Below are 57,109 nucleotides of genomic sequence, written 5' to 3'. Positions count from 1 at the left end.
TTGACTACACTTGATGCCACAGTACCACAGAAAATGCCATTGCACATTGAAAGCATTAGACTGTGGATGGACTTATGGTATCTGGGCTCGCCTATCTATTAATTCAGGTCGAGACAGAAGGAAAGGGTGACAGCTTTTGGCACTGTTGGACACCATGGGTGCTCTCAAAGGGACAAGAGCACTGCATAGTGGTTGGACAGGATGACCTAATATACCAGGCCTGGAGAGCTGTTCAGAGGCAGTGACAGAGGAGCAGGGAGAGAGAGAAGGAGGAGGCAGGAGACCGAGGAGGAAAGGGGAGCAGGGAGAGAGAGAAGGAGGAGGCAGGAGACTGAGGAGGAAAGGGGAGCAGGGGGAGGGTGGTGAGGCAGGGAACAGGTCTGGAGCTGTTTGCAGATATTATTTTAATCTCAGAAGAGGGTTCCAACATAAGCAAAATGGAAGCCCTGGCCATCACTTCTGTCGTTTTAGGTTCAATACCTGTACTGTTTTCCCAACCGCCATTACGCTTCTCATTAAATTTGAATCAATACAGCCAAAGCAAGCAGGAATACCTGAGAAAGTCTACATTTTCAAATGAAAAGATTTGCCCCATTTATTTAGAAACATCCTTTAACATTTTATCACCATTTCTCAGGCTTGTCTTTAGTTCTTATCTTGTTATTTTACCCCCTTCTGTTTTCTACTCACCCTTTGCTACAGTGATGGTCTTTCACATTCTCAGAGAAAGAGAGTTTTTTTTTTTACATTTTAAAAAGCTTCCATTCCTCCATTCCTTCTGCTGGTTGATAGGTGGCTCATCTGGTTAAGGAACATTTCTCCTTCTAGTGCATGGAGGCCGGTAGCCCCCCTTCATTGACATTTGTGCCGCCCAGTGTTTGGGAAGGCTCAGTCGGCTGGGATCCACTTCTCATTGTTCTCCAGCAACCCCTGCTGGTCAATCAGGTGCCCACAAGCATACCTGTTAACTCTTTGTATTTAAGACTGTGGCTCTAGCCTCAAGGTGATTATAATTATGTGATATCACTCTTCAATTACATTTGAAAGTGTTTCTTCAGCACACAGAACTAACAACAAGACACGTTTTTTTTTTGCTTTATAATTCTAAGGCCAAACTTTTTTATTCTGATACAACGCCATGCCTTCTAAAGTATCCAACTGCAGTGGCTATTCTGTCTGCTGTTAACAACCATGGGTTCCTCTAATAGTCCAAGAATGAAGATGGTTCATTTCAAACAAGAAGGAGAAGGCTACAAAAAACTCTCTCAATGTTTCAAACTATGTATTTCCACTGTCAGAAACATTATTAGAAGAAGCGAGATAAATGGAACAGTTGAAATCAAGACAAGGTCTGGAAGGCCAAGAAAGACTCCAAATAGAATGGCCCGAGACCTGGTGAGAAATGCTCAATACAATACAACATACTTTAAACAACAAAGACCTGATGGCAGAGTTGCCAGGAAGAATGACCTCAACACAAAATTAAGTGTCCTGAAGCCTGAAGCCTGAAGCCTTTTGGAATAATGTGCTGTGCAATGTTACTGACAAAAACAAAATTGTACTTTTTGGCTGCCACCAAAGAAGGTATGTTAGGAGAAAAAAGGGTGAAGCCTTGGTAGAGAAGAACACCTTGCCAACTGTGAAGCATGAAGGTTGATCCATTATGTTTTGGGGTTGTGTGGCAGATGGGTACACAGGAAATATTGTGCTAGTGGAAGGAAGAATGGATTCCACCAAATATCAAGAAATTCTAGAGGCTAATGTTCAAAGGTCAGTCCATACATTGAAGTCGAATAGAGGTTGGGTATTCCAGCAAGACAATGATCCAAAGCATACCTTAAAATCAATCATAAAGTACCTCCAGGAAAGACGGATGAAGGTTTTGCAATGGTCACTACAGTACCCAGACTTGAATATTATTGAAAATTTGAGGGATCTCAAACATGCTGTGCATGCAATGAGGCCAAAGAATAATTCTGAGCTAGATATGTTCTACCAGGAAGAATGGGGGGAAATTCCAAAAGCAAGAATTAAAAGACTCTTAACTGGCTATAGGAAGTGTTTAGAAGCTGTTTTATTTGCCCGAGGAGGAGTTACAAAGTACAGCTGTTAGGGTTCCCAAACTTTTGCACAGGGCATTTTTCCTTTTTTTAATAATTTTGAAATTGTACAAATGAAAATAAAATGTAATCTTGCTTTAAAATTTGAAGAAATGTGTCATGTTTAATGCTGTACCATTTAGAGGCCAGGTTTGCTTCTGTTCACTTACTGTAAATATTAATTGTGAAAGGCTTTTTGACCAGGGGTGCCCACATTTTTGCACACTGTATCCCTCACCATTATACAGTATATATTATGTTTTGTACATCACTTTGATTCCAAAAATTACTTCATGTGTATGCCTTGTACAGTACTTTGCATTGCACTATATACTGTACTGTACATTGCAACATTTTAACATGTTAAGCCATAGGTTAACAAAAACAAATCCAGTAGATACATGTATCAAATGAATTATGCTCTTACAAACATTAAACACACTAAATTTGTGACAGTAGATTGAGCTATCAGTTCTATTGCACTTTCGACTGCTGTTGAAAACCTTGGTTTCCAGGTGAATGGATTCTCTTCAGCCTCGCTGTGTGGTCAGATGTGGGCCATGACGGATCAAAGCCTACCATTGCCTACCCGATGAGGCCAAGGCCAGGTCAGCTTGAAGGAGGGGTCAGGAAGAGTGATGATGCTGTTGGCTTGGAGTGACACAGGTGAGCCAGGGAGGGGCACTATCCCCCACCTAGACCACCCATTCTGGGGCCAACTCTTAACCGCACTGAAGAGGGTTACATTCCTTCTTTAAAAGAGCCCATAGCTGGATTTTTTTCAGAATGAAAGGAGCAAAACTAAAACACAACACAGCTGCGTAATTATGAGTATGCTGTTGGAAAGCCTAGCGCAGCGCAGAATCAAGACTCGATACTGAAAGCTCTCATTTACCTGCACTAAGGAAACAATTGAACACACGTGACAAATCAGGATACCACAACCTCTCCTGCCTCATTGCTTTATGATAGTTGGGTTGTTGTAATGTTAAACATGTAGTGGCCTACATTCACATATTTTAAAGAGACAAAAATTTCATTTTATCTTTTTAAAGATTTTCAGGCGAACCCGGGGGGCTGGAACCTATCCCAGCATACATTGGGCGAAGTCCCCATTTCAGGGCACCACAATATTTTGGACCAATAGCTTCACAGGTGTTTATGATTTGCCAGAAGTGTTCAGTTGCTTCCTTGATGTAGTTATCTTTCAGTATCTAGTCTTAATTCTTAGCTATTTTGTGTTTGTCAACATGAGGACCAGAGTTGTGCCAATGAAAGTCATGGAAGCCTTTATGAGGCTGTCAAAGAAGAAAAAACTGTCCTGGCCAAACTTTAGGCTTACCCAAATCAACTGTTTGAACATCATTAAGAAGAAAGAGAGAGCTGTGAGCATAAATACAAGTAGGCCAAGGAAGCCCTGAACAATTGATGAATTTTGCACGGTAATGAAAAAGAAAAAAACCCACCCAAACATCTGTCAAACAGATCAGAAACACTGTGTTCAGAGATACTCTTCTGCATACTACTGTAATGGATGGTTATTTGCTTTACTGTCACCTTCCTGTCCGCTATGACCAGTCTGGCCATTCCACTCAGATGTCTCTCATTAACAAGGAACTGTTGCGCAATTATTTTAGTTTTTCACACCATTCTTTGCAACTCTAGAGATTAGTGTACGTGAAAATCCTAGGAGGTCAGCAGTTTCTGAGATACTCAAACCATCCTGTCTGCCACCAACAATCATTCCACGGTCAAAGTCACTTAATCACTCCCATTTTTTCACCATTCTGGTTGATATGAATATAAACTGAAGCTCCTGACCCATATCTACATGATTGTATACATTGCACTGATGCCTCACAATTGGCTGATTAGATAATTGCATGAATAAGTAGGTGTAATAAAGTAAAAATGTTCCTAACAAACTCATTGGTGAGTGTATATATTATTTGTCATATTTAAGTGAAGAGATACATTTTTCTGGCAACACTGTTTCTGATGAGGCGTGTGTGTTTAAGTGGGTAGAGGGGGTTTTGTGGTCGGGGTATGGAGCCTCCATGCAGCAAACAGTCTGGAGCTATGTGTACAGTCAGAGATTGGTAGCCATGTGGTCTCTTACATAACTCCCATGTAGGTACACCTCATTACCTCCAACAAACAGGCAATTCAAATACAGTGCCTCAGGATTCTGGGCTTAATATTAAAAATGAGATGATCAGACATAAATTCACTTCACAGTAGGATATATAATTGTAACAATATTTCTTAACATGGAATTACCATAACGTCTGTTTTAAGATAGTCTGTGTTTCTACTCTCTACAGATGAAGATAGCTCCAGGGTTCTTGTTTTTACTTTCATATGTGTCTTGTCATCATGGCCTTCTGAATTACTCAGAATTAAGCAAATAGCAAATACATTAACAAACAAAGAACAAACAAACAAACCAGCAAGCATTTAGAACATTCTTGATCTTGTCATGAACAATCAAAGGTATGTCTTATAAAAAAAAAAGATTTCCAATGAAATTGGGAGAAATCTATTCACTCAGAATACATTTAATATTTAAACTTCCTGATTATGCAGTTTGTTTGCAGTGAAGACTTTTCATTCAGGAAACATATAATAATGGATTGCCTTCTTGATTCTGCGCTGCGCCTTCTGCCACTCAGCTACAGTTGAAATAGTACAACACTACGAGTACAACATTAGTAACCTGATGAACTACTGTTATAGTAGTAGTGATATTTCTGCATTGCAAAAACAATTCTTGTAGATGTAGTAGTGTAATAGAAATACAACAGACCCAACTGTCATGACATGCACGCTGCTTGTTCTGAGTAATTGACTCATTCATTGAAAGGGGGGTGTTCAAAATAATAGCAGTGTGGAGTTTAATTAGAGAATTAATTAATTCTGTGTAAAAACAGGTGCCATTAATTTCCCTTTATTAAGGAAGAAGGGAAGCAAATGTTTCACACATTGTTATAAAATATATCAGTGTAGTAAAATGAGCCATTCCAAACATTGTTTGGAGGAACAACGTCATTTGATTAAAAATTTGATTGGAGAGGGGAAAACGTACAGAGAAGTGCAGAAAATGATAGGATGCTCAGCTAAAATGATCTCAAATGCTTTAAAATGGCAACAAAAACCTAAAACACGTGGAAGAAAACGAGCAACTACTGTTAAAATTGATCGGAGAATAGTTCCAGCTCCAGCTCCAAGCTCCAGAAAGCTCAAAGATGATCTACTATTATCTGCAAGTGCTGTTACAGTCAGAAGACGTTTGATCGAAGCTAAGCTATCAGCAAGAAGCCCCTGTAAAGCACCACTGATGAGAGTAAAATCGGGTCTAGTGGTCGTCGGCAACACGCCAGAGGACCCCCGGGTACTGAATTCACACCACAGTACACTGTGAAGACAGTGAAGCATGGTGGCACAAAAATCATGGTATGGGGATGTTTTTCATACTATGGTGTTGGGTTTGTGTACCAGGGATCATGGATCAGTTTGAATACATCAAAATACTTGAAGAGATTATGTTGCCATATACCGAAGAGGAAATGGCCCTGAAATGGATGTTTCAACAAGACCCCAAACACACGAGTAAGCGAGGAACATCTTGGCTCCAGACAAAAAGGATTGAGGCAATGGAGTGGCCAGTTCAATCCCCTGACCTCAACCCAATTGAAAGCGTGTGGGGTGACATTAAAAATGCAGTTTCTAAAGCAAAACTCAGAAATTCACAGGAACTGCGGAATGTAATTTGTTCATCCTAGGCTGAAATATCTATTTCTAGGTGCCAGAAGTTGGCTGACTCAAAAACAATGGTTATGCAACTAAATATTATTAAATTTAAAATGAAGTTAAATCTTGAAAAATTGTCACTTTTTTAACATACTGCTATTTATTTGAACACAACTGTATGTTGTATAAGAATCTATATTGTTTTTATGCTGGGTTATTCCATAGTTATTCACGTTTGTGAAAGTAGTTCTTGTTTTATTATTAAAGTTCAATTGGAAGGGTCACCATTTTACTTTATGTGTTTTGCATGTGGCAGAATGATCATTCCTGCAAAATGGACTCCTGCAACAGACAAGGCACGATTGGCTTTGATGACTGTGGTGTAGTGGAGTCTTCGCAGGATTGCAATTGCTGATATATCAAATTATTTTGGTCTGTCTGTCTGTCTGTCTGTCTGTCTGTCTGTCGACTACAAAGAATCTGTCAGCTATTATCTGTAAATATTTTTTTCACATTTCTGTCTCAACAGTTACATCAATTTCATATTATCTAAAGGTAATCTTTCTCTTGCTAACTAGGTAGTACATGAGACTTGTTAATGTGAAGGTATTTTGTCTTTCTGCCTCAGTCTTTTAAATATGTCGGCTTGTGGCATTAGTTTTTATCTGTATTTCATGACATGATAGGAAATCATTACAAGGAGCTTTTGCAAAGTGCAAAACATCTGAGAAATTAAACATCCCAGTCATATATACATTTGAAGAAAGAAATGGAGATGGTAAGAGAGAGAGAGTGGAAAAACATGAGAAAATATTACAGCTCTCCTCCCATCTCTTTTTCTCACTTTCCCTGTCCCCCTCCTTCTCTCACCATCAGTCAATTTGAGATTTTCAAAGCTGACGGACAGAGAGAAACAGACTGACACACAGACACAGGCTTGGGGCTTGTGTCACAGTCCTTCCTGGTAAGACTTATTTTAATTTTTAATTCCAATAATAAGTAATAGCAAAATCAAATATTGTTAGTATCTGTAAGTCATTGGCATTATCTACAGAAAACAGTAACTTCTTTGTGCTTCAGTAATGTGTATTTACCCCCTTTAGTGGGAGTGGGAGATTTTTTAAATGTCCCCTTATCTTACAGATTATAATATAGCATATACTACGTTAATATAGCATATAATACAATATACATATAATTGCAATATTTTAAGTATGACTATCATCACAGAATCCTCAATAAAATTCCTGCTTGTGAAATGGAGGGATAAATTATATATTTTGTGCAATAGAAAACAAATGATATGAGTAGCAGTAATTGTTTTACAGTAGAAATATGTTATTGGTTATCATGTTATTGAAGTAGTGAAGTCCACATTTATAAAAATGTAATTCTATGAAAAACAAAGAACACAGTATGTGTTTATCTGTACTTATGTTGCCTATATTTTATCATGAATGAGTAAATAATAAACATGATGTGTCTGATGTGTTCTTGATCTGATCAAGCAAATATCATTATCTCAAGCAACAGAAGTAGTAGAAGAAGGTGACATATTAGTAATACTTTATGTTAGTAGTTTTACCATATATATATTCAATCTTTCATTCCTGGCTTAGATGCCATGGTGTACATGTCTTTTGTGACATCTATTCCCTCCTCTGCAATTACTTAGGTCTTACTTTTCAAGCTTTTCCTTCTTCTTTTTCTGTCCTCTGTGAGTTTATAAAGTCCTTTAGTCCTGTAGGAAATATCCATGTGTATTGTAGGAATTAACCTTGGCAAGTCTCAAAAAGCGCCAGTAGAAAAGTTATGTAACTGCTCACTCAGATGTAAAGTCTCACAGAGTAATGTACAGAGACCCTCTGTAAGTACCCCTCTGCTAACATGCGCTTGAGTCTTTTTTTATCCCTGACCTGCCAAAAATTTAAGAACTTGTTGACTTACTCTGTACTACCTTATTTCCTCTCCTCTCTCTTATTATATATGCTTTTTTTCTTCTTCTTATCCTCTCTGGATACTTGCATTGTTGAACAAACAAAACATTGAATCTGATATCAGTTGGAAAGTCGACAGCATGTTGAAAGCAGAAGCAGAATTAGCGGGGTGCAGTGGGTGTGACACACCCATATGAGCAGCCATGGGGGGGCCTCTTGACTATAAAAGTAATTTAGGCCTAATTCATGAGATACACTGTTTAATGAATGTTGGCAAGTATCATTGTGTATCATTGTGTTAAATCAAAGCCGACATTGAAATGTATTGCATCTTTAAAATGTACTTGCTTTTCCTTTGCATTATTCAAAGCGTGATGCTCTTTATTTAAGTGAACCTGTTTTATGCGAGAATATATGAATTTTGTAATGAATACTTAGATTAAATATGATTTTGTATGTATAGAACTGACAAGTCTACACCAATGAGTTCATAGTGTGCATTTAATTCTTTATCTTGCCCCATGAACAACCATGCCGTTTTTGTGCAGAGTAGCTATACTTTTGGGCATGTAGACCTCAAGAGTAAAATAATTACGTATGCCAGTGGTTGGGACTGAACCCAAAAAGCATGAGTGAAAATCCCAAAATGGTGTAAAATTCATTGCTTTTGTCCTTGGTGATTTGAAGCATAATATATTATATATACCCAATTTACTTTACATTCAATATTTTGTCACTGCTTTTATTTCATTAAATGTTTAATTTGTCAGAATTCAATATTAACTTAATATCTACTGAATGGAAATGCTCTGTCAAGCCAGGCAGGAAAGCAGATTAAGAATTCCTCTGAATTATTAACATTCCCAATGATTCACACTCTTTGGTTGTACTCTTTTAAAAAAATAATGTGTAGCCCTAGTAGAAACCAAGCTGCTATATTCAATAGATATTTGACCAAAATGACTGGGAGGCTTTAATCAACAAGTAAGAGCCATTTTATATTTTTAATTTTTGTCTTGTATATTTGTAAATTTCTGGAAGTATTTTTATTGGTTTGACTTGATATTTAAACAGCACAATCTAACCTTTTTAGGGCAACCCACTGGGATACCACAGCCTCCAGTCTTGACAAAGAGAAAGAAGTGCCTTTGCAATTCACCTATTCCTGATTCCCACAAAAAGCCTCTTCTCTCCCAACAGTGAGGAGACACAATAAGGAATTCTACTACTCACTTCTCAATTTACTCTGGCCACTTCCTGCCTGTAGATCCTACCCTTTCCCCTTAACTCCAGTTTAGAAGAGGATTTTGACACCACTCATTTTAAAATGCTTTTCTCTCTGGCATTCCTTGTCCTCCTCCTTCCCAACCATTCCCTACAAACAACAGGCCATGAGGAAAAAACACAAGCAGAACATTCACACCGTAAGCCACTGGTGACTCATAGCTTAACAAAACCTCATACTCCTACCCCAGATGCAAACAGTCAGAGGACTTCCAAAAAGGAAGAAAGCCCCTCCTCTGCACAGCATCCCATCAAAGTCTTGATTTCTAATGCCTGGATCCAGAAAGACACAACCAAACACACAACCAACTCTACTCTGGCAGAGGGCAAAGAACTGGACCTTGGGCGTGGCGCTCCGCTAGTTCTGACTCACCAGATCAAACTGGTACCAGGAGCCTGTGGTGGCTGCGAGGCAGAATTTGCCACCCTGCGAGAACGCTTAGACCACCTGGAGAGGGAGGTGTCCACTCTGAAGGAGAACTGTGTGGGTGCTGAAGGTAATGTAGTCCAGCGATACTGTCTTCTGAAGCTCTTCCAACGGCCCTCTGTCATTCCACTATCTCACACTGCCTCCATTTTGTGCTCTCGCTCTCACTGTCTCACCCAGTGATCCCCTCTTTCTCTTGCTCATTCAACTCTGATTCAGGAAAGCTGGTAATGATGATATGATTTGAAAGTAACATGCTTTCAAGACAATGTGTGGCTGTTCTAACCCTAGCTGCCTCAGTGTGGTGTTAATGTCTTCTGGTGTCCTGTCAGTCATTGTTCAGGCATCTCCCACTCTCACATGCTCAGGGGCTGCCTGCTTCCTTCGATCAGATGGAAACGAGTGTCCGAACGACTGCAGTGACGAGGGGAGATGTGAGGGGGGTAGATGCGTCTGCTTCCCAGGATTCAATGGGCATGACTGCGGCACTGCTGAGTGCCCTTATGACTGCAGTAATAACGGACAATGTGTGAATGGCCAGTGCGTGTGTGACAATGGCTATTCTGGACTTGACTGTGCTAACAAATCCTGCCCCGGTAATTGTAACAACCATGGACAGTGTGTGAAGGGAAAATGTGTGTGTCATCATGGTTTCATGGGCACTGACTGCAGCACTGGTAAGTTATTCACTACAATTGCGCACATTCAAACAGTGCAAAATAAACTCAAGTTGCTTAAGCATCAATGATCTGTGTACAAGACTGTACACAATCTGCCTTTGGTTACAAGGTTAAGAAAGTTATGTTAAAATGCATTCCAAGTGCAAATAAGAGGCAGTGGTCATGTTTTCTTTACTGATCCTCTAACTTATCCTCTATATTTTCCTTTACCCAGCTCCCTCTGGCTCTGTCCATCTTCAGAGCAGAGATATAACAGATGTTTCTGTCACTCTTTTCTGGACCCAACCTTCTGTCCAGTACAGCACCTACTACATCACCTTCAAAAGTCAGGTAAAGTGATCAATTTACATCGTTGTGTTGCTGGTTGATTCAAAAATGGGAAATTACACTCTTACATGATCTGAGATGTGATAATGTGATATGATGTATGTGTATTAGATAATTTGATAATTTGCCTTCGGAATGCAATTAAATTATTTAATTTGATTTAGTTCTCTCATGCACAGAGAGAGGGAGATGAAGAGCTAAAAGCAAAAGTTGGAGGACGGCTCACCAGCTTTAGTCAGACTGGATTAGCTGCTAATCAGAAGTACAAGGTGTCAATCAGAGGGGAGAGAGATGGGAAGATGGGACCAGAGAGCACCACTGAGTTCACAACTGGTGAGTCTGTGAGGAAACTGGTGTCATCAGTCTGGCAGAATGTTTAGCTTCCACAAGGATGTCATTAAATTATTTTTTACAGAGGTTTCGGTAATACTTTGGTTATCTGTTCAATCCAGGACCAACGGCAGATTGTTTACAGCATAGAATGAATGTAAAAAAGATCCCTCTGGCTCTGCCCATCTTTGGAACAGATATATCATAATCAAGTGTCCAGGCAAAGGTTTGATATCCAAGCAAACATTAACAGCAAAGGCAATACAGAGAATGGTCGCGGTCACAGGCAGAAGGTTGAAAACCAACAGGCAGTGCAAACAGAAGAAGAAACAAAAACAAAAAACAAAACAAACAAAAGCACCAAATCAGATCCAAATCAGAACAGAAGGGTAATCCAAAAAATGGAAGTCGCAAACGAAACACAGGAGATCAGACAGAACTAAACGTTGGCGAGAATTGCCAAAGCACATGACAATCTGGCAATGGGTGGAACAAACAGAGGGGTTTAAATGCACAGATAACAAGAGGGAATAACAATCAGGTGTGTGAAACAATCAGGAAGTGGGACACAGGTGAAACGAATGACAGGGAATGAATGAACTGGCAGACAGACTGCGGAGAGCACAGAGTATAATAAAAAACAAAAATGCTAAAGACTTAGACAAAACAGATAAGAGAAAACACAGAATCTGACACAATTCATTACAACTTCATTAGAGGTCAAGGATTGGGATGAAACTTTTCAGTCAGGGGGTTTTTTGTCCACAAAATGGAGTGGCATGGCTTAATTAGATTTAATTTTTTTAAACAATAGGTTAATGTTATCTAATCGGAAGTAAGACATTCAGCTTTACATGTCAAAAAAAGTGATTCATCCATCCATCCATCCATCCATCCATCCATGATCTGAATCCGCTTATCCTGAACAGGGTCGCAGGGGGGCTGGAGCCTATCCCAGCATACATTGGGCGAAAGGCAGGAATACACCCTGGACGGGTCGCCAGTCCATCGCAGGGCACACACACCATTCACTCACACACTCACACCTACGGGCAATTTAGACTCTCCAATCAGCCTAACATGCATGTCTTTGGACTGTGGGAGGAAACCGGAGTACCCGGAGGAAACCCACGCAGACACAGGGAGAACATGCAAACTCCGCACAGAGAGGCCCCAGCCAACGGGGATTCAAACCCAGGACCTCCTTGCTGTGAGGCGGCAGTGCTACCCACTGCACCATCCGTGTCGCCTCCCAACTGTTCATGTGAAACATAATTACCAGGCAATGTTGAGACTGAATGGTTTGAAATACGCTTACTTTTTGATCAATGTTAATGCAGTCAGGTAATGTGTTATTGTGTGTTAGCTTAGCACAAAATTCTTAACCGGCAAGCTAAATATTTCTTGCTATTTGGTTAGGCTACTCTGTTTTCAGTTTGGTGAAAATGAACTCAGTGTAACTGTAGGAATGAAAATGGGAAGATAATGTCCCAACCTAAAAGGGAGAATAAGCATAATAGTAGCGAATGGGTTTTTTTTTTTTGCACTTTCACAAGCAGATATCTGTTAGCTATAGCAGGCAGCCTGATTTTAAGATTTGCCAGGATATTACATGCTGATTTTGATAATTACTTACTCTGCTGTCATCTCATTTGCTTGGTTGCAATTTGGCTGCAATGGTTTGGGAGTGCCCAAATGGACGAGTGAGAGGCCGGGGTTCAAATCCTACCTCGGACTCAGGCAATCTATTTTGTTACATAAGCTGAACAGGATAAGACCATCCACTAAATGAATGTTGTACTGTAATGTAATATGAATATCCCCATGTTTCCCACCCAGCTCCCTCTGGCTCTATTCATCTTTGGATTAGAGATATAACAGACTCTTCTGTCACTCTTTTCTGGACTGAACCTTCTGTCCAGTACAACACCTACCACATCACCTTCAGAAGCCAGGTAAAGCCTCCACATCCGCAGTGTCAATGAATTTGTTAAATTTCTTTTACTGTTCTCCTATGCATTTTCAGTGTTCACATGACATCTGACAAGACAGTTTTGCTTTAAGAATTATTATTTACATTATTATTTACATACAATGCACATAATCATTTCTTTGTGATTTTCTCTCATACACACAGAGAGAGGGAGATAAAATGATAACAGGAAAAATTGGTGGAATGCTCACCAGCTTCACTCAGACTGGATTAGCTGCTGGTCAGAAGTACAAGGTGTCAATCAGAGGAGAGAGAGATGGGAAGATGGGGCCCGAGAGCACCACTGAGTTCATGACTGGTGAGTCTGTGAGGAAATTGGTTTCATGGGTTTGGCAGCAATTTAGACTCAGTTGCTTCCACAAGCATGTCATTGAATACTGTATATAGAGATATTGGTGGCAATTTGGTCATCTGTTCAATCAGGGACCAGAAAAGCCTGTACAGCATTGAAGGAATAAGGAGAAAAATTGCACAAATAAATGGTGTAATTTCCATTTTTCTTTCATCCAGATCTGTCTGGCTCTGTCCATCTTCAGAGCAGAGATATAACAGACTCTTCTGTCACTCTTTGGTGGACCCAACCTTCAGTTCAGTACAGCAACTACCACATCACTATCAAAAGCCAGGTAAATCCTTAATACCCTCAGTGTGCTTGAGTGATATCATTTTAGATTATTAAGGCTGACAAGACAGGTTTGCTTTCATAATGTGTTTACATATATGCATGTGAGGACCCACATTAATATTTATTTATCTTTTTGATCATACACAGCGAAATGAACTGAAAAAGTTAATAGCCAAAGTTGGAGGAACGGTCTTCAGCTTCCAGGTGTTTCCGGGTATCTGATTTACAGTTGTTTGATCATGGCTGGTGGGCCCCTACCATTTAATCTGGACCAGTAGCAGTATTGCTTGCAAACTGCCTATTTGTAGTCAGCATGTGCTATTTACGTTACCTATACAGTAGCTGTGGATCGATATCTCACCATCTAGTTACCAGAGAGCACTAAGCAGATTTTGAGTCACACAATTCCCAAAATGATTGCAGCTTGGTACAAAATGATGTTGGCTATCGGTAGCCAACTAAGCTGGCTAGTTTGCTATTAAATTGATGCCTGCAAAGTAGCTAGTTAGTCATCTGCAAGTTTTCAGGACACCATAAACTAACAATAAGCTAGCTACTTGTAATTAGTCATTGACCCTGAATATAGTTCAGTTAGCTGACAAATGAACTTTTCTGGCTTTGAACTTATCTAAAAACGTGCTGTAGCCTAGGTTATTAACATAATATTTACTATCGAGCTAGCTACTGCAACAGGGCCACCATTTGTGCACCTTTTTTCTGTCCTTGAAAATGTCCTTCCGCACATTTCATCAATGGATTCATAGTTCCTCCAACTGCATGCTAGCACTCTGTTATATCACAAGTGTTTCCGCAATGGGGAACCAGCCAGCTACTCTCTAGAGACATGGGACACAACTTGCGAGAACTATCACAACTTACATGGTGTTGCCAGCCTGATTTATTTCACCCACCAGCCCACTGCTAAGCTTGTAAGCTTGCGTAGAGTTGGAAGAGGACCTATGCAGCTTTGGCATGCAATCCATAGGTGCCTAACTGACTGGTGGGAGTCACTAGAAAGCGTACACAGATCCCTAATGACCTGAATCCTTCTATACTGGCATGTTCCGGATTTGATCCAAGATTGTGGGTCTCAACCATGACTAGCATGGTACCTTAAAGGTACAATAGGTCATTTCAAACTTCTTACAGTTAAGAGAGGAATTACAGCAACAAACACCCTCAAACCACAACAGTGTTTATCCTACCCCTTCTCTGTGAGCCATTGGCTTTGGCAATTAGAACCAATTTTCAACCAATGAGCATGAATTATTGTACAGCTATACAATGTTTTGGTACAGAGTGTCGGGAAAAACTAATCTTACCTATTGTACCTTTAAGCAAATGCCCCACCCAGCATCCCCCCGAGAGGATAGATTTGCTTAAATTATACGTCATATACTCCAGTTTTCTTTTATTTCAACATGGAAACACATGGCCTCTGTTGTTTTTTGATCATTCACAGAGAGATGGAGATAAATTCATCACAGCCAAAGTTGAAGGAAATCTTACCAGCTTCACTCGGAATGGATTGGCTGCTGGTCAGAAGTACAAGGTGTCAATCAAAGGGGAGAGAGATGGGAAGATGGGACCAGAAAGCACCACTGAGTTCAGTACCGGTGAGGAAACTGATTTCATGGGTTTGGTAGCAATTTCAGCTTTGTTGCTCACACATGTATCCGACTGAATTCATTATCTGCATAGCGTTTTATCATAATTTGGTCATCATGTCTAACTTTGTCCAATATTACTATGAAACACTTGCACATGTACATTGAATTTAAGATAATATATTTACCACCAACTCTATTTTTGCATGATTTTGATTCAATGGGTTTATGTAAAATGTCTGTAACTGAATGTACCAAATGATGGTTATGTTTGTTTTATTTATTTAAAATCCCCATATATCTTACACAGCTCCTTCTGGCTCGGTCCATCTTCAGAGTAGAGATATAACAGACTCTTCTGTTACTCTTTTCTGGACCCAACCTGCTGTCCATTACAGCACCTACCACATCACTTTCAAAAGCCAGGTAAATTGTATACTCTGCATCACTGGAAGAGTGTGCAGCTTCACACTCAGCCTCAGAATGTACAGTAGTCTCAGACTTAACTAAGGCCTGTTTTGTAGGTTGAACGCATTTCCATTTCTGTGGTTCTAGGCTATATCTGTGACATTTCAGACATATGAGCAAACACTTAAATAGCCAACAGACCTCAAAAGGTGTTGATCTGAGTTATTCAGTTTTTACACAACACATCTTCCCCCGTCAGTGCCATATGCAACATTAGCAGTTGCATATGCAACATTAGCCCTGGAGGTAAGAGCGGTCATCTGGCGACCCATTGCCATTGGGATCTGAGTATGTGTATGAATGGGAGAATGAGAGGCATCAATTGAAAATGGCATTGGATACAAGTTCGATATAAATGCAGTCCATTTACCATATGTATGCCCAAAGTAAAAGTGTGCTTTATTTAGAATGTCAGGTTTTTCCAACATACTGTACCATTGTAGTCAGGACAGTTTTGAATTTAGAATGTGACTTTCAATCTGTTTGCCTTTTTCTGGGGTGGACAGAGAGATGGAGGTGAAACAATTCAACCAAAAGTTGGAGGAAGGCTTTCCAGCTTCACTCAGACTGGATTAGCTGCTGGTCAGAAGTACAAGGTTTCAATAAGAGGGGAGAGAGACGGGAAGATGGGGCCAGAGAGCACCACTGAGTTCATGACTGGTGAGTCTGTGAGGAAACGGGGTTTATGGGTATTGTAGTCATCTTTATTTGGTTACACCCACATGGATACTGCTGAATAGATAACTTATAACAAGAGAGAGTAATTGCATGATGCCCCTGTGCAATTATGTTGTGTCAGTCTACCTCCCTTTTCATTAAAATATATGTACATGAAATGCCTATGACTGCACAGGCTGTGGTCTGCCTTTGTTGACCTAAGTGCACAATCTATATTTTTCTCCAAGCAGCTCCCTCTGACTCTGTCCATCTCCGTAGCAGAGATATAACAGACTCTTCTGTCACTCTTTTCTGGACCCAACCTTCTGTCCAGTACAGCACTTACCACATCACTTTCAAAAGCCAGGTAAAATCAATTTCAGATATATTTATCATATAGGAATTATTTGCTTTCATAATCAATATTTAAAAAATCGATTATGTGTTTTTATTGCTGTATTTTCCTGTTTGCACAGAGAGAAGGAGATAAAATGATAACAGCCAAAGTTGGAGGAAGGGTCTTCAGCTTCACTCAGAACGGTTTGGCTGCTGATCAGAAGTACAAGGTGTCAATCAGAGGGGAGAGAGATGGGAAGATGGGAAAAGAGAGCACCACTGAGTTCATGACTGGTGAGTCTGTGAGGAAACTGGGATTATATCTAGTCTGGCTCTATTGCTTTAGCAGGGATACTACTACTCTCTAAAACTGAGTCTAATATGCATGACCCCATAGGGTTTATTTTATATTTTAAATCACCTCCCTTCTCCACCTCTTCAAATCTCCACTTTTCTCCACCCAGTTCCATCTGGTTCTGTCCATCTCCGGAGCAGAGATATAACAGACTCTTCAGTTACTCTTTCCTGGACCCAACCTTCTGTCCAGTACAGCAACTACCACATCACTTTCAAAAGCCAGGTAAAGCCTTTTTCAGAAGCCTTTTTCAGATGAATTTTCTGATGATTTTTACATTGTAGAGGCATGTGAACCTTTATGGTGTTGTGTTTTCCTGTATGCGCAGAGAGAGGGAGATAAAATGATAACAGCCAAAGTTGGAGGAAAAGTTTTCAGCTTCACTCAGACTGGACTGGCTGCTGGTCAGAAGTACAAGGTGTCAATCAGAGGGGAGAGAGATGGGAAGATGGGACCAGAGAGCACCACTGAGGTCACAACTGGTGAGTCTACGAGGAAACTGGGATTGTAAGTCTCATATCTAGTTTGGCCCTGTTGCTGTAGCAGGGATACTACTGTAATTCTCTAAAAGTCTCATACATATGATTCCAAAGGGTTTATTTTATATTTTAAACCGCCTTCTTTCTCTACACCTTCATAATCTGCATTTTTCTCCAAGCAGCTTCCTCTGGTTCTGTTCATCTTTGGAGCAGAGATATAACAGACTCTTCTGTCACTCTTTTCTGGACCCAACCTTCTGTCCAGTACAGCACATACCACATCACTTTCAAAAGCCAGGTAATGCCTATTTCAGATGAATTTATCGAGGAAGCATTTTCATGATCACATTTTTTAAAATCAATTATTGATTTGAATTGTTGTATTTTTGCACAGAGAGAGGGAGATAAAATGATAACAGCCCAAGTTGGAGGAAGAATTTTCAGTTTCACTCAGACTGGTTTGGCTGCTGGTCAGAAGTACAAGGTGTCAATCAGAGGGGAGAGAGATGGGAAGATGGGACCAGAGAGCACCACTGAGGTCACAACTGGTGAGTCTTGTCATTTTAACTTGGTCACACCCACAGGGCTCCTCCTTAATAGATTCCTTGCTGATTCTTTTTTTTTTTCTTCGTTGATTGTAAACCTTTGTAATATGTGCAACTGGAATCCGAAGGCAGATATGTATGGCATGATGCCACTCGATATTTACGTTGTGTAGGTCTCTCTATCTCTTTTGTCATACACATATGTAAACTTGAAATGCATATAACTGCAAAAAATAGAGTGTGGCCAGCCTTTGTTAACCTCTATAAAATGTACAATCCCCATTTATTTTCCCCCAGCTCCCTCTGGCTCCATCTATTTCCAGACCAGAGATAAAACAGACTCTTCTGTTACTCTTTTCTGGACCCAGCCTTCTGTCCAGTACAGTACTTACCACATAGCTTTCACAAGCCAGGTAATGCATCCACACCCTCAGTGTCACTGAGTGATCCAAGCTTATGAACTTATGGCCTTGTAACATGTGAGATCAGCTCAGGAAAATTTTATTGACGATATTTTTGATTTTACAATTGTTCTGTCGGTCCATTTTCTATTTGTGTCCCAGTGAGGACCTGTACAAAATCTTTCATCGCCTATTTCTGTTAAACCGATTCAGGGAGATAAAGTGATTCAAGCCAGAGTAGGAGGGAGACTCACCAGCTTCACTCAGACTGGATTAGCTGCTGGTCAGAAGTACAAGGTGTCAATCAGAGCGGAGAGAGATGGAAAGTTGGGACCAGAGAGCACCACTGAGGTCACAACTGGTGAGTCTGTGACGAAATTGGGATTGTGAGTCTCGTATCTAGTTTGGCCCTATTGCTGTAGCAGGGATACTACTGCAATTTGCTAAAAGTCTAATACACATGACTCCAAAGGTTTTTTTTTTATTATTGTAAACCACCTTCCTTCTCTACCTCTGCATAATCTCAATTTTTTTCTACCCAGCTCCATCTGGTTCTGTCCATCTCCGGGGCAGTGATATAACAGACTCTTCAGTTACTCTTTTGTGGTCCGAACCTTCCACCCATTACAGCAACTACCACATCACTTTCAAAAGCCAGGTGATGCCAATTTCAGATGACATTTTCTTAGAGGAATTATTTGCTTATAAAATCTTTTTTTTTTTGTATCTATTATGTATTTCTATTGTTGTATTTCCTGTTTGAACAGAGAGAAGGAGATAAAATTATAACGGCCAAAATTGGGGGGAGACTCACCAGCTTCACTCAGACTGGACTGGCTGCTGGTCAGCAGTACAAGGTGTCAATCAGAGGGGAGAGAGATGCGAAGATGGGACCAGAGAGCACCACTGAGGTCACAACTGGTGAGTCTACGAGGAAACTGGGATTGTGAGTCTCATATCTAGTTTGGCCCTGTTGCTGTAGCAGGGATACTACTGCAATTCTCTAAAAGTCTCATACATATGATTCCAAAGGGTTTATTTAATATTTTAAACCACCTTCCTTCTCTACACCTTCATAATCTCCATTTTTCTCTACTCAGCTCCATCTGGTTCTGTCCATCTCCGGAGCAGAGATATAACAGACTCTTCTTTTACTATTTTCTGGACCCAACCTTCTGTCCAGTACAGCACCTACCACATCACTTTCAAAAGCCAGGTAATGCCTATTTCAGATATTTTTCTTAGACTAATTATTTGTGTTCATAATAAAATGTAAAAAAATGAAATATTATTTTTTGCCAGTGAAGAGGCACATTATCCTTTATGTTGTTGTGTTTTCCTGTATGCACAGAGAGATGGAGATAAAATGATAACAGCCAATGTAGGAGGGAGACTCACCAGCTTCACTCAGACCGGTTTGGTTGCTGGTCAGAGGTACAAGGTGTCAATCAGAGGGGAGAGAGATGGGAAGATGGGACCAGAGAGCACCACTGAGGTCACAACTGGTGAGTCTATGATAATTATGGGGTCATGGGTCTTACAGCCATTTTGGCTCTGTTGTTTCCGCACAGATTCTGCTGGGCTGTATCTTACAAAACCTTTTGCATGTTTTGGTTATGTTTTCAATCAGAGCTGAAGAAGAGTTTGTGCAGCATAATACCCCTGGGCATGTGTGCATAATTATGTTGCCATAACATTTCAGCAACTTGTCATATCAGTTCTGAATGTTTTTAGCTTGGTATAAAAAGTCCATGATCTGCATTTTTCTCTAAGCAGGTTCCTCTGGCTCTGTCCATCTCCGGAGCAGAGATATAACAGACTCTTCTGTCACCCTTTTCTGGACCCAACCTTCTGTCCAGTACAGCACCTACCACATCACTTTCAAAAGCCAGGTAATGCCTATTTCAGATGAATTTATCTTAGAAGCATTTTCTGAGTTCATAATCAAATTTTTTAAAATCAATTATTGATTTCTATTGTTGTATTTCCTGTTTGAACAGAGAGAGGGAGATAAAATTATAACAGCCACAATTGGGGGGAGACTCACCAGCTTCACTCAGACTGGATTAGCTGCTGGTCAGAAGTACAAGGTGTCAATCAGAGGGGAGAGAGATGCGAAGATGGGACCAGAGAGCACCACTGAGGTCACAACTGGTGAGTCTACGAGGAAACTGGGATTGTGAGTCTCATATCTAGTTTGGCCCTGTTGCTGTAGCAGGGATACTACTGCAATTCTCTACAAGTCTCATACATATGATTCCAAAGGGTTTATTTAATATTTTAAACCACCTTCCTTCTCTACACCTTCATAATCTCCATTTTTCTCTACTCAGCTCCATCTGGTTCTGTCCATCTCCGCAGCAGAGATATAACAGACTCTTCTTTTACTATTTTCTGGACCCAACCTTCTGTCCAGTACAGCACCTACCACATCACTTTCAAAAGCCAGGTAATGCCTATTTCAGATGAATTTATCTTAGAAGCATTTTCTGAGGTCATAATCAAATTTTTTGAAATCAATTATTTATTTTTATTGTTGTATTTTCCTTTATGCACAGAGAGAGGGAGATACAATGATAACAGCCAAAGTGGGAGGAAGAATTTTCAGTTTCACTCAGACCGGTTTGGCTGCTGGTCAGAAGTACAAGGTGTCAATCAGAGGGGAGAGAGATGGGAAGATGGGACCAGAGAGCACCACTGAGGTCACAACTGGTGAGTCTGTGACGAAATTGGGATTGTGAGTCTCGTATCTAGTTTGGCCCTATTGCTGTAGCAGGGATACTACTGCAATTTGCTAAAAGTCTAATACACATGACTCCAAAGGTTGTTTTTTTTTTATTGTAAACCACCTTCCTTCTCTACACCTTCATAATCTCCATTTTTCTCTACTCAGCTCCATCTGGTTCTGTCCATCTCCGGGGCAGTGATATAACAGACTCTTCAGTTACTCTTTTGTGGTCCGAACCTTCCACCCATTACAGCAACTACCACATCACTTTCAAAAGCCAGGTGATGCCAATTTCAGATGAAATTATCATCGAGGAATTCTTTGCTTATAAAATCTTTTTTTTTTTGTATCTATTATGTATTTCTATTGTTGCATTTCCTGTTTGAACAGAGAGAAGGAGATAAAATTATAACGGCCAAAATTGGGGGGAGACTCACCAGCTTCACTCAGACTGGATTAGCTGCTGGTCAGCAGTACAAGGTGTCAATCAGAGGGGAGAGAGATGCGAAGATGGGACCAGAGAGCACCACTGAGGTCACAACTGGTGAGTCTACGAGGAAACTGGGATTGTGAGTCTCATATCTAGTTTGGCCCTGTTGCTGTAGCAGGGATACTACTGCAATTCTCTACAAGTCTCATACATATGATTCCAAAGGGTTTATTTAATATTTTAAACCACCTTCCTTCTCTACACCTTCATAATCTCCATTTTTCTCTACTCAGCTCCATCTGGTTCTGTCCATCTCCGGAGCAGAGATATAACAGACTCTTCTGTCACCCTTTTCTGGACCCAACCTTCTGTCCAGTACAGCACCTACCACATCACTTTCAAAAGCCAGGTAATGCCTATTTCAGATGAATTTATCTTAGAAGCATTTTCTGAGGTCATAATCAAATTTTTTGAAATCAATTATTTATTTTTATTGTTGTATTTTCCTTTATGCACAGAGAGAGGGAGATACAATGATAACAGCCAAAGTGGGTGGAAGAATTTTCAGTTTCACTCAGACCGGTTTGGCTGCTGGTCAGAAGTACAAGGTGTCAATCAGAGGGGAGAGAGATGGGAAGATGGGACCAGAGAGCACCATTGAGGTCACAACTGGTGAGTCTGTGACGAAATTGGGATTGTGAGTCTCGTATCTAGTTTGGCCCTATTGCTGTAGCAGGGATACTACTGCAATTTGCTAAAAGTCTAATACACATGACTACAAAGGTTTTTATTTTATTTTAAACCACCATCCTTCTCTACCTCTGCATAATCTCAATTTTTTTCTACCCAGCTCCATCTGGTTCTGTCCATCTCCGGGGCAGAGATATAACAGACTCTTCAGTTACTCTTTTGTGGTCCGAACCTTCCCCCCATTACAGCAACTACCACATCACTTTCAAAAGCCAGGTGATGCCAATTTCAGATTAAATTTTCATCGAGGAATTCTTTGCTTATAAAATCTTTTTTGTTGTTGTTGTATCTATTATGTATTTCTATTGTTGTATTTCCTGTTTGAACAGAGAGAGGGAGATAAAATTATAAGAGCCAAAATTGGGGGGAGACTCACCAGCTTCACTCAGACTGGATTAGCTGCTGGTCAGAAGTACAAGGTGTCAATCAGAGGGGAGAGAGATGGGAAGATGGGACCAGAGAGCACCACTGAGGTCACAACTGGTGAGTCTACGAGGAAACTGGGATTGTGAGTCTCATATCTAGTTTGGCCCTGTTGCTGTCGCAGGGATACTACTGCAGTTCTCTAAAATTCTCATACATATGATTCCAATGGGTTTATTTAATATTTTAAACCACCTTCCTTCTCTACACCTTCATAATCTCCATTTTTCTCTACTCAGCTCCATCTGGTTCTGTCCATCTCCGGAGCAGAGATATAACAGACTCTTCTTTTACTATTTTCTGGACCCAACCTTCTGTCCAGTACAGCACCTACCACATAACTTTCAAAAGCCAGGTGATGCCAATTTCAGATATTTTTCTTAGACTAATTATTTGTGTTCATAATAAAATGTAAAAAAATGAAATATTCTTTTTTGCCAGTGAAGAGGCACATTATCCTTTATGTTGTTGTGTTTTCCTGTATGCACAGAGAGATGGAGATAAAATGATAACAGCCAATGTAGGAGGGAGACTCACCAGCTTCACTCAGACCGGTTTGGTTGCTGGTCAGAAGTACAAGGTGTCAATCAGAGGGGAGAGCGATGGGAAGATGGGACCAGAGAGCACCACTGAGGTCACAACTGGTGAGTCTATGATAATTATGGGGTCATGGGTCTTACAGCCATTTTGGCTCTGTTGTTTCCGCACAGATTCTGCTGGGCTGTATCTTACAAAACCTTTTGCATGTTTTGGTTATGTTTTCAATCAGAGCTGAAGCAGAGTTTGTGCAGCATAATACCCCTGGGCATGTGTGCATAATTATGTTGCCATAACATTTCAGCAACTTGTCATATCAGTTCTGAATGTTTTTAGCTTGGTATAAAAAGTCCATGATCTGCATTTTTCTCTAAGCAGGTTCCTCTGGCTCTGTCCATCTCCGGAGCAGAGATATAACAGACTCTTCTGTCACCCTTTTCTGGACCCAACCTTCTGTCCAGTACAGCACCTACCACATCACTTTCAAAAGCCAGGTAATGCCTATTTCAGATGAATTTATCTTAGAAGCATTTTCTGAGGTCATAATCAAATTTTTTAAAATCAATTATTGATTTCTATTGTTGTATTTGCTGTTTGAACAGAGAGAGGGAGATAAAATTATAACAGCCACAATTGGGGGGAGACTCACCAGCTTCACTCAGACTGGATTAGCTGCTGGTCAGAAGTACAAGGTGTCAATCAGAGGGGAGAGAGATGCGAAGATGGGACCAGAGAGCACCACTGAGGTCACAACTGGTGAGTCTACGAGGAAACTGGGATTGTGAGTCTCGTATCTAGTTTGGCCCTGTTGCTGTAGCAGGGATACTACTGCAATTCTCTACAAGTCTCATACATATGATTCCAAAGGGTTTATTTAATATTTTAAACCACCTTCCTTCTCTACACCTTCATAATCTCCATTTTTCTCTACTCAGCTCCATCTGGTTCTGTCCATCTCCGCAGCAGAGATATAACAGACTCTTCTTTTACTATTTTCTGGACCCAACCTTCTGTCCAGTACAGCACCTACCACATCACTTTCAAAAGCCAGGTAATGCCTATTTCAGATGAATTTATCTTAGAAGCATTTTCTGAGGTCATAATCAAATTTTTTGAAATCAATTATTTATTTTTATTGTTGTATTTTCCTTTATGCACAGAGAGAGGGAGATACAATGATAACAGCCAAAGTGGGAGGAAGAATTTTCAGTTTCACTCAGACCGGTTTGGCTGCTGGTCAGAAGTACAAGGTGTCAATCAGAGGGGAGAGAGATGGGAAGATGGGACCAGAGAGCACCACTGAGGTCACAACTGGTGAGTCTTGTCAGTTTAACTTGGTCACACCCACAGGGCTCCTCCTTAATAAATTCCTTGCTGATTCTTTTTTTTTTCTTCGTTGATTGTAAACTTTTGTAATATGTGCAATTGGAATCCGAAGGCAGATATGTATGGCATGATGCCACTCGATATTTACGTTGTGTAGGTCTCTCTATCTCTTTTTTCATACACATATGTAAACTTGAAATGCATATAACTGCAAAAAATACAGTGTGGTCAGCCTTTGTTACCCTCTATAAAATGTACAATCCCCATTTATTTCCCCCCAGCTCCCTCTGGCTCCATCTATTTCCAGACCAGAGATAAAACAGACTCTTCTGTTACTCTTTTCTGGACCCAGCCTTCTGTCCAGTACAGTACTTACCACATAGCTTTCACAAGCCAGGTAATGCATCCACACCCTCAGTGTCACTGAGTGATCCAAGCTTATGAACTTATGACTTTGTAACATGTGAGATCAGCTCAGGAAAATTTTATTGACGATATTTTTGATTTTACAATTGTTCTGTCGGTCCATTTTCTATTTGTGTCCCAGTGAGGACCTGTACAAAATCTTTCATCGCCTATTTCTGTTAAACAGATTCAGGGAGATAAAGTCATTCAAGCCAAAGTAGGAGGGAGACTCACCAGCTTTACTCAGACTGGATTAGCTGCTGGTCAGAAGTACAAGGTGTCAATCAGAGGGGAGAGAGATGGGAAGATGGGACCAGAGAGCACCACTGAGGTCACAACTGGTGAGTCTGTGACGAAATTGGGATTGTGAGTCTCGTATCTAGTTTGGCCCTATTGCTGTAGCAGGGATACTACTGCAATTTGCTAAAAGTCTAATACACATGACTCCAAAGGTTGTTTTTTTTTTATTGTAAACCACCTTCCTTCTCTACACCTTCATAATCTCCATTTTTCTCTACTCAGCTCCATCTGGTTCTGTCCATCTCCGGGGCAGTGATATAACAGACTCTTCAGTTACTCTTTTGTGGTCCGAACCTTCCACCCATTACAGCAACTACCACATCACTTTCAAAAGCCAGGTGATGCCAATTTCAGATGAAATTATCATCGAGGAATTCTTTGCTTATAAAATCTTTTTTTTTTTGTATCTATTATGTATTTCTATTGTTGCATTTCCTGTTTGAACAGAGAGAAGGAGATAAAATTATAACGGCCAAAATTGGGGGGAGACTCACCAGCTTCACTCAGACTGGATTAGCTGCTGGTCAGCAGTACAAGGTGTCAATCAGAGGGGAGAGAGATGCGAAGATGGGACCAGAGAGCACCACTGAGGTCACAACTGGTGAGTCTACGAGGAAACTGGGATTGTGAGTCTCATATCTAGTTTGGCCCTGTTGCTGTAGCAGGGATACTACTGCAATTCTCTACAAGTCTCATACATATGATTCCAAAGGGTTTATTTAATATTTTAAACCACCTTCCTTCTCTACACCTTCATAATCTCCATTTTTCTCTACTCAGCTCCATCTGGTTCTGTCCATCTCCGGAGCAGAGATATAACAGACTCTTCTGTCACCCTTTTCTGGACCCAACCTTCTGTCCAGTACAGCACCTACCACATCACTTTCAAAAGCCAGGTAATGCCTATTTCAGATGAATTTATCTTAGAAGCATTTTCTGAGGTCATAATCAAATTTTTTGAAATCAATTATTTATTTTTATTGTTGTATTTTCCTTTATGCACAGAGAGAGGGAGATACAATGATAACAGCCAAAGTGGGTGGAAGAATTTTCAGTTTCACTCAGACCGGTTTGGCTGCTGGTCAGAAGTACAAGGTGTCAATCAGAGGGGAGAGAGATGGGAAGATGGGACCAGAGAGCACCATTGAGGTCACAACTGGTGAGTCTGTGACGAAATTGGGATTGTGAGTCTCGTATCTAGTTTGGCCCTATTGCTGTAGCAGGGATACTACTGCAATTTGCTAAAAGTCTAATACACATGACTACAAAGGTTTTTATTTTATTTTAAACCACCATCCTTCTCTACCTCTGCATAATCTCAATTTTTTTCTACCCAGCTCCATCTGGTTCTGTCCATCTCCGGGGCAGAGATATAACAGACTCTTCAGTTACTCTTTTGTGGTCCGAACCTTCCCCCCATTACAGCAACTACCACATCACTTTCAAAAGCCAGGTGATGCCAATTTCAGATTAAATTTTCATCGAGGAATTCTTTGCTTATAAAATCTTTTTTGTTGTTGTTGTATCTATTATGTATTTCTATTGTTGTATTTCCTGTTTGAACAGAGAGAGGGAGATAAAATTATAAGAGCCAAAATTGGGGGGAGACTCACCAGCTTCACTCAGACTGGATTAGCTGCTGGTCAGAAGTACAAGGTGTCAATCAGAGGGGAGAGAGATGGGAAGATGGGACCAGAGAGCACCACTGAGGTCACAACTGGTGAGTCTACGAGGAAACTGGGATTGTGAGTCTCATATCTAGTTTGGCCCTGTTGCTGTCGCAGGGATACTACTGCAGTTCTCTAAAATTCTCATACATATGATTCCAATGGGTTTATTTAATATTTTAAACCACCTTCCTTCTCTACACCTTCATAATCTCCATTTTTCTCTACTCAGCTCCATCTGGTTCTGTCCATCTCCGGAGCAGAGATATAACAGACTCTTCTTTTACTATTTTCTGGACCCAACCTTCTGTCCAGTACAGCACCTACCACATAACTTTCAAAAGCCAGGTGATGCCAATTTCAGATATTTTTCTTAGACTAATTATTTGTGTTCATAATAAAATGTAAAAAAATGAAATATTCTTTTTTGCCAGTGAAGAGGCACATTATCCTTTATGTTGTTGTGTTTTCCTGTATGCACAGAGAGATGGAGATAAAATGATAACAGCCAATGTAGGAGGGAGACTCACCAGCTTCACTCAGACCGGTTTGGTTGCTGGTCAGAAGTATAAGGTGTCAATCAGAGGGGAGAGCGATGGGAAGATGGGACCAGAGAGCACCACTGAGGTCACAACTGGTGAGTCTATGATAATTATGGGGTCATGGGTCTTACAGCCATTTTGGCTCTGTTGTTTCCGCACAGATTCTGCTGGGCTGTATCTTACAAAACCTTTTGCATGTTTTGGTTATGTTTTCAATCAGAGCTGAAGCAGAGTTTGTGCAGCATAATACCCCTGGGCATGTGTGCATAATTATGTTGCCATAACATTTCAGCAACTTGTCATATCAGTTCTGAATGTTTTTAGCTTGGTATAAAAAGTCCATGATCTGCATTTTTCTCTAAGCAGGTTCCTCTGGCTCTGTCCATCTCCGGAGCAGAGATATAACAGACTCTTCTGTCACCCTTTTCTGGACCCAACCTTCTGTCCAGTACAGCACCTACCACATCACTTTCAAAAGCCAGGTAATGCCTATTTCAGATGAATTTATCTTAGAAGCATTTTCTGAGTTAATAATCAAATTTTTTAAAATCAATTATTGATTTCTATTGTTGTATTTCCTGTTTGAACAGAGAGAGGGAGATAAAATTATAACAGCCACAATTGGGGGGAGACTCACCAGCTTCACTCAGACTGGATTAGCTGCTGGTCAGAAGTACAAGGTGTCAATCAGAGGGGAGAGAGATGCGAAGATGGGACCAGAGAGCACCACTGAGGTCACAACTGGTGAGTCTACGAGGAAACTGGGATTGTGAGTCTCGTATCTAGTTTGGCCCTGTTGCTGTAGCAGGGATACTACTGCAATTCTCTACAAGTCTCATACATATGATTCCAAAGGGTTTATTTAACATTTTAAACCACCTTCCTTCTCTACACCTTCATAATCTCCATTTTTCTCTACTTAGCTCCATCTGGTTCTGTCCATCTCCGGGGCAGTGATATAACAGACTCTTCAGTTACTCTTTTGTGGTCCGAACCTTCCACCCATTACAGCAACTACCACATCACTTTCAAAAGCCAGGTGATGCCAATTTCAGATGACATTTTCTTAGAGGAATTATTTGCTTATAAAATCTTTTTTTTGTTGTTGTATCTATTATGTATTTCTATTGTTGTATTTCCTGTTTGAACAGAGAGAAGGAGATAAAATTATAACGGCCAAAATTGGGGGGAGACTCACCAGCTTCACTCAGACTGGATTAGCTGCTGGTCAGAAGTACAAGTGTTCAATCAGAGGGGAGAGAGATGCGAAGATGGGACCAGAGAGCACCACTGAGGTCACAACTGGTGAGTCTACGAGGAAACTGGGATTGTGAGTCTCATATCTACTTTGGCCCTGTTGCTGTAGCAGGGATACTACTGCAATTCTCTAAAAGTCTCATACATATGATTCCAAAGGGTTTATTTAATATTTTAAACCACCTTCCTTCTCTACACCTTCATAATCTCCATTTTTCTCTACTCAGCTCCATCTGGTTCTGTCCATCTCCGGAGCAGAGATATAACAGACTCTTCTTTTACTATTTTCTGGACCCAACCTTCTGTCCAGTACAGCACCTACCACATCACTTTCAAAAGCCAGGTAATGCCTATTTCAGATGAATTTATCTTAGAAGCATTTTCTGAGGTCATAATCAAATTTTTTGAAATCAATTATTTATTTTTATTGTTGTATTTTCCTTTATGCACAGAGAGAGGGAGAAACAATGATAACAGCCAAAGTGGGAGGAAGAATTTTCAGTTTCACTCAGACCGGTTTGGCTGCTGGTCAGAAGTACAAGGTGTCAATCAGAGGGGAGAGCGATGGGAAGATGGGACCAGAGAGCACCATTGAGGTCACAACTGGTGAGTCTGTGACGAAATTGGGATTGTGAGTCTCGTATCTAGTTTGGCCCTATTGTTGTAGCAGGGATACTACTGAAATTTGCTAAAAGTCTAATACACATGACTCCAAAGGTTTTTTTATTATTATTGTAAACCTCCTTCCTTCTCTACCTCTGCATAATCTCTATTTTTTTCTACCCAGCTCCATCTGGTTCTGTCCATCTCCGGAGCAGAGATATAACAGACTCTTCTTTTACTATTTTCTGGACCCAACCTTCTGTCCAGTACAGCACTTACCACATCACTTTAAAAAGCCAGGTAATGCCTATTTCAGATATTTCTCTTAGACTAATTTTTTGAATTCATATTAAAATGTAAAAAATCATTATTATTTTTTGAAAGTGAAGAGACACATTATCCTTTTTGTTTTTGTGTTTTCCTGTATGCACAGAGAGAGGGAGATAAAATGATAACAGCCAAAGTAGGAGGGAGACTCACCAGCTTCTCTCAGACTGGATTAGCTGCTGGTCAGAAGTACAAGGTGTCAATCAGAGGGGAGAGAGATGGGAAGATGGGACCAGAGAGCACCATCAATGTCATAACTGGTGAGTCTATGATAATTATGAGCTCATGTGTCCTTCTGCCATTTTGACTCGGTTGGATCTGGGTGGACTGTTTCTGTGAAGACCTTTTGCATGTTTTGGTTATGTTTTCGATCAGAACTAAAGCAGAGTTTGTGCAGCACAATACCCATGGGCATGTGAGCATAATTATTTTGACATAACATTTCAGCAACTTGTCATATCAGTTGCAAATGTTTTTAGCTTGGGATAAAAAGTCCATGATCTGCATTTTTGTTTTCCAAGCAGCTTCTTCTGGCTCTGTCCATCTCCGGAGCAGAGATATAACAGACTCTTCTGTTACTCTTTTCTGGATCCAACCTTCTGTCCAGTACAGCACCTACCACATCACTTTCAAAGGCCAAGTAATGCCTATTTCAGATAAATGTATCTTAGAATCATTTTTTGCCCCCATAATCATTTTTTATTTTTTATTTATTATCTATTTTTATTGTTGTGTTTTCCTTTATGCACAGAGAGAGGGAGATAAAATGATAACCGCCAAAGTAGGAGGGAGACTCACCAGCTTCACTCAGACTGGATTAGCTGCTGGTCAGAAGTACAAGGTGTCAATCAGAGGGGAGAGAGATGGGAAGATGGGACCAGAGAGCACCACTGAGTTTACAACTGGTGAGTCTCTGATAATACCGGCAGCTATTCTGGCTCTTTTGCTTGCACACTGATCCTGCTGGACTTTAATCTTCTCATCTTGTTTTCAATCAGGCCTGACATTTCTGCAACTTCTCAGATAACTGAATAATGTTTTTTATCCTGATATACAAAGTGTACGCTCAACATTTTTCTCCACTCCATGTCCCTCTGCCACAACTTCATCTCCTTACTCCACCTTACCAAATTTAAATAAAATTAGAATTTTCATAATAAGCAGTTTTTCTCTTTTTTTCTTTCCAGACATAGCTGGTCCAAAGAACCTTCACATTTTAAAGTCAACTCGAACATCTGTACTTGTCCAATGGGAGGCACCAATGGGAGATATTGACAGTTACCGCCTCTCAATCTCACCCAGTGTGAGAGAGACAAAGGGTGGAAAGAAGGAAGGTCAGGAAACAACTCTGCCCCCTGATACAGATGCTGCCAATATTGATGGATTAGAAGAGGGGTACTTGTATGACATCACTCTGATAGCACTGAAGGGAAGAAGCCAAAGCCAGCCAATCAGAGTGCAGGCTGTACCAGGTAAGACTTTTGGATGACATTTTTTTTTTCACAATGGGGCCATGTTGTTAGCCAGACTAGGACTTCCTAAAATGGCTGTCCCTCACTGGGCCATACAAAACTGTCCATATATACAATAGTTATGACTCTAAAAGTTGTTTCTATATGCTCTCATATCCTTAGGCAATCGCAAAAAAATATTCAACAAGATGATCGTGGAAACTGTGACAGCAAAGCGGCAGCCAGAAAAGAAAACATCTGACAAGGCAACATTGGACAAAACATTATTCTTAAAAACAGATGAGGAAAGGCAAAAAAAGGACCAAGAAAAGAGCTCTAAGACAGGGGATGATAGCAATAAGACAAAACAAGGCACATACATGAAAACAGATCTCACAACATCACACAGGACAGAAACAACTATGCTTGGGTCAGAAGCAGTAACACTCAGAACGACAAGTGCAGGTGGTGGGACTGGGGTATCTGCTCAAGGGGGACGGAGAATAATAAGTCAGACTCTGTTGAAACAAGATGCGACTAGAGGACAAGCGGAGTTGTCCAAAGTCATTCAGCCTGATTCCAGGCTAGACTCCAAATTCCATTCAAAAGTACTTTACAACCCTGTTCTAAAGAAATCTGGGACAAAATCCACCAATACTGTTGAAGGGCAAAGTAAAATACATGGGGCTGTGATGGCAAATACCTCAAGACTGCAAATCCACTCAACGTCTGAGAAGGTTAACACCAAGAGCCCAGCTATTAAAGTTGGGCTTACGAAAAGTGACAGAACTAGTGGCCGCAAAACATATGGAGCAGAGGGAGATGTCACAATCACTGGGGACAGCAAAATCACTGATACTAGAAAATCTGGTGTTACTAAAAAAAACAGCACTGAAAGCATTCATGGATCTGGGGTAGAAAATGGAACTGATCAGACATATGCTGTAAAGCAAAGAGTTGAAAGCAGGTGGAATGTCACAGGTACACTGAGGACAACAACTGCTGACTCAGGACCTGTGATAGCTCAGAAGAAGGTGGTTGTTAAGACTGGGGGACCAATAAAAGCCAACTACAAAGTTTTGGAAAATGAGAGGCAGAACAATGCTAAGCAAGTTTCACAAACAGGAAGTGCCACCAAGACAGAGTTATCACACAAGCTGGATATTCAGATAGACACGGCCTCTAAGATAAGCTCCACTGCTCCGTTTTATCGAAATCATGCCAGTAGCAGTAAAACAAGGCCCATTAATGTTAAAACTGGTCATAATGACACTTCAAGTCAAACAGGCTTCAATGTAACAATAAGAACTTCAAGCCATCACAAAAACACTTCTAAAACAGTTATACCCCAAACCAACACAACAAGCAGCAGAACCAGAAATATGGGATCATTCCTAAATTCTGTTGAAGTTCAAAACATAACTTCCAGGGGGTTCATAATAATTTGGAAAGCCCCACGAGGAATGTTCCAAAGTTTTGTGGTGACCAGAAGGGAATATGTTCTTGGGAGTGGTGAAGAAGAGGAAGAGGATGAAGAGGAGACAGAAGAAGAGGAAGAAGAGAAAAGTGAAGTAATGATCAGTTTGAGTGAAACAGAGACAAAAGGGGAGAGTGCCAAAAGTACTGTCCAAAGGAACATAACTGACAGCCATAGAAAGAGTGGTGAGGGTAGCAGTACACATCAGTCCCTCACTAAGTCGCACAACAGCACCATTGGTAGAGTCAGTGACAAGAACCTTAAGAAAGTATCACAGGTCATTCCAGGAAATGCACGATCCCTGACCTTCCGGAACCTTCAACCTCATACTCGCTACTCCCTGACACTATTTGGGATAAGTTCAGGACTGCAATCCAAAATCCACCACTTCACCATCACCACAGGTATCTCTAAGCTCTGCATTTCTACTTAGGCCCCCCACTCTCGGAAATAAAGGTATGAAAAAATTGTGCCCCTAGCCAGCAATATATAACTAATTCATACCTTTCTTTGCTTGGAAAATGTACTTATTTGTACCCAAAGAAACATTACTGTAATTTGATCCATGAAGAACAAAAATGTTTCTCCACTTCTACTTTATTTCTGAGAGTGCCTAATATCAGTGCTATAAGTAATTTCTGATGATGCTGTGTTTTGGGCATTTTAATCTTTTACATGTTTGTAGATGGAAGATGCATTTGCAATTTAAATTACGATAAAGAGCTGCTTCCAACCGTATCACCAGACACCAAAGTCAGTTTTAAACATTGAATGAGTTCCTTACGCAGAGTTTGTGTCCTTGTGGCTGATCTTTTGGTTGATTTCTGCCTCCATCCCAGGTCCAGAATCTCCCTCTGAACTGCTGTTCAGCAATGTAACAGACTCTTCTCTTTCTGTGTCCTGGACAAAACCAAAAAGCCCCGTTACCGGCTTCAAGGTCACCTCTACCCATATCGAAGATGGTGAGAGTGCTGGTGTAACTACACTCAGAATTTGGTTACTTTCTTGTATTTCAGTGCTGCCAAATATTGAATGCATCTTTTATTCTCCACAGGGGACTCCTCATCTGTGTCAGTTGATGCAAAGCATTCCAGTGTGACTCTGTCTCAGCTCTCCTCTGGCTCATCCTATGAGGTCAATGTGGTTTCTGTGCTGGGCTTGAAAGAGAGTGACCCAGTCAAGGGCCTTGTAATCACAGGTAAAATATTAATGTGCTTTTTTTTCATTGTCTCTTTCTCTATATTTTGGTATCACTCGTTCTGGTTTTATCTCCCTGTCCTAGTCCCTGACCCACCCACGGGACTCCGGGCTGTCAATGTCACTGAAACGAAGGCACTGTTGGTGTGGAAACCTGCCCTGGCAACAGTTGATTGGTACATCATCACTTATGGGTCTGAAAAGGGTGTGTGCCATCTCCCATTTTTGTATGTTTACAAGTCAAGGGTATCAGTGCGGTGGTCACTTAATTGCCTGCCAGTTTATCTTTATATATTCAAACTTTATAGAACAAATATTCACTCTCTCCCTCTCTTCCTCAGCACCAGATATGATAGTCAAGGTCTCAGGCAGTAATTCTAAGCACCAGCTGAAGGGTCTTCTTCCTGCAAAGGTCTATACTGTCACAGTCATCAGTCAATTAGATAGCTTGCAAAGCACTGGGACTACTGCAACCTTCACCACAGCTGGAGGTCAGTCCACACGCACACACACACATACACACACAAACACACACATGCACACGCAACCACAGACACACACACACACAATACTCAGTTACAAATGGTTTGTCAAAGCACATGCATGCCTTCATATCAACTAATGTTCAGAGTTGCCAACTTTGTTGTGTAATAAATGTATGCATTTGGTTGACTTATTCATATCATCTGTCAGTTGGGCATCCTATGATTGAAGTGTTTTTGCCTCCCAGGAAATGGTATTAGAAGGGGGGAGGTCCCCCAAGAAACGCCCGTCAGTCAGGTGACTCCACGCTCTGTTGTGTTGTCATGGAAATCACCTAATATGGCAGTTACAAGCTACAGACTTACATATCAGAGGGCAGGAGAAGATGAAAAGGTGAGTGAAAGATAAGCTCACCCCAGCTCACATTAACAAAATTACCATTCTAGTCTATTTCTCAAGTGCTCTGTGTTTTAACTGATAATTTATGCAGGTGGAATTCTTTCTTCTTTTTGTGCTTTTATCTTCTTTGGTTTTTATAAATATAAAATATATACAGGTCTGGGACCTAGTCTGGAAATAATAGATGCATAATTATTTGTTATGTGATCACAATGTCAAGTAAATGCAAAGCTTTAACATGATATTATCGGAATTTGGCAGATGCTCTTATCCAGAGCAACGTACAGTTGATTAGACTAAGCAGGAGACAATCCCCCCAGGGTTAAGGGCCTTGCTCAAGGGCCCAACGGCTGTGTGGATCTTATTGCGGCTACACTGGGAATCGAACCACCAACCTTACAGGTCCCAGTCATGTACCTTAACCACTACACTACAGGCCTCCCCTTTAAGAAAAACAAAAAATAAAATCCCAAGACCCAAATCCTAAATTCTAACATCATATTAAAAATGGCTTTGGATTTGACTGAGGATATAGGTATATTTGAATTGCAGATAGTGGAAAAAAGTAGGTATAAACATTGATAAGTGGATCTACTGGAAAATGAAAAACACAGGCAATAAATGATCAGTTTCCCATGGTCTTCTCAGGAAGTTACCCTTGCCTCCACCATGACCGAATTCAAACTGACTGGACTGAGTCCTTTGTCAGAGTATACAGTGCGGGTACAGGGAGAGAGGAACGGACGGTATATTACTATCATCTCCACTGAGTTCAAAACAGGTGAGTGTTCATGTATTGTTGTATCAAAACATTTCAGTTATGTAGCTGATGCTTTTATCCAACATAACTTACCGTTTATCCGACTACGCAGGGGAACAATGTGGGGTAGAGGGCACAACTGATGCATGAATAGAGATGTAAACATGATGGAGTATGGGCATGGGCACAGAGTGAGGATTCTGATGTGCTCTTGTGCATCCTTGCCTTGGGTAGGAAAAGCACTTTGCTTCTATCAGGTAAATGTGAGCATGTGGTCTCCCCCACAGGGTCTTTGCGCATGCCCTTCCCCACTGACTGCTCCCAGGAGCTGCTGAACGGGATGCAGCAGTCAGGAGAGGTAGAAGTCTTTCCTGCAGGACGGCAGGGGAGGCCGGTTCGGGTCTACTGTGACATGGAGACGGATGGTGGAGGCTGGACGGTATGGGAGCAGAGAATTTGCAAGGGAGTAGAGTGGGCCAGTGTGTAAAATACACACACACGCACACGCACGCTCACGCACACGCACACGCACACGCACACGCACACGCACATACACACACACAGACACACACGCACACACAGACTCAGACACACACTCACACTCACACACACACACACACACTCACACACACACTCACACTCACACACACACAGACACACTCACACAGACACTCATACACACACACACACACTCACAGACACACTCATACTCACACACACACACACACACTCACACACACACTCACACACACACACACACACACACTCACACACACACACACTCACACTCACACACACACAGACACACTCACACAGACACTCATACACACACACACACACTCACAGACACACTCATACTCACACACACACACACACACACTCACAGACACACTCACACACACACACACAGACACACACACACACTCACACACTCACACACACACACTCACGCACACACTCACGCACACACACACACACACACACACACACACACTCACACACACACACACACACACACACACACACACCCTGTGTGTGGAATCAATAATTAAACTTTGATTATTTACATATATGAGCGATCGGGGTCTTTTACACAGTGAGCTGACTGGCTTTCATGTTATGGGTTGTATTGTTTGTGAGCGTCATGGGGACTATATGTCATTTTGGTGATTGGTCAGCTCTAGTGCTCACTGGTAGCTGTCTTGTGAAGTATTTACATGTTATTTAAATAAATATAAGGTTATAATACCTTACATTTTCTACTTGTGTTGCACTTACCAATAGGGCACACATTAAGCATTCATAAAGTGTAATTATTACACATAATGTAAATACTGCTTTCCTTCTCATAACAGTGTGTGTGTGTTGTCAGGTCATCCAAAGGAGGATGAATGGGGAGGCAAATTTCTTCAGAGGATGGAGTGACTACAGTTATGGCTTTGGAAATCTGAGTGGAGAATTCTGGCTTGGTAAGGTTGAAATGTATTGCTCAATTTCATGTTGATGCTGTTATTCTTGTTTGTTTGCAGCCAAATTCGAAAATTCAAATGTCTGTGAAAAGTAATCAGTCACACCTAAATTTCTGATTATCATATTTCAGTTAGACAACTCACAAATAATTAAGCAATATTAATATTAATATTTAGGTTTAATGTAAATTCAAACTTTTCGGATCTGCCTCTCATCCCTCCCTACAAACCCCTCCTCATGGGATCTTAAAAAGCAGAGCTCACCGGTAGATGCTGGGGTGGTGGTAGTAGTGCAAACATTGTGAAGGTATGAATTAGGAATGGCAGGATAATTTTAGCAAAAGCAGCTAGAGAAAGTGGCAATAGCATGCAATATAATGGCTGTATTCCAAAACAGGCAGTGCAGCAGAAAGAGCCAGGCAGCGCAATGGCTTTAGCATGCAGAATGAACCAGGCTGCAGGGCAGATTTGTATGATTGCATCAGGGCAGATGCGTCAATGCATGCAACAGCTAGCAGGCAGCATAGCATGGTAGAGTGTGCCTAAACAGGTAAGGTTTGTGCTTTATATAGCCCCTCCCATTAGACGTGAGCATCATGTGAGGGGGCGGCACTTCTTGAGTTGTCTGCCTGAACTAGCTCCACAGGCTTCACATCATTCATTTCAAGAGTTTAGAGAATTTAGAGTTCAACTGTGCACTCTGGAAAAAATGTACTCAACAATTTGCTATGAATTTATATTATTTATATTAATGCTGAAACTAAGTAAATAGTAGTCCATACAGGCAATAGATCAAACAAAATAATTATGTACAGAGATTGTTACTAGTCATTTTGGCTCGCTAAAAAGTCAGGCAAATTAGAATTGAATTAACTAGTTAAACCTGAGGCGGCACGGATGGTGCAGTGGGTAGCACTGCCGCCTCACAGCAAGGAGGTCCTGGGTTCGAATCCCCGTCGGCCGGGGCCTCTCTGTGCGGAGTTTGCATGTTCTCCCCGTGTCTGCGTGGGTTTCCTCCGGGTACTCCGGTTTCCTCCCACAGTCCAAAGACATGCACGTTAGGCTGATTGGAGAGTCTAAATTGCCCGTAGGTATGAGTGTGTGAGTGAATGGTGTGTGTGCCCTGCGATGGACTGGCGACCTGTCCAGGGTGTATTCCTGCCTTTCGCCCAATGTATGCTGGGATAGGCTCCATCCCCCCTGCGACCCTGATCAGGATAAGCGGGTTCAGATAATGGATGGATGGATGGATAGTTAAACCTGGCGGAGTCAACAGTACATAAACTGACAGAAGAAAATAGTGCCCACTCTGTCTGAAACTATAAGACCTCTCTTTCTCCCTCCAGGCAATGAAAACATTCACAATCTCACCATCCTTAGACCCATGGCCCTGCGTGTGGACCTCCGTGCAGGGGCGGAGTCTGCCTATGCCCACTATTCTTTCTTCTACGTGGATGGTCAGAGAAAACACTATGCACTCAGAGTGTCTGGGTACTCGGGTACTGCTGGTAAGAAGCTGGGGAAGAGGGAGGGAAGGAGACAGGCAAAACAATGAGAAAAAGAGAGAAGGAATGGGAGACATACAGTACAGTCAGGGGGGCATAACAAGGAGAAAATTATTTTGCTTCAACATATTGCTTCAACCCACCCCATCCCACCCCACTTGTTCTGTGTAGGAGACTCCATGAGACATTACAACGACCGCCCATTTTCCACACATGACAAAGACCCCTTCCCCATCAGCACCCATTGTGACACGTCCTACAGGGGAGGCTGGTGGCACAAGAACTGCCGGAAAGCCAACATCAATGGCCTCTACAACACTGGCACCACCGACCAGGTAATAATAATAATAATCATACTTATTATTTATTTATTTATTTATTTATTTTGCTGACGCTTTTATCCAAATAGACTTACAATTGATTAGACTAATGGTTAGGTTAGGCACTACATACAGCCCCTCAGTCATGGACCTTACAGTATCATGCATCCTTACTTTGAAGTACAAACTCTTTTAAAGCTTGCATGACTTTAGTTACGGGTGTTTATCAGGGCTAAATCAGAGTATAGTCATTATGGAATTGATTGATGTTGGTGTTTGTATGGAGTTTGCAGTGGCTTTGAAATTATACCCACTTTCCTGTGTAAATGTGAGCATTAAGGCACGGTCATTACATTACAATGAGTATTAGAATTGGATTAGTTGCATTAGAATGATTTCCCTTTATTGATTCAGGGAGCATGCATATCATGGACATGTGGTAGCTAGTTAGTGACTGCTCCTGTTCTGTGTTTCAGGGTGTGATCTGGACTGACCGGAAAGGCAAGGACTCCTCCATCCCCTTCACCGAGATGAAGTTGCGGCCAGCCTCCTTCCCATCCCGGACTCACAGCTAGACAGGCAGCCCAAAAGAGGGAGACGCAGTGCAAGTGAGGAAGAGAGTCCGACAGAGAGAGAGAGCAAATGAGAAAGAGAGTGAGAGAGAGTGAGGGAGAGGGAACACGCACATCACCACTATCCACATTACACACACACACACACGGACACATGGACACACAAACATGTGCCATACTGGCAAACATAAACGTATGCATTCTAACACACGCTAACACACACACACACTGCACACACATACACAGGCACACACACCACAACACCACAGTGTACACACTGACTGTTCACCCAGACAGGACACATACCGTCCATACCCAGACCTGCCACGCTTAGAGCCCTAAATCTCTTTTCTAAATGGCATCCCATGAAACTCTTCTGTTTATACACACAATGCAATAAGGCAGAAAACCTTTTGTAAAATGACATGAAATGTTTTTAACACATTGTGTGTACAGGTTTTCCATGCTATTCATGTCATGGTTTTCCCCCCATGTCTCTGAGTGCATTTTTCCAAGTGTGTTGCTCCTGACTGTTGATGGAATGAATATGCACTGTTTCCATGCTCTGTTGGTACTGCACACTGCAGCTATTGAAAGTATGTGGAATGTGGAGATCTCCGTATGCACTCATGGCATTTTCATGAGTGTTTTCATGGCATTGTCTGTACTGTGCTTTTGGTTTAGAATCGCTTTGTGTTTTGTTGTTTTGTCCCCAGGAAATTCTCCAGTCTAATAAAGCAATGTTGAAGATGTACCGGATATGGTACTTTTAAACAATTCCATTCAGTCTAGCCGTTGTTTTTGTCTATGTTGTTTGTGATAAGGTGGCATGGTTTTGAAAAAAGGCTTGGAGTGGTCCTCAGCTGACTCCAGAACACTGAAAATACCATACACTCAGGAACAACAGGTGACTGACCTTATATGCGAAAAGATATTAATTATTACGTTACAGAAAGAGGAACAACGCACGTTTCAACATCTTCATCAGGTTTCATCATGTTTGTTCTTTTTATAATGTAATACAAAACAACTTTTTGCATCTAATGTCAGTCCCCTGATTTTCCTGAGTGTGTAGTTTTTTAGTGTTCTAAGGACCACTCCTAGCCTTTTTTCTGGATTACATGTAATAAGATGTTTGGAATCTCCAAATTTCCCATAGGTCTAAATGGTGTGTGAATTGGCATGGTATATACAGTGAGAGCAATAATTATTTGATCCCTTGCTGATTTTGTAGGTTTGCCCACTTACAAAGAATGGAACTGTGTAGAATTTTAATCATAGGTACATTTTAACATTGAGAGACAGAATATCACAAAATAATCCACAATAACAACATCATATTTTTGCATGAAATAAGTATTTGATCCCCTACCAATCAGCAATAATTCTGGCTCCCACAGACCAGTTCGTTTTCCATTAAGAAGCACTCCTAATCTCAACTCATTACCCAAAACACCTGTGTCAACTCGTTACATCGTTATGTAGCTGTATAAAAGACACCTGTCCACACAATCAATCAGATTCCAACGTTTCCACCTTGGCCAAGACAAAGGAGCTGTCTAAGGACATCAGGGACAAAATTGTAGACTTGCACAAGGCTGGGATGGGCTACAAGAAAATAAGCAAGCAGCTTTGTGAGAAGTTAACAACTGTTGAAAATGGAAGAAACACAAAGTCACCGCCAATCTCCCTTGGTCTGGGGCTCCACGCCTTGTGGGATATCAGTGATCATGAGAAAGGTCAGGGATCAGCCCAGTATTACACAGGACGAGCTTGTTAATGACCTGAAGGCAGTTGGGACCACAGTCACGAAGAGAACCATCAGTAACACACTACACCGTGAAGGATTAAAATCCTGCTGCGCGCGCAAGGTTCCTCTGCTGAAGAAGGCACATGTACAGGCCCATCTGAAGTTTGCCAAAGAACACCTGGATGATCCAGAGGAGGCTTGGGAGAAGGTGATGTGGTCAGATGAGACCAAAATAGAGCTATTTGGCATCAACTCGACTCACCGTGTTTGGAGGAAGAGAAATGCTGAGTACAACCCCAAGAACACCATCCCCACTGTGAAGCATGGAGGTGGAAACCTTTGGGGGTGTTTCTCAGCTAAGGGGACAGGACGACTTCACCGTATTGAGGAGAGGATGAATGGGGCCATGTACCAGGAAATTTTGGGCAACAACCTCCTTCCCTCAGTGAGAGCACTGAAAATGGGTTGTGGATGGGTCTTCCAACATGACAATGACCCAAAACATACGGCCAAGGCAACAAAGGAGTGGCTCAAAAAGAAGCGTATTAAGGTCCTGGAGTGGCCTAGCCAGTCTCCAGACCTAAATCCCACCGAAAATCTGTGGAGGGAGTGTGTCTATATTCTGTCTCTCAATGTTAAAATGTACCTATGATTAAAATTCTACACAGTTCCATTCTTTGTAAGTGGGCAAACCTACAAAATCAGCAAGGGATCAAATAATTATTGCTCCCACTGTAACTATGCCCAGAGAAGGTCAACATGGCCAGAAAGGCCCAAATGTCTGTGCCTCTCTCAAGGTTGTACTGGAGTATCCCTGACTGAATCCCTGACTTCCCATAATTCCCTCCAATTCTGTTTATATAATCTCTCTCTCTCTCTGATCTTTTTCACTTTATATTTGCACATTTTATAATTCACATCTCAGGTTCATTAGATTGTGCTGAGAGCAATATTAATGGGATCTGTACCTGTTGATAATAACTCCTGTGTGATGTTACCTTATCCACCGTTTATAGAGCAGAATTGCACAATATGTTTATGGCTTTCATTTAGACAGTGCTTTTTCAATAGCACATCCATTTGTTTGCCCTTTCAGGGGTCACAGCTATATATCTTGTTGTTAGTTAAGGTCTAGGTTATGTATATTATTCTGTTTTTTTTATTCTGAAAGATCAGCAAGTGCATTGTAATAATACATTATGACCTTGTGTTCATGGTTTTCACTTCAATGTGGCTGCCGGAAAGTAATTTGACTTATTTGGAATAATGTTTGTCCATCCTTGAGTAAGAGGACAAATGTCAGCAGGTCAATGGAGAAGAGACAAAGATAGAGGAGGCGGGAGAGATGGAGAGAATATAAAAGGAGAAGATATTTTGAGATGGTGTCTGCACTTTCAAAGTGGTAATCTGTTAATGTGATGCCAGTTTTCATGACTTTTGTGTGTGTGGGTTCAGCAGTTGTGCTGTTTGTATTCTGGCTGGTGTTTGTTTATCACCCAGACAGACTGATCAGAAGTCATGCTCTCAATCAAAAGGTAAGTGTCAATGGGGTTTTCAGTTGGGTTTTTGGACGTAAACAAATGTAAGGATCTCAGCCTTGTCATGGCCATTTCATTCTTCCAGAAAGACATTTTCATGAGTTTCAGACTATGATTTTTACAATAAAATGTTTGTATTTCATGGCCTATTATACATTATCCTGATATATTGATGCAGATTCATACGTATCATAGCATGCCCATTGTGTGCTCTCTCAGTACATTACTTTGTAATATCCAGCTATTACTGTTAATGCTGTTCATGTATTATAGTCAGTTTGCTGATAGTATACATTTTTCTTCTCTGCTTTGTAAAAGCCGCAGGTTAATTTGTATGGCGTATTTTGTAATAATTTTTCTCCACACTCCTTTGCTCTCTCAACCAGCTACTTCCCTCTCTTTCCCCCTCCCTCCCTGGCCCCCCCTCCCTCCCTCTTCTGGGTAACATGTTGGAGCTAACACGAGACCACCTCCCCAATCATCTGACCTCACTGGCTCGCCGCTATGGCAGCATCTACCGACTCAACTGTGGCAACACGAGTAAGGTTTACAGCCTGCATTGTCTTTATATCATTTGGCAGTGCCGTGTGTCTTTTTACCCTTGGAATGACACTTACTCTTACTTCACATTGAGCTTGGCGGTTTGCTTAGTTTGAATTTTATTTAAATGGTTGGTATTTATATAGTGCCTTTATCCAAAGCGCTGTACAATTGATGCTTCTCATTCACCCATTCACACGCACACTTTATCTTATCTTATCTTATCTTTAAGTAGCATGATTGTGTTAACTTGAATGATAAGCTTTTTAAATCACCACTGGAGATGCTTGTAATGAAGTGAGTGTGTTGGAATTAGTGCTCAAATCTGAGTCTTTGATTGATTGTGTGATTGTGTACATGTGTCTTTAAGCCATAGTTGTGTTGAGCAGTGCTGAGGTTATCCGGGAGGCCCTGGTGAAGAAGTGGTCAGACTTTGCAGGGAGACCCCACTCATACACTGGTAACAAACTCCCTACCCAGGCCATTGTTCTGCACCCCACAAATTGACCAAACTTACGCTTTGCCTCTTAACACAGGTTTCTGTCTTTTCTTCCCTTTTCTTGGCTTCCTTCCTTTCCAGTCTCTCTCTCTTTTTCTCTCTCCCTCTGTTTATCTCTTTCTCTCACTCTTTCTACTGTTCTCAGGTGATATTGTGTCAGGTGGTGGGCAATCCATCTCCTTGGGGGACTACAGTAATGCGTGGCGGACACATCGGCGCGTGGCCCACAGTGCTCTGCAGCGTTGCTCTGCGCAGTCTCTGCACTCTGTGATTCAGAGGCAGGCTCTCAGCCTCAGGCAGGTACAGGATGTATACATGGCATTTTACGAGTTGTGATTCATTGCACAAGAAGCATTGTGCACCATGTTCGTAACTACAGTAACAATTCAGTTCAAATTCAAGTATGTTTTTTATATACGTATATAGTGTATTTAGTTATCTAATGAAAAGGAAATGAAGGTTGCGATTGATTTGTGTCCCATCCTGGGTGTAGTCTTTTCATATGAGCAAGGTTCCACCATGACTCTCTTCTATGTTGTATAAAGTGGAGACTGAGAGTAAATGGTAGGCTGGATTGATTCATTCCATGGAACTGAAGTGAATTTGACCTGGACTGAATTTACTGACAGAGTCATACAGGGTGTATTATTATTTCTGGGTGTGTGTGCATGCATTTGCAGGTTCTATTGGACTACAATGAGACTCCTGTGGAATTGTCAGAGGACTTCACCGTGGCTGCCAGTAATGTCATCACTACTCTGGTTTTTGGAAAAGAAGTCAGTACTCTCTTTACCTGAATGTAAATAATTAGCAACAGCATCTTCATTTTTTAAAAGCTTAAGAATGATTGCTCATCACATAATATGCAGGAAATGCTTCATGAAAGAAGCATTTCTATAAGGAAAAGTACCTATAAGGGAAATAATTGTCAGCCCACTGTTGATTTTGCTTTAGATGTTGGGTGTACTGGTTTACTGTTTAGATTTTCCTGCTTGGTCTTTATCAGTCTTAATGAAGTAAATGAGGTCTACAGAGACTGGGGAGCCCTGACATTTACTGAAATTGAAACGTTATCATTTTATTATAACTCTCATAGAAATGCCACTGAATGTTGTATGTGTTTGCCATCAAACGGTATCCCCACTCTAACACTATAAGCCATGCTCTCTCCCAGTATGACAAGAGCTCCCCTGAGCTGCATCGTCTGCATGGCTGTTTGAATGAAATTGTGTCTTTGTGGGGCTCCTCCTGGATCTCCGCTCTGGACTCCTTTCCACTGCTCAGGGTATGGAACATCATTCACATTGCCTGTAATACAAAGTGTCAAGTCAGAGGGGAAATTGCCACAACCTGCCATTTTTCTTGATCAAATTATTTTATTGTTTGATCTTACTTATGGCACAAACCCAACGCCATGCAGGTGAAATAGTCTAATTAAATAGATACTACTTAATAAATATAGTGCATGTAGTATTTGTTGAACAGTTGTTTATATATCATTTATATAGAAGTTGCCCAATCCTCCTTTCTCTCGTCTACTGAAAGAGGTGGCCCGGAGAGATGACATCATTAGATCGCATATCCAAGAATATAAGGCGAGTATGGAAGGAATCTGCCAGCTGTTATTAATAAGGACAATGGGTCATGTATATCATTATATGACATTAATTGCATTTTGGCAGACTTATCCAGAGCAACGTACAGTTGATTAGATTAAGCAAGAGACAATCCTCCCCTGGGGCAATGCAAGGTTAAGGGTCTTGCTCAAGGGCCCAACAGGATCTTATTGTGGCTACACTGGGGATCGAACCACTGACCTTGTGTGTCCCAGTAATGTGCCATAACCACTACACTACAGGCCACGCGTCCATCAGCACAAGCATGTAAGAATTTGCACCATAAAACGGTGTTGGCACATGCAAATAGGGCTATAGCATACTTCCTTTTTGGCTGGATGTTTACCTCAGGTGCTATGCCAGGATGAAGGGACAGGGGGCACTGTAGCAGCCTCTCTACTTGAGAACCTGGATCAGCCGCTGGGGGAAAAAGAGAAGGTGGTGGGTAATGTTGTACCTGTCCTGGGTAATAGGTCACAATCATCATTTGTTGTCAGTACTGTGATTTTGTTGTTTATTTGTTGATTACGTAATGCCCAATGCCATTTAAATACAGTAATCATTTTGAAATTACCATGCCTCTGTTTAGTATTACAAATTGACTACACTTAATTAATTGAAGGTTGTATAACATACATTATTCATTAAATCTTATTCTGCCTCCAGGCACTGACGGAAACTCATGTTCACATGACTACAGTGGATTTGCTCATTGGTGGCACAGAGACCACTGCTGCCTGGCTGTGCTGGACTGTGGCCTTCTTACTTCACAGACCTGAGGTGCAGACCTGTATACCATTTCATTTCATTCACTCAAACCTTGTCATCATCAGCTCAAACAGAATGACACTGCTTCTGTTTTACTTCATCAGTGTTCTCTACTGTATTGGCCAAATCATAATATGCTTGATTTTATTTGAAATAAACATCTCTCTCTCTCTCTCTCTCTCTCTCTCTCTCTCTAGGTGCAGTGCAGAGTATACAGTGAGCTGTGTACAGTGCTGGATACTCGGTATCCACAGTACAGTGATAGACTCAAGCTGCCCTGCTTGTCTGCCCTGATCAGTGAAGTGCTTAGACTCAGACCTGTGGCTCCACTTGCAGTTCCTCACCGAGCCACTAGAGACAGCAGGTAGGAAGTACAAGATAACTGCACCTTTGAATGTTGTTCCTGAGCTCATTTGGATACATGCACTGAATTTGTATTGTATCCGTGTTCAGCATTGCAGGATACTGTATCCCAAAGGACACCGTTATCATCCCCAATATTTATGGTGCTCACCATGACCCAGCAATTTGGACTGACCCCTATGCCTTCAAACCAGGTTGTGCAGCTGACTTAATATACATATTCACCAATGATGCATCTCAGGCTGCAGCACTCAACATGTACAGTACACAATTCTAGTACAGAAATATGAACTGGTCTGTGAGAACCCATATTTTTTGGTTTTGTTGTTAGTAAACTGTGAGAATTTTGCTGATTATAATTCCACTTTCAGAACGTTTTTTAGACGGAGGTGGAGCTTCCACTCGTGCTCTTCTGCCATTTGGAGGTGGGGCCCGCCTGTGCCTTGGGGAGTCTATAGCCAAAATGGAGCTCTTCCTGTTCACTGCCTACTTACTTCGTGATTTTCAATTTCTTCCCTGTGGAAACAAAGACACTTTGCCTGACCTAACTGGGGTAGCAAGTGTGGTCCTCAAGGTCAAACCATTTCAAGTCATAGTGCATCCAAGACCTTTAACTTGAACTTTTTTGTCATTTAATACTAAATAAATTTGTGTGTGCTATGCTGATTCATCAATACTTTTTGTGTTTGGTAATGCCAGTACATTACCTCAGAATGCAATGCTGACTGCAGGGGGAGAATTAGAAGACTGCCATGTTTAACAGTATTGCAGGTCATGGAACATTGTTTTTTGTAAATACATATTGCAGACTACAAAGACCATTAGAACCATGGATGTGTGCTATGCTTAACTGTACTCACGCTGACTCAAAAAGGGATATGATCAGATGCCCCTGACCATCCATTCGCCTGGCACAAATTATAATTCTTGTCAGATCTGATGACTGCTGTGCTTTCTGTTAAATTGTGTTTACTGTTTTGTGCTTCATCCCCTTCATTTAGGCATTTTGTAAGAAATAAAATATAAAACTCAAATGATTGTCTGTCATTAAAATACATTTTAATTTCTGCACACAATTTTGAGGCAATATGTTTGTGGATATGGATGCACAAGTGAAATATTAATCTCCAGAGCATACTGTACACAAATTTGCACACACCTGCGTACTCACATATGCACACCTGTATCTGAGGACATATCTTGTGGCTTGTTTGACAGAAGAAACTACTCAGCTAATTCCATGGAGCCATAGAACTGTTAGCTATCTAATTGTGCTAATATGCTAATGCTAATAACATGGCGCTGTTGTCAACGCACATCTTTTTTTTCTGCAAAATGAGACCGAGAGGAAGGGGAGGGGGGCAGAGAAGGAGGAAGTCCCTTTTAAATCTGCCAAGCGGTTCTTTCAGAATGTTTCAAGGGGGAGGTGGAGGCTAAACAGTGAAAGTCGTCTGTTCAGTCTGAAACCAATAGAAGGAAAGAGACTAGAAGGCAAATCTGATGAATTAGGACTGAAGATTACAAGTGAAGAGGTCAGTGTCTGGGTTTTCTCTGTGAGACTCAACAACTTCAGTTTGAAGGTTTATAAACCCGACTGAATGTACTGCAGCAATGTGTCTTTACTGAGATGAGTAAACTCATTCATGATTTTAGAGGTTTTACTGAGATGATGGTAAATTCAGTAGCGTATGTGTTTCACAGTTGAGGCAAACTAGAAAAATCTCATTTTGTGTTTAATCAATTCTGTTAGTATAATTATACAATACTTCTCAAGCATCATGCTGAAATCTGATTATGTGTATTCATAAATCAATCATAGTCATTCATCTAACAAGCAGACTTGGGAGCAAACAGCTTTAAGCCTACACTACAGGGAATCATTGTCTTCTGTTATGGTACATGTTCTTCAAAGGTTCAATATAATCAAATGTGTTTTTCTTCTGTTTCAGTCAAAAAACAAAAAACCTTGAACAATTGATCTGATTCACCAGAGGAAGTTAGACCTTTCCTGGAATGACTTCAGGAGAAGAGGCAGGGTTGGCCATGAGTCTGGTCAATGAGGTCACCTGTCCACTGTGCTCCTCCCTCTTTGTGGACCCAGTCAGACTCGATTGTGAACACAACTACTGCCGGCAGTGCATCATAGATTACTGGAAAAAGGGAGAGAGGAGGGAGCAGGGAGAGGTCAAAGAAAGGAGCAATAGTGGATTCACCTGCCCTTTATGTTGTGAAATTTTCCCCCAGTTTACCTTAAAAGGCAACAAGCTCCTTGCCACTATCGTGGACAGAGTTCGTGGCTTGGGAATGCACAACCACAAGGTTCTGCTAGAGGGAACCAGAAAGTGCCCTTCTTCTATGAGTGCATTGGCAAGGACGGGAGAAAAGGAGGGAAGAAGAGGACTGTGTACAGTCCACTCGGAGCCCTTGAAGATGTACTGTGAGGAAGAGCGGATAGGGATTTGTGTGGTGTGTGCTGTCTCCAAAGAGCACCGCACCCACAGACTGGCGCCCATAGAGGAGGTTTTGATGCAGTGTCAGGTGAGGGGCGGGGTTGGAAAGGATTTCATAAAAGTGCACTGGAGTGGGGTGGAGAAAGGTGCAGTTGGGTGGAGTAGGGTGAAGCAGAGTGAATTGGGGAGGGATGAGAGATGGAGGGGCAGAATGATGATGATCTGATCACAATTTTACATTACAGGAGAATTTCCAAATGACTGTGAAACATTTTGAGAGCCAGAAGGAAGAAATTAAGAAGCTTCACCATAAGTGTGAGGACGAAATCCAAGAAATCAAGGTAAATCTTTAAAATAATTAGATTGAATGAATAACAAACAATAACAAATTTGAATAGTGCCACACCATAGCTACCCTGCACCCCTCACCCAATATCAGAACAATAAAGTGTGCCACTGTGTGGGAATAATGTTACAGTGTTTCAACCTCGCTGTTTCGAACGTGTCTTTCAAGGAGTGCAACCTGTTTGATTCCACAGTCCCAGTCTGTTTCCCTCCAAGCCCATCTCGTCCAAGAGACCGACACCCTGCTGCATGGCATCGTGAGGGAACGGGAGAGGCTGTGCTCCATGCTGCAGAAAGACACCGAGAGGCTGCTGGCCCTCAGGCAGAAAGCCGTGTCTCACCTCTCACAGGAAACTGACACACTGGCCCAGGACATTACCTCACTCAATGCCAGATTTGAGGAAGAAGGGCATGATCCTGCATCACTGATCAACGTAAGTTTCTTTACAAAGTCTCTTATTTTAGTACTATAGGCTACTGCTTTGCTTCTTTGCTACCTATAAACTCTTAATTCTATTTCTCTATAGCAATTACTCTGACTTATTAATACTACTACTACACAATATTGCTACTAAAGCTAATAATAATAATAATAATAATAATAATAATAATAATAATAATAATAATGGCAGATAATAATTATATTTTTTGTGCATCTTTACGATTGTACAGGATGTTCAAGAAGTGACAGTGAGGTGAGAATGTTTATAAATATTAACAACCTACAAGACTGTATACTTAATCATGTGAAGTATCTAAAATATCTATTTGAACTGTTTTGGAACATCATTTGTTTACTGTACTGTTTAGAAAAATAAAGAAACTCTATCCCATGATTAAACTACAGCCTAATAAGTTTCAAGAATATTTTTGTTTTGTAAGATAATAGATAACACCTTGCTTTATAGATAAAATGAATTGGCTCCACTTTAATTAGGTGTCTATGCTCTTTTTCTCATGAAGAATGAAAGCACAGTTTGGAGTGCTGGGTGATGATGTCACAGAGTGGTTTGACCTGGGAATCTATAAAGGGCCCATTCAATACTTTGTATGGAAGAAATTAGAAGAAGTCATTCAACCAGGTATGATATAATTACATACATTCAGAACTCCTTTGTAGTTTGCTAGTTACCATGTTCTCAGAGCCATCAATCATACTTCATCCATGGCTATGTTTTTGAATGAGGAGCTGTTTCTCACTTGGAAAATATTTTGTATCTATAAACTCTGGTGGCATAAATGGGTATAAATATTTTGTGAGTGGTCCACATTGACCTTTTATACCACATTTTCTACCACATTTTACCTTTTCACATTTATAGTACACCATGGTCAAATACATGTATTTGTACAAATACAGTGGTGTGAAAAAGTGTTTGCCCCCTTCCTGATTTCTTATTTTTTTGCATGTTTGTCACACTTAAATGTTTCAGATCATCAAACAAATTTAAATATTAGTCAAAGACAACACAAGTAAACACAAAATGCAGTTTTTAAATGAAGGTTTTTATTATTAAAACATAACTTAACTGTGGTTTATCAAACCTGAGTTCAATTTCTCAAGCCACACCCAGGCCTGATTACTGCCATACCTGTTCTCAATCAAGAAATCACTTAAATAGGACCTGCCTGACAAAGTGAAGTAGACCAAATGATCCTCAAAAGCTAGACATCATGCTGAGATCTAAAGAAATTCAGGAACAAATGAGAAAGAAAGTAATTGAGATCTATCAGTCTGGAAAAGGTTATAAAGCCATTTCTAAAGCTTTGGGACTCCAGCAAACCACTGTGAGAGCCATTATCCACAAATCCACAGGAGTGGCCGGCCAATCAAAATTACCCCAAGAGAGCAGCGACGACTCATCCAAGAGGTCACAAAAGACCCCACAACAACATCCAAAGAACTGCAGGCCTCACTTGCCTCAGTTAAGGTCAGTGTTCATGACTCCACCATAAGAAAGAGACTGGGCAAAAATGGCCTGCATGGCAGAGTTCCAAGACGAAAACCACTGCTGAGCAAAAAGAACATTAAGGCTCGTCTCAATTTTGCCAGAAAACATCTTGATGATCCCCAAGACTTTTGGGAAAATACTCTGTGGTCTGACGAGACAAAAGTTAAACTTTTTGGAAGGTGTGTGTCCCATTACATCTGGCGTAAAAGTAACACCGCATTTCAGAAAAAGAACATCATACCAACAGTAAAATATGGTGGTGGTAGTGTGATGGTCTGGGGCTGTTTTGCTGCTTCAGGACCTGGAAGACTTGCTGTGATAAATGGAACCATGAATTCTGCAGTCTACCAAAAAATCCTGAAGGAGAATGTCCGGCCATCTGTTCGTGACCTCAAGCTAAAATTCACTTGGGTTCTGCAGCAGGACAATGATCCAAAACACACCAGCAAGTCCACCTCTGAATGGCTGAAGAAAAACGAAATTAAGACTTTGGAGTGGCCTAGTCGAAGTCCTGACCTGAATCATATTGAGATGCTGTGGCATGACCTTAAAAAGGCGGTTCATGCTCGAAAACCCTCCAATGTGGCTGAATTACAACAATTCTGCAAAGATGAGTGGGCCAAAATTCCTCCACAGTGCTGTAAGAAACTCATTGCCAGTTATCGCAAACGCTTGACTGCAGTTGTTGCTGCTAAGGGTGGCCCAACCAGTTATTAGGTTTAGGGGGCAATCACTTTTTCACACAGGGCCATGTAGGTTTGGATTTTTTTTCTCCCTTAATAATAAAAACCTTCATTTAAAAACTGCATTTTGTATTTACTTGTGTTGTCTTTGACTAATATTTAAATTTGTTTGATGATCTGAAACATTTAAGTGTGACAAACATGCAAAAAAATGAGAAATCAGGAAGGAAGGAGGCAAACACTTTTTCACACCACTGTATATAAACTGGACATGGTGCAATATATTACCCACACCAGTATTTGTAAATGCTTACAGTAGTATGAAAATTTGCCAAATCATAGTTCTGAAGTTCTAATAACAAAAAATGTATCAGAAATAATCTCAGATAGAAATGTGTCTGCTTTGTACCATATCATGTGCATTGCATACTGTATACAGTATTTTTGCATGCATGCTACTATAACCCACATCCTGTTTTTGCCCTGAGTCATGGTTCATCAATGGAAACAGGAAATAGCAGGTGTGCATTTGTGTTTGTGTACTTCACTAACAGGAAACCCCTGAATAGAAATTCGTTTTTAAAAAACCCATACACAGTAGTTGAACCTCTTTTGTTTCTTGAAAAAACATAAATTAATAAAATACCATGTTGTTTCATTACATCACATAATTGATGGCCCCTATCTTATATTCCTTCTATCTTTTTTTATCATCATAATGTTTCTATTTACAGACATAGATTGCCCTATTACATCTAGCATGAAAATGAACTAGGCCAAGATTCAAGGCAAATCCTGATTTATTTCATTCAAGGTCTTCATTTTAAGTCTATTATGTGTGGCCATTTATAAATAACGTTCCCTGTTGGGTCAGATGCACTTAAGCAGAGGAGGTCTCAATCACACAGTAAAATGTGAGTCCATATGACCCAATTTGATTCATACTTACTCTGTAAGAGTTGAATTAACACTGGACAGTGTACTGTGACAGTTGGAATTAGTGTGGTTAGACAAAGTGAATACCAGATGACATTACACAATGCTCTCTCTTTCTCCCCCCCCCCCTCCCCTTTCTCTCTCAACTTTTTTTTGTGAGTGGGCGTGCAGAATTGAATGCTAATATCTCACACCTGTAAAACATCATCACCAAGAGCAGTCTATGTTACAGTTATTTATCTGTGCTGCTATTTATGTTAAAATAGAGCCCCATCTCTCATTGTCTTTTATGCAGGTCTCTGCTCTTTGACACTTGACCCAGCTACTGCCAATCCATTCCTCTCTCTCTCCATTGACCTCACAACTGCCCGCTATAGCCACACCCCCAAGGAAGCTTCGGCCATGGGAGAGGCCCACTTTGAGTTCAGCCCATGCGTGCTGGCCAAATGTGGCTTTTCCTCAGGACGTCATTACTGGGAGGTAGAGGTGGGAGACCAGCCAGACTGGGATGTGGGTGTGGCCAGTGAAACAGCTGAGCGGGATGGCTGGGTGGTACTGACCCCTGAAAATGGGTACTGGACTGTGGGCAACAAGGGGGTGAGGAGGGTTGGTGTGTACCTAGATTATGAGGCAGGCCAATTGTCATTTTACAACACAGAAAACATGAGTCCACTGTTCTCTTTCTTGGGGGAAAATTTCAAAGATACCTTGTATCCATTCTTTTACCCCAGTGCTGATTCCAACGCCCAGCCTCTCAAGCTGCTAAATCCAAGATCTTAATGGTGGGTACAAACCACTGCTAATTTCTGTCTGAGCTAACAGACACAATCTGTTCAATCGCACCTTCCTGCAAAACTGACATGTTATCTGGCATATCAATACCTTGAACATTTTTCCTTTTCTTGTGCAAGATTCCCAGCATGCAATAAATGCCTTATTTGCTTTGATGGATTTACAAGTATCTCCAGAAAGTTTACATTGTGACTTACTGTCCATAATGCAAAACCTTACCATGCTGAACATTTGTATGCCTTCCTGCTGAATTTTGTTTTCTGTCAAATATGAACCATATATTTCATGCCATATTTTATTTAAATCATTGGGTTTTTTTTAAATGTAGTTTTGTGTTTTGTGACAATTAAAAAGAGCCTATTAATTCATGGGTCAGAATTCAAAATAATGATTCAGGTATGAAAAAAGTCAGTTGGCATGTTTTATCAAAACGTAATAAGAACAAATTATGTAACAATATAACATTATAATGATAACCAGAAGCAATTATTATGACTGTGACCAAATTGGCACTTTTTGTTTTCAATATTAAAGCCGAAAATAAAACAACCAAATGTATTTTATGTGTGTGTGTGTGTGTGTGTGTGTATACATACACCGGTCAGCCACAACTTTAAAACCACCTGCATAAACCAGTTTTTTCATGATTAAAAATGCTTTAAACTGTATACTTGTCTATAAACACTTAATATTTCATTAAATGATATGTGTACTTATATAAGCAGATCATAAGTGAATTGCATTCAAAATTTTGCATTTTATTTTTAAATGGAAATGGAAATCTTGTAAGCTCCTGGGGAGGAGGGGAGTGCAATGTTTTGTTATTTAAATATCTTGATACATACTGATGTTCATGATTGCATCTTCAATGTAGAATTTTTCATATAAAAAAATAAATAAAGACCTCCCGCCATCCTTCTTCCCTCTATTGGAATTGCATGGTACTGCATGTTGTGAACCTTCTGTAGGAATAGATTGCAATATGGCAGTGGGTCTTTATTTAAGTCTCTTAAATACACATTTCTTCCCTATTCTGACATTTGGTCTTAAATACAGCTGAATCTCTTGATCATGTCTGCATGCTTGTTAGCATTTAGTTGCTGCCACATGATTGGCTAATGATCATCAATTTAATATGTAGGTTGAAACACAATAATTTACTGATACAGAAATAGCTGTGTAGGAGGGTTAAAACTGGGTGAGGAACAGCTAAACTCTGCTTCCAATGTGAGGTTGCTGAAGACACTTTAATGTCAGAAGTCATACACCATGGAATGACTGAGCACAGCAACAAGCACAAAGAAATGGGCAATATTGAGGACCGTAGACGCAGTGGTTGGCCAAGGAAACTTAGTGCAGCAGATGAAAGACACATCATGCTTACTTCCCTTCGCGATTAGAAGATGTCCAGCAGTGCCATCAGCCCAGAATTGGCAGAAACCAGTGGGACCCAGGCACACTCATCTACTGTGTGGAGAAGTCTGGTCAGAAGTGGTCTTCATGGAAGAATTGTGGCCAAAGAGCCATACCTCCGACATGGAAACAAGGCCAAGTGACTCTATGCACAAAAACACAGGAACTGGGGTGCAGAAAAATGGCTGCAGGTTCTCTGGCCTGATGAGTCAAAATTTGAAATATTTGGCTGTAGCAGAAGGCAGTTTGTTCACCGAAGGGCTGGAGAGCAGTACTGCAGGCAACAGTGAAGCATGTTGGAGGTTCCTTGCAAGTTTGGGGCTGCAGTTCTGCAAATGGAGTTGGGGATTTGGTCAGAATTAATGGTCTCCTCAATGCTGAGAAGTACAGGCAGATACTTATCCATCATGCAATACCATCAGGGAGGCATCTGATTGGCCCCAAATTTATTCTGCAGCAGGACAACGACCCCAAACATACAGCGTAAAGAAGAACAAGGAGTCCTGGAAGTGATGGTATGGCCCCCACAGAGCCCTGATCTCAACATCATCGAGTCTGTCTGGGATTGCATGAAGAGACAGAAGCATTTGAGGCTGCCTAAATTCACAGAAGAACAGTGGGTAGTTCTCCAAGATGTTTGGAACAACCTATCTGCTGAGTTCCTTCAAAAACTGTGTGTAAGTATACCAAGAAGAACTGATGCTGTTTTGATGGCAAAGAGTGGTCACACCAAATATTGATTTGATTTAGATTTTTCTTTGGTTCATTCACTTCTTCTGTTCATGCATTTTGTTAATTGATCAAAATAAACTATTAACATTCCTATTTTTGAAAGCATTCTTATTTTTCAGCATTTTTTCACATGTGCCTAAAACTTTTGCACAGTGCTGTATATATATATATATATATATATATATACACACACACACACACACACACACACGCATACACACATACACATGCACACACACACTCACCAAGCACTTTATTCGGAACATTTTTACTTTATTACACCTACTTATTCATGTGATTATCGAATTAGCCAATTGGGTGGCAGCAGTGCAATGCGTACAATCATGTAGATGCTGATCAGGAGCTTCAGTTACTGTTCACGTCAACCATCAGAATGGGGAAAAAATGTGATCTAAGTGACTTTGACCATGGAATGATTGTTGGTGGCAGACAGGGTGGTTTGAGTATTTCAGAAACTGTTGATCTCTTGGGATTTTCACACACACTAGTCTCTAAGAATTAGCAAAGAATGTAGAAAAAAAACAAAACACTGATCAGCAGTTCCGCAGAGAGAAACGCCTCCCATTAACAAATGAGAGGTCAGAGGAGATGAGAATGGCCAGACTGGTCAAAGCTGACAGGAAGGTAACAGTAACACGTTACAACAGTGGTATGCAGAAGAGCATCTCTGAACACACAACGCATCATAACTTTAAGTGGATAGGCTACAGCAGTAGATGTTATTGAAATTACATATTCATGTGATTATTTCATTATTAATTACTTATCATATTATTAATTGCTTATCCTTTACTAATTTCTTATACTATTATTGGTTGCTTATGCTGGAATGATCCAGAGTATACACACTTATTAAAGTATCATAACTTGCTTTGTGCTACTCAATATTATTTTCTGTAACTGTGTGAGTGGAGATGTCTCTCCCTGTCTGTACCATGGGCCTCCAAGGCCACGGCCATTAACTGTGTGTTCTGGATTATCTTGTCTTGGTGCCTGAGAGCCTGCAGAACCAAAAACATAATACCTCATGACGGAAGCTACCATGGGGATTATCTTCCTAGAAATAGGGAGTTAAAACAAGATAAGATAGATTATTCTCAGACGCGCAAGTTAAATGGACAGGCCCCTGCGTATACATCATGCTGGAATGTTTTGAGAACATGCATCTGCATGACGTACCTTGAAGGGGACGATATGAATAAACAATCTATAGTAAGGAGAAGAGCGGTGGATTGTCTCTGAATATTGATTATCAGAAATATTAATGAATACTAATGAAGGGGCGTACATTTGTTGCGCTCTGTGCCTACATATATCCAGACAAAGGTCCTGGACGATATAGCTAAAGACCTCAGCCGGAGCGAGTCAAGGCTCTTTGGGCTAGTAGGAGGCCAGTCGGGAGTTTCTCCAAAAGCCGGAGCGAGTGAAGGCTCTTTGGGCTAGGAGAAGAGCAGACGGGTGAGTGACGGTATCCCTGAATTCG

General features: G+C 40.9%; 3 protein-coding genes and 1 long non-coding RNA gene across 4 annotated transcripts; 3 read left to right on the top strand and 1 right to left on the bottom strand.

Moving 5' to 3' along the window:
- Positions 1 to 32,620: 32,620 nt before the first annotated feature.
- On the top strand, positions 32,621 to 39,960 carry tnxba (tenascin XBa). The gene is made up of 12 exons (XM_061218190.1): positions 32,621 to 32,927; positions 33,363 to 33,485; positions 33,578 to 33,721; positions 33,806 to 33,925; positions 34,062 to 34,211; positions 34,451 to 34,596; positions 35,251 to 35,383; positions 35,650 to 35,801; positions 36,735 to 36,831; positions 38,178 to 38,339; positions 38,508 to 38,671; positions 39,133 to 39,960. Exons 1-12 carry the CDS (start codon positions 32,621 to 32,623, stop codon positions 39,229 to 39,231), a joined length of 1,797 nt encoding a protein of 598 aa, XP_061074174.1. The 3' UTR covers positions 39,232 to 39,960.
- A 3,002-nt stretch (positions 39,961 to 42,962) lies between these two features.
- Positions 42,963 to 47,189, top strand: LOC133106446 (steroid 21-hydroxylase). Its single transcript, XM_061216033.1, has 11 exons — positions 42,963 to 43,056; positions 43,427 to 43,516; positions 43,701 to 43,855; positions 44,236 to 44,331; positions 44,730 to 44,840; positions 45,064 to 45,156; positions 45,535 to 45,612; positions 45,838 to 45,951; positions 46,137 to 46,303; positions 46,393 to 46,496; positions 46,674 to 47,189. Exons 1-11 carry the CDS (start codon positions 42,963 to 42,965, stop codon positions 46,919 to 46,921), a joined length of 1,350 nt encoding a protein of 449 aa, XP_061072017.1. The 3' UTR covers positions 46,922 to 47,189.
- LOC133106462 (uncharacterized) lies at positions 44,684 to 47,611 on the bottom strand. Its single transcript, XR_009704506.1, has 3 exons — positions 47,474 to 47,611; positions 45,518 to 45,591; positions 44,684 to 44,863 (listed from the first exon to the last, which is right to left on the bottom strand). It is a non-coding gene; the product is annotated as an uncharacterized LOC133106462 (long non-coding RNA).
- A 94-nt stretch (positions 47,612 to 47,705) lies between these two features.
- LOC133107795 (zinc-binding protein A33-like) lies at positions 47,706 to 54,088 on the top strand. The gene is made up of 7 exons (XM_061216987.1): positions 47,706 to 47,834; positions 48,252 to 48,840; positions 48,998 to 49,093; positions 49,292 to 49,531; positions 49,770 to 49,792; positions 50,061 to 50,179; positions 52,964 to 54,088. The coding sequence occupies exons 2-7, from the start codon at positions 48,316 to 48,318 to the stop codon at positions 53,446 to 53,448; spliced, it is 1,488 nt and encodes a 495-aa protein (XP_061072971.1). The 5' UTR covers positions 47,706 to 47,834; positions 48,252 to 48,315; the 3' UTR covers positions 53,449 to 54,088.
- The last annotated feature ends 3,021 nt before the right edge of the window (positions 54,089 to 57,109 follow it).

Source organism: Conger conger, chromosome 1, assembly GCF_963514075.1.
Source record: "Conger conger chromosome 1, fConCon1.1, whole genome shotgun sequence".
Lineage (NCBI taxonomy): Eukaryota > Metazoa > Chordata > Actinopteri > Anguilliformes > Congridae > Conger > Conger conger.
The sequence above is the reverse complement of the archived record's forward strand: the minus strand, read 5'-3'. Positions and strand labels throughout refer to the sequence as shown.

What these genes read in the sequence shown, in the direction of transcription:
- LOC133106446 (XM_061216033.1), top strand. Translation starts at nt 42,963, where the DNA reads ATGTTGGAGCTAACACGAGACCACCTCCCCAATCATCTGACCTCACTG. An exon ending in GAGACCCCACTCATACACTG is followed by an intron (nt 43,517 to 43,700) that starts GTAACAAACTCC and finishes TACTGTTCTCAG; the next exon opens with GTGATATTGTGTCAGGTGGT. An exon ending in TCCAAGAATATAAGGCGAGT is followed by an intron (nt 45,157 to 45,534) that starts ATGGAAGGAATC and finishes GTGCTATGCCAG; the next exon opens with GATGAAGGGACAGGGGGCAC.
- LOC133107795 (XM_061216987.1), top strand. Translation starts at nt 48,316, where the DNA reads ATGACTTCAGGAGAAGAGGCAGGGTTGGCCATGAGTCTGGTCAATGAG. An exon ending in ACGAAATCCAAGAAATCAAG is followed by an intron (nt 49,094 to 49,291) that starts GTAAATCTTTAA and finishes TTGATTCCACAG; the next exon opens with TCCCAGTCTGTTTCCCTCCA. An exon ending in GTTCAAGAAGTGACAGTGAG is followed by an intron (nt 49,793 to 50,060) that starts GTGAGAATGTTT and finishes TTTCTCATGAAG; the next exon opens with AATGAAAGCACAGTTTGGAG.
- tnxba (XM_061218190.1), top strand. Translation starts at nt 32,621, where the DNA reads ATGATCAGTTTGAGTGAAACAGAGACAAAAGGGGAGAGTGCCAAAAGT. An exon ending in CTCTACCCATATCGAAGATG is followed by an intron (nt 33,486 to 33,577) that starts GTGAGAGTGCTG and finishes TATTCTCCACAG; the next exon opens with GGGACTCCTCATCTGTGTCA. An exon ending in ACACTGGCACCACCGACCAG is followed by an intron (nt 38,672 to 39,132) that starts GTAATAATAATA and finishes TCTGTGTTTCAG; the next exon opens with GGTGTGATCTGGACTGACCG.